Source organism: Impatiens glandulifera, chromosome 8 (assembly GCF_907164915.1).
Source record: "Impatiens glandulifera chromosome 8, dImpGla2.1, whole genome shotgun sequence".
Classification (NCBI taxonomy): Eukaryota; Viridiplantae; Streptophyta; class Magnoliopsida; order Ericales; family Balsaminaceae; genus Impatiens; species Impatiens glandulifera.
The window spans coordinates 6,276,103-6,335,828 of NC_061869.1; the positions used below are offsets into that span (position 1 = coordinate 6,276,103).

A 59,726-nucleotide genomic window follows, 5' to 3' on the forward strand; every position below is an offset into this window, starting at 1 on the left:
CAAGACTCTCGCAAACTTCTCCTAGACGAGCAAATTTTAATGAAGAAGACGATGAAGATAAAAATAATGTGTTTGATATAAAAATAAATTGTTTTTAGGTATCAATTAATTAAAATAAAATAATGATAAATTAATTAAAATAGAAAGAGGAAAAGCCTCAAATCTCAAAGTTCAGACTCAAATAGATATTGGGCCAAAGATTTATTTACAATAGGATCCAAGCCCAAATTAAATTTCACAATGATTTTACCCTAATTATTTTTTTTTCATTTTCTATCTGGCGCCGCCGTTTTTCCTATTCCTTGTATCTTCAATCTCCTCTCCTATTATAAAGGGACACAGACCCAAATGAAAAATTTACATTCATTTTTCTTCTTCCTATTCCTGGCGCAGTTCTTGTCTATGGTCGTCTTCTCCTTTTCTTGTTGTAGTTCCGATCTCTGGCCATCTTGTCCCTTTTCCTGTTGTAGTTCCAATCTCTATCTTCTTCTCTTCCTGTGTTATAGTTCTGAGCTCTGCTTGTCTTCTCCTTGTTGTAGTTTCGATCTTTGTCTGTGTTCTTCTCTTCCTGTTGTAGTTTGGATATCTGGTCGTCTTCTACTATTCTTTAAGTAGTTTCGATCTCCGACCGTCTTCACCTATTCTTTACACAGTTTTGATCGCTGATTTTTTGTTTTCTGTAAGCTTATCATGCAAGTTTATTTGCCAAAGAAGTTTATGTCTAGGGATGTCTACGATGGTATATATAGTTTAAAAGCTTTTGAGTTGAAGCAATCACCAATTGGACCTGGACCTGGTTATGATCCATTCAGGCGAATCAACAAATCAGAAGGTCCTAATTGATAGCTTCCATTTCAGAAGTTATGCTTATCCCAATGAAATAACCAAAAACAATACTTGATTATGTGTAATGTGTATTCAATAAACATGCATGATTGTATTTGGATAATGATGTATTTGGATAATGATGTATTTGGATAATGATGGTTAAAATTTAAGAAGGTAATAAAACATGGGATAATATTTTATAATGCTCATTTAATATTTTGTTTAAGTTTTTATTTGCTAATTAATCAGATAAACTCATTTTAAAAATACTATTTATTTAAATATGTTTATTTATTTTATATTCATTTATAAAAAAAAAATTAATTCTCTAGTTAAATTTAGTTTTTAAATGATGTGTGTGATTAAAAGCTTAAATAAATAAAATATTTTTAAATGAGTTTATTATTAAATTGAAATTTTAATAGATAGTCTAACTCCATTAAATGATAATGTTTTTAATTGACTCAATTATAAAATTGTACTCCTTATCCGTTATCCGTGCCGATATAAATTTGGAAACTATTCTTTTAAATTTTAAAAATTATTTATTTTTAAAATTATAAAAAAATAAATTTTGTCTTAAAGGTTTTAAACACAATTAACTTATTATTTAAGTGTAATTTCTAAATAAACGAACAAAATAACAATATCGCTAATTTAACTACCTAGTTTTAACAAATTAAGGGGTTTGATTACCTATTCTCTAAAATTAATTCGCAAATCTCTTCATGTTGTAATTAAATTAATGACATTAATAATTTATTTATTTATTTACTTATAAATGTCACTTAATTTAAACTATTATTTTTATTCTATTAATAATGTTGATGTTTTAAAACGATTAAATAGATTTGGACAAAGTTAAATTTATTTAAAAAAATAATGTTGTTTTAAATATCTAATTCTAATATTAATTGAGATAAAATTTATAAAAAGTTATTTGTTGAGATAAAATTTATAAAAAGTTATTTGTTTATATATCTAATTCAAATATTATTTTAGATAAAATATATATTAACAAATTTAATAACGTTTTTATTAAAATTCAATTATAGTTATCTTCATACAGCTCAATAATTTTTTATTTTTTTTAAATAAATAAAAGGGGAGTTTGAATGTTAGCTTATATTTGGTTTGGTTCAGTGAGATCTCCAATTATTAACCAAAAAAGAGTAACAAGTCAATAAATCTTATGTAATTTCATATAATTAATAAATTGTAGTTGTTAATTTGTATTCAATCAATCCTTCTAACATTTTTTATATCAAAATATAGTTAAGAAAACTAAGAGATTCTCGAAAGAAAGAGACAAACGGATAGATAAATAAATAAATAAATAAATAAGGCATAAAATTAAAGAATTAAAAATTTTAAAATTTGTTGTAAGGAATGACGTTAAAATATAAACATAATATTATTCAGATTCATTATATTTAAAATAGATTACATCCTTTTTTTATCCCTTATCCATTTATCATTATTGATATTGTAGTATTTTTTTAAAGAAAATATTAAGCTTTTTATAGCATTTAAAATTACTAAAAAATTTAATTCATTAAAATTAAATAAAGTATATTCTCTTTACAAATAAATTATACATAATATTTATCAAATTCACAATATTTAAAATAGATTGCATTTAATAATAATAATAATAATAATATCAAAGTTTACTTTTATTATTCACTTTTCTATTTTTATCCTTATCAGTTGTTATTATTATTGCAGATTTTTTTAGGAAGATATGAGACTTTAAATTGAGATATACGAATTAAATTGTATTATATATATATATATATATAATAAAGCTTAAATTTAAAATGCTCGAATTACCGGGTCGAGATATGTGATTAATTTGGATATATATGTGAGTCAAAATGAATACTCGGGTTAGATAGTGGGTTGACACACCCATAAACTTGAAACAATTAAAAATAAAATAAAAATGTTATAGATGTGTTTTGAAATTACAACCTAACAAAAAAATAATTACGACCCATTAACCAACTATGTTAATACGAATTTATATTTTAGATTCAACACAATATTTGATGAACGTGAGACATTAGGTTAACAATATAAGTAACTTTTTAATTAATTAATAAATATATATATATATTAATGCTTAAATTTATAGTGTTCAGATTGTCGGGTCGAGAAATATGGTTAATCTAGATATATATGTGAGATAAAATTGATATTTGGGTCGAATCGTGGGTTGAACCTAGGGGTGTAAACGAACTGAGCCGAGCTCAAGTTCGACTTGACTCGTTTTTTATTGGCTCGGCTCGAGCTCGATCGAGATTTTAATATTAAGCTCGAACTCGGCTCGATCATATAATCATAGGCTCGAGTTCGACTCGATAGACTCAAAAACTTGAATTTAAATATATTTATATATTAATTTCTTATATTAAAAAAATATATAAATCACCATTCATAAATCACTAGTTCACCAAACAAATATTTCATATCTTTAGTTATGTATTAATAAAAAATATATAAATTTGTTAAAAAAGTATCAATACAGTCACTTGAGTCTTCTTCAAAATGATTTTTTAATAAAATATTTTATAGTAAAATAAAAATACTTTTATATCTTATAAAATATAATATATTAAGATTATATATATTAAATAATATTATAATATAATTATATTTTTTTATTTGACTTTTAAAAATTATATTTATGTAATTAAATTAATATCAATATATTTATTTCCTTATAAATATTATATAATATATATTTTTTAATTTATAAATATTATTTTGATATATCTTGATATACAAAATGTTAAAAATCTCATACTTTTTACGTACCAATAATTTTGGTATCGGTATCATAAACAATAAATAAGCTCATAAATAGTTTTATGGGTGTTTCAAATTTTGATTAAAAAATAAAATGTAATAAATAAAAAAGTTATATGATTAGGCTCGAAAAAGCTTGACGAGTTATCAAGCGAGTCTTACCTAAACTCGAATTCGGCTCGAATCTTAAACGAGTTGACTCGAGCTCGGCTTGAATTTGATTTTAACCGAACTCGAATCGAGATTTGACCGAGCGACTTACGAACGTCTCGACTCATTTACATCCCTAGTTAAACCTCCCATAAACTTGAAATGGTTAAAAGTTAAATTAAAATTATTATAAGTATATTTTTAACTTGTAACATAACAAAATAAGTACAACATTTAATTAAGTATGATTAAAATGTTGTTTATCGAGGGATGATAAGCCAATAATAATGAGAGTGATTAAAAACATACAAATCAAATATTTGATTGACCGAATTGTGAGATTACGAGATTAAATGTCGATTGAGATTGATAATTTATTTTCCTATGAAAAAAAGACGTGTGAAAGTGTGATTGGGATGTGATTTATTGAGAGATAAATAGTTCATAACAAAGGATCATAGTATCACAAAATTAGAGGTTGATTGAGATTGGTGAATGATTTATATATCTAATAACGCTTAATTAGATATTTTGAGTTTTATCCACATTCATCAACGTTTTTGTTTCCTAATTAATTATTTTAAATTTTCTTTCAAGTAATCTATTTTTTATAATTAATTATTTTTTCCTATTTTTTCTTATAATATTATATATATTTTTTAATTATATAAATATTTTTCATAATTAAATTAAACAACTAACCATAATTATATTTTTTCTCTCTAACTCTCTCTCTCCCTTTTTTTTATATATATATATATATATATATATATATATATATATATATATATAAAAATATATATATATATATATAAAAATATATATATATATATATATTTTCCTTCATAATTAATTTTATATAAATACTTTCTATTCTCATTTTTTTTTATATATATATATATATATAAACTTAATAAAATAAAATAAAATAAAATAAAATTAATAAATAAAAACAATGTTATGAAAAAATAATTAAATAAAATAAAAATAATAAAATAAAAACAATGTTATGAAAAAAATAATTTTTCTCATTGTTAATTTTATATAAAATATTTTATTCTCTTATTATTCTTTTTAAAAAGGTCTATGTATATTACATATTAAAAATGATGATCTTTTTTTTATTATTATTATCTTAACATGTAGCATTTTTTTTAATTTTAATTTTTTGGTTAAGAATATTAGTATAACATTATATAATTTTTATATATTATTAAATAAATTAGGAAAGATATTTTTTAATTAGGGTAATATATATATAATGTTACATATTTATTTATTTATTTTTATATATAAATATTTATATATATAATTTTTTTATCATAATTTTTAAAAATTAAAAAATCTTAAATGTTAAGCTTTATATATATATATATATATATATATATATATATATATATATATATATATATATATTAAGAAGAGAAGAGACTATTTATATAAAATTATGGATGAGTGAGATTAAGTTTTTCAAGATATTTTTTCAACATTCTTAGGTGGTTTAGTGGTTAAAGTGTTTTCGATATTTTTTCATGATAACAATAAAAATTGAATGCTCTTGATAAACATTTCACATGGCATAAATATCACACCAAATGTTGCATAACAGACTTGTCCAGATCATATTTACATTTAATTTAATTAGCCTAAATACTCTCTTACTTAGATGCAAATCTACTATACCATTTGGATAATAAGGCTTTATTAAAAAAACAAGATCGTGAATTCTCAATCCCCCTAGTTTTTTATTAATTTAACTTTATCCCAACTCACTAAATGAGAAAATGTGGAATTAGACGATCCCCATAAGAATTTACACATAATTATCTTCATCTTCACAACCACACACTTTGGGAGGACAAATAGAGACATCATATAAGTTGGAATTGAAAAAAGAGGTAAGGATTAAACGAACTCCTAAATGGGAAGTTTTCTCTCCATCTTACTAATGATCGGGTCCTAAGACGCTTTGGAGCTAGCTTTAGCCCCTAGAGGGAGCCCAGGATACGTAGACGGAAAAATCCCAATTTTAAATCCCATAATACATGCCAATTTAATCTTTCTCCTAGAAAAAACTGAATTAGAGAAAAAGATATTAGACTAATTCAAATTAACACGCAGTCCCGAACACGCTCCAAATAACCAAAGAATATCACGAAGGTGCTTGACATTTCTCTCAGTAGCCTAAATTATGCAAAGAGTGTTATTTACAAATAATAAATGAGATATAGAGAACGAAGATCGTCTTGAACCGTACTCCACCCTAAGAAACAAACTCGCATTTTCGGCAAACGACATTATTTTAGAAAGGTCTTCCATAATAATAACAAATAAGAAAGGGGAAAGAGGGTCCTCTTCTCTTAAACCCCTTGAACACTCAAAGAAAGAATGATAGCTCACATTCACGATAATAGAGAATTTCATCGTCGATACGTAAAATCTAATCCATCTGATCCATTTCTCCCTCATACCCATTCTATCCATAATATAAAAAAAACTCACAATTAACATCATCATATGTTTTCTCGATATTGAGTTTGACAAAAACACATTTATCGCCTCTAGAGTTAGCCGAATCAATACATTTATTAGAGATTATTACTGCATTGAAAATTTGACGACCTTTGATGAAATTCATTTGATTGTTAGAGATAACCGTACCCAAAACTCCACACATTCTGTTTGCCAATCATTTCGAGGTAATCTTATAAAATGATGTAATCAAAGTGATGGGACGGAAATTCTTCACGTCGATAGTTTCGGTTACCTTACGAATAAGGACAATCAATGTAGAATTTCAACATTTCTCAAAATATGAAAAACGATAAAAATGATTCATAGTCGTCATAATATTAACCTTAAGGAACTCCCAAGCCTTTTTAAAAAATCACAAAGTATAACTGTCGCTCCTAGGGACTTATCACTACCACAATCCATTATTGTCGTCTTCACCTCCTCGATAGAGAAATGAGCTTCCAACATGCATTTTTCATTTGCATTTACAGATGCAAAACTAAGGTCATTTAGCTTTGGTCTAACCTGAAATGATTCCTGAAACTTTTTTTTGTAAAATTGAATAAAACTAAAAGATATAGTTGGTTCATTCTCATGCACGGCACCAACAATGGATATCGAGTTAATAGCGTTATTTCTCGCTTGTACTTTAGATATGCCATGAAAATACTTTGTGTTGTAAGGAAACACTTAGATTTCCAGTTTTCTCCGTAAGTCGTTTGCAAGGAGTCACAAATCTTAAATTTTATTCCACTAATTATCTTTTCTCTAATTATTTTCAAACAAAATCATCATATTTATTCTTTTAATTCTCAAAGAGCTAACATTTATTTGGCTTTAATTTTTCTTCTAATTCTCATCTTTTTAATGGGTATAATCATCAATTTAATTATGTATATGATATTTTTGAAAATTTATTATGTTAGTATTACTTTTTTTTCTTCTACTTTTTCATAATTGTACTCTAATTGTTCGATTAATAAAATATTTAATCTTGAAAATTATGTATAGATATATAAAATAATAGAACATCAATTTGGTGCAAAGAAATAAAAGACATCAATATATTCATTTTTAAAAAATAGAGATCGATAAATTATTGAAAATTCTTCATTTATGATCTCTACAATCCAAAATCAATCTAGTGAAAGTCTTCAAATTTCTTTTTCTAACAACAAACATAGTTCATTCTATACTTGTAAAAATCAACTTATTTAAATATTATAATATTATATATATAATTACATTAAATTGAAGTCCACATCAACTCTAAATCCAAGATCCGTCCTTATCCTACATGACTTTTCATCTTCATATTTTTCTTACTCATTCACAAGAGTTGCATCATTTTTCTTCATACTATCTCTCATTTACACTATTTATCTTACTCATTCACAAGGTTGCTTCATTTCTCTATATTATCTCTCATTTATTCAATGACGCGCAAGAAATAGACCCCCTAGTAAATCAACTAGAGGCAAGGCATTGACGAAGTAATTAGTAATGAAGGCGGCTAGAAAATATACTCCATCTATCGGAGGTGTGAAGAAGCCCCACAAGTTTAGCCATGAACGATTGCTTTGAGAGATATCCGAAAGTACTAAAAGAGTACAAAGATTTTGATATGTAAACTCTCATTCCAAAGATTTATTCATGAGATTGCACATGATTTCAAAACAGATATGAGACTTTAGAGCTCCGACATAGTTGCTCTCTAGGAAACAATCAAGGCTTATTTAGTTAGTCTATTTGAAAACACTAATCTCTACATCATTCATGCAAAACGTGTGACTATTATGCCTAAAGACATTCAGTTTGTGAGACGTATTTGCGGTGAGATGACCTATATATGCAAAACGTGTGACTATTATGCCTAAAGACATTCAGTTTGTGAGACGTATTTGCGGTGAGATGACCTATATATAGATCTTATAGGTGTTTAATGATTATGTTAATAGTCATGTTTCTTGTTTATTATCAACTAGTTTATTTCAATAGACTCCACTTAAAATATATAAACTAGTTTATTTCAATAGACTCCACTTAAAATATATATTGAGCCTTTGTTATATATATATATCGATATCTTTGTATGTTGTTATTTATTATTAATGATTAAATATTGATTTTCTCTAATTGATTTTTCTTAAATTGACATTTACTTATTTGTCCAACTATTTACAATGAGAAACTAATTATTTGACGACAAAAAAGAAAATAAATTTTTTTATATATCATGTTTTGGAATTTTGAATAGTTATAATGGTTCATATTTTCATTTTAAAATATTATGTTTTTAATGTTGAATAAGTGTGAAAAGGTTTGATATTTTCATTTTGAAAATAATTTTTCGTTTGATTCAAGTTTGAAAATTTAATTTTAGTTAAAGCTTTCAAGTCGAGCCGAATTTGTAGATAAATAGTCGAGTCGAGCTCGAACTCAAATTTATAAACTCGTTCGAGTTCGAGCTCAAGTTGACTTGAGTTCGACTTGCCTCATTTGCATTCCTAATGTGGCCTAGGCGGCTCTAGCGGGCATTACTAGGGTTAGGGTTGGCCATGAAATCATTCCAAAGACAATAAGTCGAGTGGAGTTGAAATATGATGTCAAGTATGTAACACTTGCACTACGTTCTTTAATATGTTTTTCTTTTCGTGGTTCTTTTTGATTTTATTCTCATATTACTCTCTTTAAATTAAATATAATTCTTTTATTACACACAAAAAGTAGACCAAAATAGATTGATCAATATAAAGACATTATTTTATGAATCGGGGAAGATCTTTAAACTAAAGATGATAAAGATACATAATTTTGAATCAATATTCTTTACTTCAAGAACACACTATATGTATTTATAATTTGAGATTGATAAAACAAAATAATATAACCTTCCAAATGAAGTGGTCCTTTTTTCCTATGGTTCTCCATAATCAGGTTTATGTCCGATTAAGATAACTTTTAAACTGAATTTTAGTATCTTAGAAACATAATATAATATAATTATATATATATATATATATATTATCCAGTTTAAAATGTAACAAATTTAACTTAGATTAAAGTGTCAAGTAGAAGAGATCGAGCTTCAAAAAATAATGGATGATCTTATCAATACACAAATATATATAACTTCTTTTATGTAATGTTTATTTTATTAACACTTTTTAAAAATAATATAAAAATATATAATATTTTAACGTTAAATTAACAAAAATGGGTTATTATCCTATATAAAAAACTGAAAAAGTGTTTCCTAACATGGTAGATCCTTCCCCTTCTATTAAAAACAAAAGTTTATTTTATCTTTTAATATAAAACTAGGTTATAATATTTGATCTTTTTCTTTTTTCTAGTAACCAGCACACTCCCATTTATTATAATTATCCAAAATCAATACTGTCATCATTTTAAATATGATTTGTGCCGACATGTATGTGCATTTAAAACTGTTTATAATGAATAAATTATTATTAAAATTAAAATTATTAAAATTAAAAGTAATTATTAAAATATGTCCACAGTCATGTTCCAACTAGAATACAGACAGTCCGCCCCACACAGAATGGACGAGAGAAGAGTCTTTAACACCATTTACAGAAGAGAGAGAAAGAGTGAGAAATCAAGAATTAGAGAGAGAATGGAATCAAAGAACAGCAAAAACAAAGAGAGATGGGGAATGGAATTCCTTCTTGTTTTCTTCCCAGATTACGACGAACAACAACAACCCATTTCCATGAATCCAAAAACACAAACTTCAAACTTATCATCTTCGCCGGCGACGTCGCCGGCGCCGCCTCGTCTCCGGCGACCCAATTCGAGTAATCTTCTGAACAAAGCTCAATCAACCATCTACATATGTGCCCTTTTAGTCTTCCTATCTCTCCTCCTCTTCACTCTCTCCACATTCGACCCTCCTTCTCACACTTCTTCCGGCGCCGCCGGCGCCGGTTCATCCCGCCGCCGTCTATACTCATCAAATCTTCAAATTCCGAGTAAATCGACTTCATTTCGTGTTTTTCCTTTCAGTTTATGGAAACCCAATCCGAAATTGAACACCAAATCCAACAATTCACTCCATGCCCTACAAGGAATGGGTAAATTGTATCGAAGAGGTACCAGGGCCATGACTGATTTACTCGTGGCTCATATAACCGAGTCGGTTACACTTCAAGACCTTCGATTGTTCTTGAGAACTTTACATAGGTCTGGTTTAACTTCGAAGGCCGACATTGTTCTCTTATTTCCTTCTTCAATTTCTTCACTCGAGAGAGTAGTCATGGAAGAGAATGAATCGTTTTCTAAACTCGTAACTCGACCCAAATCGAACTCATCTTCTGGTCTTGATCGAACCCAGTTCATGAAATCGGTTAAGAAAGGGAAGGAATGGGGAGAGACAATCTGGGGTAAAAGAAGAATTCGAAGCAATTACAGTGGGGAAGGTGAAAACGAGTCAACTCGTTTGAGTTACGGCTCTGTAGTGAGTTTCACCGCCGACGAACTCGACCCGGAAAATTCCCTCGCTGGCTTTCTCGATCATGTTCCAATGAATCTTAGAAGATGGGCAACTTATCCAATGCTTCTTGGCAGATTAAGAAGGAAATTCAAACACACGGCATTAATCGATGTAATGGAAATTTTATCAATCGGCGATTCAATAAACCGAGTCAGAACTCAGTCCCCTGAATCAGTCATAATATTCACCGAATCAGAAACAACAAGCAGCAATAAGCATGGTAGAAAAAACTCGGCCAAAACTCAACCAAAATTCATCCCGGGGTTGATTGTCGGTGGTGAACGCGGCGTCCGGCGATTGTCGGCGGCGATGTTGACGGAAATCGTTCGAGTTACAGGCGGGTCAAGGAAGAAGAAGAACTCGGTGACGGAAACGGGTGTGTTTGATCAATTTGTCCGTAACGAACATCTAATGAAGAGTACGGACGTGGTGAGCCAGACTGAGTCGATTGCGGCTGCGAGTTCACTCGGCTCGAACTCGGCTTTGCCATTGATACGTGGAAATAAGAACAGTGAGATGACGTCAGCCCTTTTGAAGCAAATCTGTGAACAAGAATCGGATCCTACCGTTTATAGTGAGTGTTAGCAGCAAAACAATTAATAAAAATATTTTTCTTTTCATAGGAAAAAACATATATACATAGTAGTTATATATTTGTGTAATTTATTAAGTTCTTAGTTTTTTTACATTTTTTTTATTAATATATATATTTGTTGGATTTTCATTTATTCTATTTATATAATATTACAATGTATATAATCAATTTAATCTTATGTTATAATGAGAATGAGAATTTTGTTTGAAAATAATAATAATAAAATTTCTTATCTTGGTTTATTCTCGTGCCGACAATAGTCATGACATCGGGTTTATTCTCGTGTGACAATAGTCATGACACCGTTTAATCCGATTGGTTTATTTTCGTGTGACAATAGTCATGACACCGTTTAATTCGAATGGTTTATTTTTGTGTGACAATAGTTACGACACAATTTAGTCGGATGCTTTTAGTGACACAATTTAATCGAGGTGCTTTTAGTGAGAATCGAACACGTATTATATTTTTTTTTTAAAATTGAAATGGTGTGAAAATAAATATATAAGTATGACTTCTTAAAAAAAAATGTTTTATTTTACAATTTGAACACGTGACTTCAACCTAGACAGAGACACGGACACGTTAGCCATAAAAAAATTGTTTCAAAATGAGTTGTTTCTTCATTAAATGTTATTAAATTCATTTAGAATCATGGGTGTTATTTTTTTATTATTATCCGCTTCAATTATTTTATAATTTATTATTATTCATTAAAAGTAATGTTAATTAAAATAAATTGATAAGAAGAAGAAACGTAAGCGTCTTAACTTGAGCAATCAAAACATTACGAAGACATGGGGTGATATGAACAAAAATAAAATTGGATTCAACGCACCTGATTTAACTGTAACCAATTAAAAACTCTTAAATACAGTTGTGTATGATCAATAAAGAAACCAAATAAAAAGAATAAATTTTGATTTAAAAAATATTATTATACATAAATAAACAAAATAAATTAAATTATAATTTTATTATTGAATATCAAAATATCCCATGGTTTCAGCCCCAAGATGTTCTTTGGAGTGTGGATAGATGAATTTTCAATATTTTTTCCTTTTCCATATTGTTGTTCTTTTAATTTTATTAATTAATGATAAATATATCATAATTGGTTACTTACTTTATTTTTGATGTTTCATCATATCTAATGTGACTTTCTTATAGTTGAATGTGGATAAATGAAAATAATATTCCTTTACTATTTGATCTAAGTAATGATAATGTCCAAGTTATTTTAGGATATTCAAATTGTTTTTACAAGAAAGATCTGTGAATCCGACCCCACTAAGTAATAAAAATGAATAGTGATTTTACTATCTTAAAAGTGACGTATTCGAAGTAATATTATGTTAGTCTCCTACATAAATAAAAATAAAATAAAAAGTTGTGAGCCCAAATTCAAGTCGGTTAGAACGATTAAATGTCGAATGACAATTGAGTCTTGTTTTAAAAGATCATTTAGTTTCTCTCCTTCCATATGGTCTATCAATAATAATTTATTATTGATGTTGTATTATTTGATTGCAAATAAAGTAATTTAAATGAACGTTTTGTTTCATCGATTCTTACTGAGATGAGAACTATATGAATGAAGAGACCTCAAAAGAAAAGTAAATCCGAGTAAAAAATAAATTATAATCTCTTAAAAAATACAAGAAATTTGGTCAATTAAAATACCCCAAGATTAAGCACATTCAATGGTGGACTAAAATCTGATCAACAAATGGACAAGAAAGCATGTGATGGGGTATGGATTCTTCATACTTGAGAGGCAAAGAGGGTACCTACTAACATTAATATTTGTGAAATATCAAAAATTAAACCAACTTTCTTAATTAATCATTAAGTAAAAAGACATATTTTACAATATTTGTTGTATAGGAATTCAAGATGAATGGTTAAATCATAAGAAAGAATGATCGATGTTAAAATGAAATAATATAACGAATCTCATTCTCTCACGTTTATAGTTGAATACAACTATATGAAACAATTATCTTATTGTTTCATCCCACTAATTGTTCCTAAAAAATCAAAAGTTATGAGATTCATTTAATTTTTTTTTATTGAAAATGAAAGTAATAACAGTGAATTATGAATTGTAATGTAAACTCCTTACATTAAAAATAATAATAATAATAAAGTTTATCATATTGTTTCATAAATAGATAATGATAATAATTTTCTAAATTCTAATTCATGTAATATACATTTCTTGCTAGATTTTAAGAGAGTATTTTTTAATTTTTAATTTTAACTTCTTTAGTCATTTTGTTTTTATTTGAATTTGTTGGAATACTTATTTTAATTTTAACTTTACTCATTTTTGTTTTTATTTGATTATCATTTTTTATTTGAAACTTGTTGTGAGTGTTTGTTTAAAGTTTATATTTGTCTTAGTTATAATCATTTCTAAAATCTATGTAATTTTTTGTGTTTATTGTAAAATTATGAAACTTCTTATCATACAAAATGACTTGCATATATATATGTCACAATTTTGTTGGTATAGAGATCTTAGCTAGACTAAGTACTTTGTTCTAGTGCGAGTAATTGTTTAGTTGCACTGAATGTGTCGTCAAAAATAAAAATTGTATCTAAATAATAGTACTTTCACTAGTTGGTGTGTTATTTGATTCATTTTGTTTAGTTATGTCCATGTTCATATCTCGAGTCTCATCTTGTACATAGGAAATATGATCACATTATGTAGAGTTGTTTATTATTCAACTAGTAAAAATAGTTTGATTTTATTATTTCACTCCAAATATCTAATAGATGTATTTTTCGTCCCTTTTATAATTATTACGACTTTTTCATTTTCTTTGATTAGTCCTCGCATCAATAATGGTATTGTATACGATTCCTTGGGCAATAATAATTTTTATTGTCGTTTAAAATGTTCGATATAAATTTTTTTTGAGACCGTTTAATTAATTTATCACTTGTTATAAACCTTATATGAGTTTTTCTTTCAAGTTATCATAAATTTATTTTTAAAATGATTAAGATTTCAAATTTTGTAATATTTAGTTTGTTAATTTGTTTAATTTTTTTTATAATATTTTGATATCTTGTCTAGACAAGATTTGTTAATTTGTCACATGGAAATGATGTATAGAAGGACAAGGAGTATGTACTCATTTATGAGCATACCTTATTTTTTGCACAAAGAAACAAAATGAAAAGATTTTCTCTCAGATTTTCTAAATTATTGAGGAAGTTCTTTCATATAACTTCTTATAGCAAAAAGAAAAAATAAGTCTTCAATCAATAATAACACAACTAAAGGTATTTTAATGTGACAGATTAGTTAACTAATATTTGATTATATATAATTCAAGAAAGTTGTAAGAAATATTCATAAAGTATTAAAATAACTCAATATATTAAAATATTAATTATAATTTAAAAACACTTAATCAACTTATGCAAATAAAATTAAACCTAATAGGTATTTTAATTTTATTTTGATAAATAACCTAAGAGTTATTAATTAAGTTATTTTTCGTGAAACTCTTTGAATAATAACAATTACTTTGAATGACGATTAATTTTGTTGGAATAATTTACTTAATATTGTCTTCATCTTTTTAATATCACAATATCTTATTGTCTTTTGAACCCTTGAAGAATGATTTTTTTTTTTATCATGGATACGTACATAATTTAAATTATTAGATCAAGCTTAATTATATAATGTATTCTTAGATTATATTGGAAAAGCTTATTGTATTGAGTGTCCAGTCTAAGAAATTGTCATAATATGGAAATCACTCTTACACTAGTTTTCAAATCATTTAACGGATAAATCTAAAATTTAAACCGAATTTGAAATACTAATTTGGATTAGCTATTTCCGATATTACTGTTTTTAGATTTTATTAAATTGTGATTAAATTAATATCCAAATTAATACAAACAAAATAGAATTTTAAATCTTATTTTTACTAAATGTATTTACAACCATGTTTTTTAACTATCAAATTTCTGTTTAATTAGTCAATTAAAGATTTAATTTAAAAACATTCTTCATTAATTGCAATAACAAATTAGAAACATTTTAAACAAAAGTAAATAAAATAAATTCAAAATTATTAATGTACATATAAAATATTATTATAGACATTTAATAATAAACAAAAGTTAAAATTAAGTGATATTTAAAAAAAAATGGTTAAATTTGATTATTCAATTATTATACTCAATCTAATCGTTATCAATCAAAATAATAGTTTTGATTAATCGATTAAATAAATATAATTTGAACTTAATATGAATAGATAAATTGATGAACTCTGTTCCAATGCATAAATTTATTAAAGATGAAAAAGTTAAAGTCTATTTGTTCTTCGATTAAAGAGGACTATATTAATAACTAATTTTACATCTCTATATACAAACGCAGTAAAAGGCGGCATAAATAACGTTTTTTTGTTTTTTTTAATCCTCTTAAACATAGGAAGTTGAGAATAGAACCAACGTTACGATCTTTTTGTCAAATAGTCTTCTGATTTAAGTTATTTTATTGAGTTAGTAATTAAATAACAATTTATAAGATAGAAAAAAAGAAAGAAAAGATAGAGATCTAAACTAGGTCATGGAGAGAATGTGAAGCATTGATTAAACCGCGTTTCCTGCATTAAAAGGAGGATCTTTTTGGTTTATTTCTTTATCTTTATTTATTTATTTATTTATAATTACTTACTTTTGTTGTTTCCTATATAACTTCACGCAAATGAAAGAGTTTTGCTTTATTGCTTTTTAACTTGATCCAGCAATACCACCTTCTTCATCACTTGATCATATATAGTATATCCTAAGTACCAATTACTAATTAATTAACAAGAATTAGTGTTAATTAATTAGCCAAAAAAAGTAACAAGGGTTGATCATTAGATTTCAATTATTTCTAAATTTATGGGAAAAAACAATTTTTAAAAGGTGAAACAAATTTATTAGTCCAATGTTTTTTCAAATATTGCAAAAGAAATATTTAATGTCCATCCAAAAATGGATCCATTGAAGTTATGACATAATTTTTTAGTATAAATGAAAAAAAAAAAAATCAAATTCAATGAAGATTTAAAATATTTGTCTCAAAACCCGTTCAATCCGGAATATTAGAACTTCCGGGAGTTAGGAAATTATGCGTCATCTTTTTTTAGGTTGTCTTCCGCTAATTTTCAAGTATAGTTAACGTCATTGCGAAGTTTGTAAGCCTCTCTTTCAAAGTAAGTTTTTTTTGACTTATTTTTCAATTCGTTTTATATGATCTTCAATGTTTCTCAGATGCGTTTTGAATTGTAAGACATCTGAATACTATCGAATTTCATGGTCATCCGTGCAATTTATACCTCTAACTCCGCATTCACATCTCTAAGTTTATAATCACCAAGACAAACTTCATTCTCACCCACCGAGATCGCTTCTCGTCTTTGCTCATCATCCTCTTTATCAGAGTATTCTACTATATATAAGATCCTCAAGTGACTAAATAGTTATTTGATGATCGAACTCGCCCTATATCTCGTGACCCTCTTCATCACCACAAATATTAGTCTTGACACCCTAGTTCTTAGTGACATCAGGAAATCCAACTTCATGTACAATATTAAATAATTGTAATTACTATTTATTTTCAATCAAATTTCCTATTAAAAGTATTACAAATTGTTAAAGGTTTTTATTTCAATTTTTTCGTTATTATTATATATGTTTTTGTTCGTTCCTTGTTAACTAGATAGTGTCATTTATTATTTTAGTTTTTCACGATGATATGATTATTTAAATATGGTATTAGATGTGACATTCATATTTATTAGTTTATCGTAATTTCAAAACAAAGAGAAAGTAAAATGAGTAGGCAAATGAAGTAGTATTCTAGACTCTTCGATGTCTCTCCATCCAGTCGATACAAAAATGCTATATATGGGTCTCTCTCAAAATTGGAATATGATATAATGATCTATATAATTGAAAAAATATAATTAAATTTTGTATTAAAATTATATTTAGTCAAAGAAAAATTAAGAAAAATACTATAAAAGTTTTATCATGTGACTAATTAATTTTTGGGTAATATATGACATAACTGTAAATTTGTAAATGATGTTAATGATATTCCATGCATGGAAAGAAAACAAAATTATAAATTTATTTATTTATCAAATATTTTATTCTAATATCATATATTGCATGATATACTTTAATTATATATGTTAATCCTTTATAACACTTCACTTCATCTTTAAGTATTTTCATACAAAACTAAAATAATTATATATACTCCCTAGCAAGACATTTATAATATCAAGTTTATCCTTAATTAAATTTGTAAGGTGTGGGAAAGAAGTCCAACTATTATGGTTGAAATTAGTTAAACTTTTCACAATTTAATTTAAATATATGATTTTATGATCATTCATAAATTTTATACCCATTTTACAAAAATAAAATGAATTATTTATAAATTAAAAAAAAGGATTAGTTATTCAAACAAATAAGTTTATGTAATTGATTTTATTATTATTTTTTAGATTAATTTTATATTAAATTATATATATATATATATAACATTATTATATCACTAATATTCTCTTAAATATTCTCTTAAAATAAATTATTACAATTAAAATTTATGAATGATCAACAATCTTAAATAAAATCTCTATTTTAACTTCTCTATCCCTAAATCCCATAAGATTTATCTTATAATATATTACATATATCACTAATAAAATAAGTCACTCTATTATATTATATATATATATATACCACTTTTGTGATAAATGAAAATAAAATCAACTTTATAGCTAACTAGCTAGGGTCCTCCGAATCGGATCCCATTTATCTCCCTTAGAAATTATATCATTTATTCATTCATTGTCATATGATCAAAAAGACAATACACCACATTCTAGTGGTCCACATAATATAGCACGTTTGTTGTACCACAAATTCACAATTCTAATTAACCATACAACCGACAAATTCCCATTCTAATTCGAACTAAAACAAAATTCATAAAAAAAAAATGTAATTTATATGACACGAATGAATAATAAAAGACAAAATGTTACGGATTCGAATTTTATCTTAAAAACACTTTAAATCTTAAATTAAAGTAATATTATTTAAATCTTAAATTAAAGTAATTGTAATATTAGATAATGCTATTTCCAATATATATATTTGAAAACTCAGCTTAACTCGGTTGGTTGACTCAATATGGACGACAACTAGGATTGACCCCACCACGCATGTCCGTTGGTTTGACATACACCAAGTCATCTTATAGCCTTTGGATTAAAGCTTACGTGGCAGTATATTAGCCCTCAGATTTCTCTGGGACACGAATGGGGTGGGTCCCTTTGGAAGACTTGTGTCGTTGGATGCTCTTTCTATAATCTAAATGGAATAATTTCGCATCTATATGACTAAAATCATTCTTGTGATATAAAAACTTATATAATAATAATAAATATTATTATAATACTTATAAATAATAATAATTAATAAGCCGCCTCACCATGTGCGCCAGCTGTGACTTGCCCATTTCTTTCTCTATCAATACAATTGTGAAATTAAGGCCTTGTCTCATCTTGAGATATTTGAACAAATTAAAAATAAATCTTATTTAATTTTCCCATCAAAATATCCAATATATACTAAACTATTCATACTAATTTTCCTTTTTATATTATTAATTATTTTTATTATAAGAAACAAACACTACCTTCCATGTTAATCACACCAGGTTATTATTATTATACTATTTCTTAAAAAGAAAAGTTATTTTCTACTAAAATTAAATTAAACCAATTATAATGAACTAATATAATTTAAGTGATAAAAAAAAAGTAATGAAATTGTCAAAATGAGAGTCATATGAGATTTTAAAGCTCTTCTTTTAAATTCTAAAATTTGGGACTTCTTATTCTTAAAATTTAAACTTCCTTAACTTATTAACTACACGACATTTTTAATAAAAAAATTAAAGACCCATGTCACAAATTTAACTTTCGAATTTTACTGAATTGGTTATTTTGAATGTCTGATTCTCTAAAAATTCGTTAGTCCAAACTATCAATTTGTTGAAATTCGGAAATTAAATTAGTGATATTAATATTTTATATATTTATTTATAAGTGTTACGTAGATAATAAATTAATCGCGTTTGAAACCGTTATTAAATTAACATCGTTTAAAACTATTATGGTCGTTTTTGTATAATTTTAAAAATAAAAATATTTAAATTGTAAGGTATGAAATAAGAAGTTTGAAATTGAGTTAACTATTAATTTGTTTTTATTTTTATATCATAGCTCAAGATTTATGGTTCAATTTTTATTAAAAATGTATGTAAATTAAAGTAGGATCATATTACTTATCAAAATAAAAATAAAAATAAATCAGACTTTCATCTTTTTGATTAATTACTATTTCAATTTTATAGAGTGTCTTGTCCTTAATTATTAACATTATTATTATTATTATTATTTTTCAATAAAAATTCAAATGTTTGTTCTCAATTCTTTGTAAACGGGCTATTATTATGATTAAACTGGCTTCAATTGGCCCATTACAGCCCAACTTCCCTCTTTCAGATATCAAAATTACATTTCAATCCATATGATTTCTTTCCCTTCCACAAATCCACCATAACTTTTCCAATTCACGACCTAATCGGCGCCGTAAAATCTCAGTCGCCGTCGCAGTCGCCGGAGTAACTCTCGTCCAATCGCCATATAACCGCAAAGCTAAACTCGAAGGTCTGCACTATAAATTTATAATCTTTACTCCGCAACTGTTTTGCTTTCTATGAACTAGTTTGATAGTTTGATTCTGATTATATAGAGAATCACTCCTAATTGCTTAATAAGTTGCTATAATAGTTTGATCTAATATGCTATCCCGAATAAATGAGCGATTCAGAGTATAAACACACTCATTGTTTGTTCTCGATTCGAATAAGTTCAAGAATAAGCTGAATCATACTAGATATTTACTCCAGTTTCTGTTGTACTCAATGTATTGATCAATTTTCCTCATTGTTATTTCCATGAACAGTTTTAACTTGGAGATTAAAGTTAGCTAAACATGATATACATTCAGATTATGATTATGGCTTATTGGCTTCTGCACATTATGTTGTAACCCGATAAGAATATAACTTATAATCGTAACTAGATAGAAAGAAGATAGGCAATATTGAGGGAGAAGAGAAGATAAGGGATCGAAATAGATAGACAAAGAGCGATAGAAAAGAATGCCGATCTTGTAATTAGAGATAAACTAGAGAGTACTTTAGTACAAATATCATCATACCCGTAATGAAATTGGTCTCTAACAATGGTAAAATAGTAATAGAACACAACTAAAGAAAATAAGATCAAATGTGTCCCGACACATGATGTCCCACAACACATTATTTAAGAATTGATATGCCAACTAACTCTATAATGTTTGTTTAATAACTAAATTGTATGTATTAGATCATCTACTAATTTGAACTATTTCAATCTGGATCGATCTTGAAGTTAGTCAAATTTATGATTATGATTTCTATACACTGTTTACAAATTATGATATGACAATAACCTAACATAAACCTGTGTAAAGGTCCTAAAGGATGAGGAAGCTAAAGTTTCATGAGAAGAAACTGTTGAAAAAGGTGAACTTTTTGGAATGGAAAAGAGAAGGTGGGCATAGAGAAGCTAATGTGATGCAGCGATACCATGTTGTTGGTCGAGATGATTATAAGAAGTATGTAAATCGCTGAATATTTTTAGCATTTGGGTTTGTTTGCAAACAGTTTGTATTTGGATCTTGGTTTTTTATTTCTAGGTTATCAACAGGTATTCAAGTTTGTGTAGAAACGTGCAGAAGATGGTCAATATGTTGAAGCAGGTTGATCCAAAAGACCCTTTCAGAATTGAGATGACAGATTCTCTCTTAGAAAAGCTGTAAGAACGGTTTCTTTAATCCTGAAATTTTGTTGTCTAGAAATTATTACAATTAGATTTTGAAAACCATTAATTTGAATATATATAACCCATTGTTTTATGAACTTAATAGATTTGAATTGTGAAGATTCCTTGTAGCATTGGCCTCATTTGAAAACTTCTATTTTTTCCAATCTTATCTTGATGTAGGTATGGTATGGGTGTTATCCCATCGAGAAAGAGCTTGGCTTTATGCGAACGTTTATCAGTGTCTTCATTCTGTCGGTAAGTTGTATTTTCTTAGATTTCGCATGTTATTAGTATTGAAATCTGATGGAAAAAAACAGTCTTAACTACAATTGTATAGTATATGTTGATTTGAAAGCACATTTGTTATGATATATAGGCGAAGACTCTCGACTGCTATGGTGAGGCTGAAATTTGCGGAACATCTAAAAGAAGCGGTTACCTATATCGAGCAGGGACACGTCAGAGTGGGGCCCGACACTATTACTGATCCAGCGTTTTTAGTGACAAGAAACATGGAAGATTTCATAACCTGGGTGGATTCGTCGAAGATCAAGAGGAAGGTTCTCGCTTACAACGACAAGCTAGATGACTACGATGCAATGAATTGAGTTGGAGTTCAAATTTACAAAAAATACCATGGAAGATTCAATGAAGTGTTGTTCATTTTGAATTATTGTATTAATGCAAGAAATATTGTTTGCCTTTTCCGCAAACCCTATTTTGTTACAATCTTATTGGGAAAGGTCTAAATTTTGTTTTTTTAATTAGGTATTCAAAATTTTATAAGTTTTTTTTGTTTAATTCATTTGTTAAATATAGAGATGTTTTACTCATAATATATTATGTTATTGATCATAATCAGTTTCTTTTAAAATATTATGATCTTTAACAAACATGATTATTTATTCCAAGGTACTATAATTACTACAACTAATAAAAACATGCTCTTGTTGACATATTATTATATTAAGCTCTGTATTGAAGGAACTATTATTACTACAACTATATGTATTATTGATATTGAACAAAAAGTAACATATACAACTAATAAAAACATGCTCTTGACATATTAGATATTAAGTTCTATATTGAAGGAACTATTATTACCACAACTATGTGTATTATTGATATTGAACAAAAACAAACATTTACAAAAAACAAAAATTATTACCACAACTATGTGTATTATTGATATTGAACAAAAACAAACATTTAAAAAAAAAAAGAAATAAAAAATATGCTCTTGTTGAGAGTCGAACTCAAGACCTCCCGCTTACTAAACGGGTGCTCTAACCAACTGAGCTACAAGAGCTTGTTGTGCAGTTTAAATAATATATTACTATTTGATACTTATTACCATTATTTATAAATGCAATTTTGATGTGTTTTGAAAGAAAAATTGTTTAGTTAATTCAATTATATTGTTTTTTATTTGTAATATTATAAAAATAACTTGTTTATACAGCATTTATATTTATATTTATACAAATACTAAAAAAATAATGTTAAAATAATTCAATTTATTTATAAGATTCACCATCAAGATAAATTTTAAGATTAATATCATAACAATTTCTCTACAACAAATTTAAAGTAATTATAACAACGCCACTATTTTGTTTTTCTGAAATAAATAAAAAGGTACATGTTGAACACAAATATACTGATATTTACATGTACAATAAACATTCAATAATAGTTCATATGAGACATGTATTTCAATTACAACTCTATTAGGAAGGACTTGTTAGAATCTTTAGAGTAAATCATAATGTGTAAATGCCTTTTAATTTTATTTTTTTATAAGATATATATATATATTAAAAATAATAAAATTATTTAAGCACAATAAAAAAACTTTACATAAGAAAAAAAAATATAATACAATGACATTACTTAAAAGGTTATCAAACCTGTAGGTTCTCAAGAAAAAATGTGAACTCTTAAATCAATTACGTCATCTTTTCAGAACTAATATCATAATGATATCATTATGAATGAGGTTAAATTCTCTATAAGATAGTTCAACAAAAAATAATTGAGATAATAATTCAAATATGTAAATTTGTCATATATTGTCGCATCAATCCAAACTTTTCAACATTTAACTCGGGCATTACTTAGTGAATTCAAGTAATACTTCAAAAAAAAACGCAAGATACTAGTCATCCATCGACAATATACAAGTAATGAGTTGTCGATTCAACATTCTCATAACACATACAATAACGACTTATCATAATATATTTTTTTTTTATAAACCTATCGTATGAAAAAATATGACAATGAAAAGTGATCCATCCAAAAGATTGAGAAACAAAATTGACAATATTTTCTTTAGATGCAATACAAGTTCCCGTTACTATAAAAACAAGGTTTACATTTATAAGTTAGATAAAAATTTCAAACTTACAAATAAAAACACAAAACATAGATGGGAATAGGGTGAAAAACAAAGAAAATATCCCATTGTTTTGATTGAGAGTCACAAACTCATATAAAATTGAGTTTTTTCATGCAAAATTAGATATCCGGGTTTGTTTCTCTATTCTTCTTCATCATCATCATCAACGGATCACAGTCCACACACTGACCCCACTCCTGTCATTTCGTCCCTTTTGGAAATCCAATCCGACCAATCACAGCCCAGTAAACTTCATCACATTCCATCCATGGAGATTTCCCGATACCCCCACCCAAAAAGACTCACTCTTTCTGAATTGCATATTCTACACTCTCGACCTCACAAAACCTTCGCCAGTGGACCATTGGTTGTGATATTCTTGAATTGACACGCGTTCAATGACCACACCATTAATGAAGAACTTCACTCCAGACCGACCCAAGTATAAACACAACATTAATCTCCTCTCCTTTTTCCATACGAGGAAGAAGAAGAAACCAGAATCACTGATACTCTCTGTCAGAGAGAGAGAGAGAGAAAGAGAGATCACATTGTCCATAATCTTCAATCTCTCTTTCTCCGCCCCTTAGAAAAAAAAAATGGCTTCTTTAGTTTCATCGCCATCCACAATACCCATAACCAAACCAGACCAAATTTCATCAATTTCCCAAAAACACAACTTTCTTAACTCATTCCTACCCAAGAAACCCAACCAATCCAACAACTTCAAAGTAAACTGCGCCGTCGTCGGCAACGGTCTCTTCACTCAAACAACTCAAGAAGTAAGGCGAATAGTCCCCCAAAAAATCCAAGGTATCCCAACTGTTAAAATCGTCTACGTCGTTCTAGAAGCTCAATACCAATCTTCACTAACAGCCGCCGTCCAAACACTCAACAAAGACGAAACCTTTGCTCAATTCGAAGTCGTGGGTTACCTTGTTGAAGAACTTAGAGACGAAAACACTTACAAAACCTTCTGTCAAGACCTAGAAGATGCAAATGTATTCATTGGGTCTTTGATTTTCGTTGAAGAGTTAGCTGTCAAGATCAAAACCGCTGTAGAGAAAGAAAGGGATAGGCTTGATGCAGTTCTTGTTTTCCCTTCAATGCCTGAGGTAATGAGACTTAATAAATTAGGATCTTTTAGTATGTCTCAATTGGGACAATCAAAAAGTCCTTTTTTTCAACTTTTCAAGAAGAAGAAACAATCAGCTGCTTTTGCTGATAGTATGCTTAAACTTGTTAGAACATTGCCTAAGGTTTTAAAATACTTACCAAGTGATAAAGCTCAAGACGCAAGGCTTTACATCCTCAGTTTACAGTTCTGGCTTGGTGGGTCGCCGGATAATCTAATCAATTTCTTGAAAATGATTTCTGGGTCTTACGTACCTGCACTGAAATCAACGAAAATCGATTATTCCGATCCGGTTTTGTACTTAGACACTGGAATTTGGCATCCATTGGCTCCAACCATGTATGATGATGTGAAAGAGTATTTGAATTGGTACGGGACTAGAAGAGACGCCAGTGAGAAACTAAAACGTCGTGATGCTCCGATCATCGGTCTTGTTCTTCAGAGGAGTCATATTGTTACTGGCGACGAGGGTCATTATGTGGCTGTGATTATGGAATTGGAAGCTAGAGGTGCGAAGGTGATTCCTATTTTTGCTGGTGGTCTTGATTTTTCGGGTCCTGTTGACCGTTATTTTGTTGATCCTATCACGAAGAAACCGTTTGTGAATTCGGTTGTTTCGTTGACGGGTTTTGCTCTGGTGGGTGGTCCGGCGAGGCAGGATCATCCTAAGGCGATTGAAGCTTTGATGAAACTTGATGTTCCTTATATTGTTGCTTTACCTTTGGTGTTTCAAACAACAGAAGAGTGGTTGAATAGTACTTTGGGTCTTCACCCAATTCAAGTCGCTTTACAAGTTGCTCTTCCTGAATTGGATGGTGGAATGGAACCTATTGTTTTCGCCGGTCGTGATCCTAGAACAGGTAAGTGTTAATAATCAATCAATACATTTACATAGTATATAGAATGATGAATTATGAATGATGAATGATGTTCTTGCAGGGAAATCACATGCACTTCACAAAAGAGTGGAACAGCTTTGTACAAGGGCAATCAAATGGGCTGAATTGAAGAGGAAATCTAAGGTATTTTGATTCGATTCCATCTAAGAACGCTTTAATTTGAAGTGGGTATCTTCGATAATCATGAATTTGAATCAATGCAGACAGGTAAAAGGCTAGCTATAACTGTATTCAGCTTTCCACCCGACAAAGGAAATGTAGGCACAGCAGCATACCTGAATGTGTTCTCCTCGATTTACTCTGTTCTTAAAGAACTCAAAAGAGACGGTTACAATGTAGACGGTCTCCCTGATTCATCTGAAGCATTGATCGAAGAAATCATCCACGACAAGGAAGCGCAATTCAGCAGCCCCAATCTAAACGTTGCATACAAAATGGGAGTTCGAGAATACCAAACCTTAACAACTTATTCAAATCTCCTCGAGGAAAACTGGGGGAAACCACCTGGAAACTTAAACTCAGATGGAGAAAACTTATTGGTTTACGGCAAACAATATGGAAACATATTCATTGGTGTTCAACCTACATTCGGTTACGAAGGCGATCCAATGAGGCTTCTGTTTTCGAAATCAGCTAGCCCACATCACGGTTTTGCTGCGTATTACTCTTTTGTGGAGAAGATTTTCAAAGCCGACGCTGTTCTTCATTTCGGTACACACGGTTCATTGGAATTCATGCCGGGAAAGCAAGTCGGTATGAGCGATGTGTGTTATCCAGATAGTTTAATCGGTAACATACCGAATATTTACTATTACGCGGCGAATAATCCGTCGGAAGCCACCGTAGCGAAACGTCGGAGCTATGCTAATACGATTAGTTACTTAACTCCACCGGCTGAAAATGCAGGTTTATACAAAGGACTTAAGCAATTAGGCGAATTGATTTCGTCTTACCAATCGTTGAAAGACACTGGCCGAGGACAGCAGATCGTGAGTTCGATTATAAGCACGGCGAAACAATGTAATCTCGATAAGGATGTGGATTTACCTGAAGAAGGCGATGAAATTTCTGCTAAAGAACGAGATCTCGTGGTTGGTAAGGTTTATTCAAAGATAATGGAAATCGAATCTAGGTTATTACCTTGCGGACTTCATATCATCGGAGAACCTCCAACCGCTTTGGAAGCGATCGCGACTCTTGTGAACATCGCCGCTCTGGATCGTCCGGAGGAAGGGATTTCGTCATTACCGTCGATATTAGCGGATACGGTTGGGAGAGATATTGAAGATGTTTACCGAGGGAGTAACAATGGCGTTTTGAAAGACGTTGAGCTTCTCCGGCAGATTACAGAGACTTCCAGAGGTGCGATTTCCGCGTTCGTGAAGAAATCGACGAACAAAAACGGTCAAGTCGTTGATGTTTCCGATAAACTCTCATCGGTTTTCGGATTCAGCATCAGCGAGCCATGGGTGGAGTATTTATCAGATACGAAATTTTCCAGAGCCGATCGTGAGAAACTTAGGGTTATATTCGCGTTTTTGAGCGATTGTTTGAAGTTAGTTGTGGCTGATAATGAATTGGGGAGTTTGAAACAAGCGTTGGAAGGGAAATATGTTGAGCCTGGTCCTGGTGGAGATCCGATTAGAAACCCTAAGGTTTTACCGACGGGGAAGAACATTCATGCGCTCGACCCTCAATCAATTCCCACGACTGCGGCGATGCAGAGTGCTAAGGTTGTCGTCGATAGGTTGATAGAGAGGCAGAAGGTCGATAATGGCGGCAATTATCCTGAAACCGTCGCGCTTGTTTTGTGGGGAACTGATAATATCAAGACTTATGGCGAGTCTTTGGCTCAGGTTCTATGGATGATTGGTGTAATGCCAGTTTCTGATGCGTTTGGACGTGTTAACCGTGTCGAGCCGGTTAGCCTCGAGGAACTCGGAAGACCTAGAATTGACGTTGTCGTTAATTGTTCTGGTGTCTTCCGAGACCTCTTCATCAACCAGGTATTTCTTTTTCTTTTTTTTTTCTTTTTTTGAAGACGAAAAATCGCTTGTGAAATTAAAAATATTTGTGTTGGCGATGTTTGTGTAGATGAACCTACTTGATCGAGCGATCAAGATGGTAGCGGAACTAGACGAGCCGGTAGAGCAAAACTACGTGAGGAAACATGCGTTGGAACAGGCGCAAACGCTAGGCGTCGGCGTTAGAGAGGCGGCGACGAGAGTATTTTCAAACGCGTCGGGATCGTACTCTTCCAACGTTAATCTTGCTGTCGAGAACTCGACGTGGAACGACGAGAAGCAGTTGCAGGACATGTACTTGAGCCGAAAGTCGTTTGCGTTCGACAGCGACGCTCCCGGGGCGGGCATGATGGAGAAACGACAGGTCTTCGAAATGGCTCTTAGCACGGCGGATGCAACTTTCCAAAATCTTGACTCTTCGGAAATCTCGCTCACTGATGTTAGTCATTACTTCGACTCCGACCCGACTAACCTCGTCCAGAACTTGAGAAAGGACGGGAAGAAACCGAGCGCATACATTGCCGACACAACCACAGCCAATGCACAAGTAAGTAAAATCTTTGGCCTAGATCCCATCTTGGGTTATTTGGGTAAAAATACATAATATAATGAAAAATAAAGGCTATCAACTGAAATAACTGTCGATTTTAACTGTGTAATATCCTTAGGTTCGGACACTTTCAGAGACAATGCGATTAGATGCGAGGACTAAACTGTTGAATCCAAAGTGGTACGAAGGGATGTTGTCTTCGGGGTATGAAGGCGTTCGTGAAATCGAGAAGAGGCTAACGAACACGGTTGGGTGGAGTGCGACTTCAGGACAAGTCGACAATTGGGTGTATGAAGAGGCCAACACGACTTTCATTAAAGACGAGGAAATGCTTAAGAGACTCATGAACTCGAATCCTAATTCGTTTAGGAAATTGCTTCAGACTTTTTTGGAGGCCAATGGGCGCGGATACTGGGATACGTCGGAAGAGAATGTGGATAAGTTAAGGCAGCTATATTCCGAGGTCGAGGACAAAATTGAAGGCATCGATCGTTAATATTTTTTTTCTTTTCGAATTTCCAAGATATGTTGATTGCAAACTCAATAACTCTTTGATCTTCTATCCCCAAATTGTAATTTAGTTCAAATTTTTGGTGGAGATTTGTATTCAACTTTAACATTTGAAAAAAATTCTCATTTAATAATAGTTGTAGAGATCATGCATAAAATAATAATAAATAAATGAGCAAAGTTACAGAAATCTATTAATCTGAACAGACATGTACAAAATAACAGTTCTCACATAACATATAAACTTTTTTTCATTATCAAAGAATGGTAAGAAAAAAAAGAAATGACATATAAGAATGAAGAACAAAAATGTCAAATATATATAGCAGTTAAAGGGAGGGAGGAGAAGTGGTACATACATATAATATCTTGATTCTTTTAATCCTCTAAATCAATTCCATAAGTAGGGGATCACCAGCAGCCATGATTCTAATCAGCTTGATAAATTCCTGCTCACTCGATACCTTTAACGGGTGAACCGCAGGGACAGTAGCCGAGTAAAAATTCGTCGAGTTGCTCGGTGCTTTCTTCTTATATATCATACGGTTAAAAATGGGATCGAAATTTTGAGGCGAATCCATTGCCATGAAAAAAAGAGGTATAGCCACTTTCTGATGAATATCTAGATCACCCACAAGATCTACCAGATCGTTGAAATCTGATACCAAATGTCTGGGGATGTAGAAAACCTCTGAACTGCAGATTTCGAGGCTTTCTTCGCTTGACATGGCATCTTTGTAATTAACTTGCAAGTGAGCTGGCATCATATCGACGACTTTCTTCACCATTTCTGCTTGCTTCCCAAACCAATCAGAGTTGCCATTGGTTTTCACACGTGTCCATGACTTGTATACCTAACCGAACGATCAAGTTTATTCGTTAATATTTTTTTGTGTGTTTAACGGAAACATAAATGTTTTTCTTTTGGACTTCTTGTGTGTTACCTTGTCAGTTATCCAAAGTTTTGATTTGTCTGCCTGCATTAAGTTCCAGTAATTAAGGACTGTATCATCTTGTATGAATAGAAATCCTTCTGCACTTGTAAACCTGCCAAACAATGATGGAATTTTCCTGCAATTGACATAAAAACTATTTAGGACATCTAACTATGAGAAATGTAACAAAGGTAACTAACTATAATGATACTCAATAGTTAAAAGTGACAATAGATGGAAAAGCTAAGAACACGGTGAAGTTATTGAAAGCGAAATCGTGAAATGAAATGATATTCAGGATCGAAAAGAGATATAAGATTGTAAGAATAAACATGAGAGGGAGATGCAAAGACTGAAGTGTGAGGAGTTCTAAAATTAATTATGACAAAAAGGTTAGTCCAAAAGGATTTGTTTAGGAAAATGTAAGGATCTGAAATGTTGTACTGGTCCTAGAAACACTTGATCCGATAATAAACCGTAATTGTGTGTGACTAACTTCAGTTTCAAACGTCATCTCATCTAAATCCATATTCAAATGAAGTCCCTGCTTCTAGAAAGAATAGTGCCTTGTATGATCTAGAGTTATTTGAATAATGAAGTGGTTATTTTCAAATAACCTTGTTTGATGTAGGTTAGAAGTATATAACGGATATTAAAAAAAAAGAAGGTATTTTGATATTTTGTTAGATGATTCGAATGATGTGATTGCTTAGTAGATTGTTGATTGGATAATGGTCTCAAATAACCCACATCAAACAAGGATGGCATGTTTCCTTATCAATTTTTGTCATGTTTGACAAACAAAACAAAGATGATCTAAAAGATTAATAAGATCATGATTGAGAAAAAATATCTCCATATCTAATGAAGCAAAAAAATTTGTAAATACCCGTTTTCAAAATAGGCTCAGTATTGTAATTTTTTGAACACTAATCTACTAATTGAATGGCAAATGCTTGGAAAGAAACCAAAATGACCATAATAAAGAGCAAAAAAAAGTGACAATTCACAACAAACTTACTTGTATAGATAATCCAAATGACCTTGTTCAACAGCAAGATCGACATTCTCCATCTCTGATAAGATGACAACAGTCTTGAATATTCTACCATAAAGCAATCTCCACTCTAAAGCAGTACGTTCCACAGGCCCATTACAAAACATTACAATTACAACATTCCCAAAATACTTCCTCCAATGAATCAAATTCCCAATCTCATAATTCACAGTACCCGTCTCTTCAACTCCCAAATGAACAGACGGTAATTTCTGAGGAACAAAATCCTTCTTCCTATCACCATGACCAATTTGAGCCCGTGGCCTATCAAGCTCAAGCGCCATTAACCTAGGCTGCTGATAATTAACCGCCAACAGATCCTGAATCCAAGCAGCCGTAAATTTCACATCTTTCTCTCCCCAAAACCCTTCTTCCGCCATTGCATAACTAAGTTCAAGAACTTTTTCAAGTAACCCATGTTTCCTAGATCTCCATTCGATCAGAAACTTAATCAGACGACCTACATTCACATGGAGATCTTTCTCTTCCGAAAATGGGTACGATTCGACTCGATCCGGTCTATGAACTGTCGGAGGATAAACCACAACAAAACCGCCAATTTCCCATAATAATCTTTGAGCAAAATAACCCCTTAAAATATCCGAAGCCATGCTACTAACGGATACAGGAAGCATCAATGCAAAGAAAGCAGACGATTGATAAAGGGTATTAAAGGAATTAACGGGTACCATTATGCCTTGAGGCAAAGCCAATTTCGGGGCACGATCGTCAAAGCGAATATCAAACGGTTCCAGACCAGATTTCCTAGTGAAATAGAATACAGAATCGACATCAGGAAGACCATTTGATATTCCCTGTTGAATGTATTGTCTACCACCAAAGACTTCAGTATAGTATTCCTCATGACCAATTTCACCTACGTTTTCTAATGGCAATCCTCTTGGCCAAACAGATCTTTGGCCAAAATGAATATACGGATTCACAACAGTTCGGTTTTCATTTTCATGACTGTATTGAAGTATAACCTCTTGTCTAGCACTTTCACCAGTTAATTCAACATCAAAGTGTTTACCAATATCATTATCAATTACATTCCCACGATCATCAGCATCAAAGATCTTAGTAGCGCCATGTTGGATCGCAAACAAGTATCCAATAGTTTTTCTAACATGTGAATCGTATGGCAAGTAATCAATGACTCTAAACCCTAGATTAGCTTGTTGTTCTAGTGAAAGATATATAGTACCTTTAAGATTCCAATCTGGAGGAGTGTTTGAGTTTCCGATAGCTAACACCTGCCATCCTTTAATCTTGGCGAGATTCCGAAGCGAATCAGTTGGGTAATTTGAAACTGACACGACGATCCACTTTTCAGATCGGAAGTTTGCGTAGGGGCTTGATTTATCGAGAATTGGAGTGATTGAGTTCCAATTGATTCGAGGAGACTCAATCTTTTCTAGCTGTTGAGATTGAGACTGGAAACAAAGTAGGGCGGCTGTATCGCCTACGTTTCGGAGGAAGAAAACGGCGGCTACGGTGACAATTAGGAGTCCAATTGCTACAACTTTGTAGAGATTGTCTGATATCCATGTGGAGAAATCTAGGCTTTTCGATTCGGAGAATCTATTGTGACGAAGAGCTAGGGTTGGAAGAATTCTTTTGTCTTCTTTGGACGATGATTTAGGGACGACGACACTATCTTGGACCAACATTGAAACAGCTAATCAAAGACTCTCACACTCTCTAAGGATATCGCATTGATTCTTCTTCTTCTTCTTTCTTGGAGTAACTCTGTATTATATTCCTCACCAACTGGTTCAGATTTCACTTTCTCTCTCTAGAAGAACACGAGTAAAAGGGCAGAACTGTGAGCTGCTGCTGCCGACAGATTTGAGTTTATTTTGCTTGAATGTTAATGCATCCATTATGGATGTATGATGGGGTCTACTTTTGCTGGTGTGAATACAAACAAATTCTCATCTTTTTCAATTTGTTTATTTTTGGAAACCACGCCATTACAATGGATTTGGACGGCCTAACTAATTCATTCATTCATTATTCAAGTTGTTGTAATAGCAAATTAATGGTTGTTCGCATAGGACGGATTGAAGATTTAGTATAGTAAATATTATCAAGAGGAGTGATAAGTTTTTGAGAGAATGAGAAAAAATAAATGGTGGGTAGAGAATATAGAGAAAATTTGTTAGTTTTTCAGTGAATCAGATTGTATCCATGTCATTCTCTCTCAAATTCTCGGGAAATTTGACGAAATAACACTAAAAAAGGGAGTAAGTGTGCTGGTGACTAGCGAACTTCATATTTTTTTGACGAAATTGTCCCTGTCGAGAAAAGCAACCGCCTGTTGCGAGACGCAACTGAATTCCATGTGAAAAGTCCACAACCGGATTGTCGGTTACGTCTCGCGATTGAATTGCGTCTCGCGACCAGTTGCGTCTCGCGATTGTCGGTTGCTTCTCGTAACCGGGGTACGTCTCGCGATTGTGGACTTTTCACATGGAATTCGGTTGTTTCTCACGACAGAGACAATTTCGTAAAAAAAAATATAAAGTAGTCAACAACGCATTTAAAATTATGTTTTGGACACCCAACTTATTTACCCTATTATGAGGGTCATTTAATCAAATTTCTTCAAATTCTCTACTCAATCCTTTCTCATATTTCATATAAGTAAATTTTGTCTCTTTTTTTAAATTAGATAAATATATATATTAAATTAAAAATAAATTATAATAATATCACATTTAAAAAAAAAAACACTTCAACCCACTTGAGTCCTTAAAAAAACTTATGAGGATATTAGATTATTACAAATTAATGTGAAATTAGTCGGTTTTATTGATATTGAAAAAACAAGTAGGCATTATTTCGTTTAAATAGAATTTGAGATATTTTATTATTTAAATAATTATTTGAATTATTTTGATGAGATAATTTTTAAAAAAAAAAAATATTCTCGTTATTGTACTTGTCCATTTCTAGGCCATTGTATTAAATTTATTCCAGGGGACTCAACTAATCCATGAGAAATTTAAGCACATGTAATCAATTGTCATTTTGCACCATTTTATATATGTTTTTTTAATGAGAATTCTAAGCTAGTTAATTAAAATACTTTGATGTTTTTGAAATATTTTTAGAAATTTGTTTATTTTTTAAAATTTATCTCTTTATTGTATCATTGTTATTCTATATCATTTCATTATTTAATTAATTAATTAAAATATTTATATTTTATTTTTATTAAATTTTAAATATAACAAAATATGTGAATTAAAAATCAAGGATTTAAAATACCCGTATAAAAGGTGAATGTCCATTCCGAATTCTAGCATCAATATGATACATTTTGAATTGGATAAAATAAGGTATTTTTCGCACGAAAATTTATGATTCAAAATGTGTGGATGCATCGAATTCCTTTGTTTCACTGGTGACGACGTTAAAAGAGATTCAATTTATCCAAGTCCTCGCATTTCATGCCGTTTGAAACAATTCATAATTCGTGCCTCACGAAAAATGAGATTATGGTCCACTACAATTAAAAACTAGCAAGAAAAAAAAATTATAAATGAAAAAAGAATGAAGATGACCTTCAAATAAATATATTCTAATATCTAACATTGTCTTATTAAAATATTAATAGGTTAATTCCCAAAATAAATATTAATGGGGGATAAATATTAAAATATTATTTATTTTAATTTTATAATATTTAAATAAAAAAATATATATTATAATATTTTAACTAATTCAAAAATTAAAATTTATCTTTTTATTATTTATTAGACAAAATTTTGACAAAAATTCAATAAAACTCTAAAATAAACGACAAAAACAATCTATTAACATATTAATAAGATCACAAGAATTCTCGGTACAGTTAAGAATTCTCAAAAAAAAATCGATAGTTCTATAAGGATCAAATAGGGTGATATACTCTCTTATTTTTATTTTTTTTGTTATTGTTATGAAAACTCTCTAAAAAATGATAATTTTGCAAAAAAAAATCTCGAGACTCATTCATAGAGTGAATTGTGGGTCAAGAAAATATTTTTTTGCCTTATCACATTTTCTTTTCACTGATGACACGTTCTGAATGGTTCAAGTTACCTATATGAATTTTAAACACATTCAAGATATTTTATATTTATTCGGTGTATGTTTAGGTCTTCGAGTTAATCTTAATAAGTCAGACATATTTTTTTTAAATTTTATTTTGAATAAAAAATGATGAGGTTAGCAAATGTGTTGGGGTTCAGAATTAGTGGTCTTCCGTTAACATATCTTGGTATGTCATTATGTGCTAAATTACGATCCAAAGTTTTTTGGAACCCTATTATCACTAATATGAAATGTAATTGTTTAGATTGAAAAGTAAAATAATCTCGAAAGGAGTCGGCTAATCCTCATTAAGAGTATGTTGTTATCTATGTTCACATATATGATGTCGTTATTCATTTTCCTTAAGAGTGTGACAGTGGAAATGGAGAGAATAATGTGTAAATTTCTATGGAGATCTTTTAACTCTTGTCATTTAGATAGTTGGGATAAAGTTAATGTTATAAAGATCAAAGAGGTCTAGATATTCGAAATATTTTTTTTAATAAGATTATTTTATCAAAATGGTGTAGTAGATTTGCAACAAAGTCGAATAATCTTTGGACATCGATAATTATATGTAAGTATGATAATGACTTGTCTGGTTAGTTTACTAAAATATCAAATTATCCAGCGGGGTGTATAGCATTTGGAAGAGAATTTATTCTATGTGGAAAAGTTTTCGTGAGTAGTCGAGATTCATTGTAGGGATGGTTCTTTAATTAGATTTGGGATGACATTTGTTATAGTGTCAAAAGTCTAGCTACGACGTATCCTGAACTTGTTTCTATTGTTATATGTAGAAATGTCACAGTTAAGAAAATGTTTGATCCTCTGTCTAGTGGTTTCGCTAGCCGAATTAAATATATAATTATGAGATTAAACATTATGGAGACTTTGTCCCATAATAGAGTTTATTTTTGGTAGGACATAAGCAAATGTCACTGTCTGAACAAGACGTTATGCGTTGACAATATATTGATAGTTTTCATGTAGAGAATTGCTACAAATTATTCGCTAATATGATTTCATATGATTTTTGTTGGAAAAAACTTTGGGAGTCAAAGATTTCATCCAATGTCTCATTTTTGGATGGAGTTATTCATTGTGGAAATTTTAACAGATAACATGTGCGTGAAAAATGTTGTACTATGACTAGTCGTATGTGTCACGAAGAGGTTGAATCGACAACTCGTTATTTTTTCATTGTCGAGGGGTGACTAATATTTGAAGTCTTTAGTGGAGTATTAATGAAATTTATTGAGTAATTGTTGAGAAATTTGGATTGACGCGACTGGTATGACAGACTTACATATTTGGGTTGCCATTCTAAATATTTTTTGTTGGACTATTTGGTGGAGAGAAATCGTCTAACTTTCAATGATCATAGTCGTCCGATATATATCATTCATAATACTATTATTATGACGTTATCTGATATTCGTTTAGGAAATTCAGTAGAATATGAATGGAGATAATCGTTCTTTTGATGTTTTACAAGCTCAAGAACTTTTTTTTTTATTTTTCATGTCATGATTTGTTATTTTGCTTAAACGATTTATTTAATTTTTAATATATATATATATAGACTTTTTTTTATAAAAAAAAAAATAATAAAATAAAAAATCCATAACATAAATTTACACTAATTTCAGAATGTTAGGCCACTGAAAATATTGATTCCCTTTTAGTTAAAGATTAGAAAAAGGAAAAAAAAAAATAACGTGGCATTCAAAGCAAGGTATTCCCGCGTAACACGCGAAAGAGGTCCTTAACGGATCAAACTGACTCGATCGTAAAAATTTAAAATAGTTAGTTTAGTTTTAAGAGAACCCGCGCGCCATTTTTCAAAAACTTGTAATCAAAGCTTTATTCTGTTTTCTAGTCAGAGATGAAAATGGAGGAAGCATTTCCATGTCCTCTCGAACGAACTGTTGCAGCTTCTCTCCTACTTCTCTCCACCACATCCTCTGCTTCTTCTCCGATCACTCCGACGACGTAAGTAGGCACGCATATTTACTTACTTACTTCCTTACATGCTAAACAACTTAATCTGTTGCTAACTTCTGAAATGATGTTGGTTCTATATAGATCTAAGACTAAGACGGTGGATATGAGCTGCTTGCAGTCGAATCAATGCAATTCGACGAGATCATGTTCTTCATCAGTAATCAGTACTGACGACGACGATGACTCATCCTCTGTGGAGATTTGGAAGCATCATCTCGGACTTGTTGTTGATTCTCCTGATCGTACTCGTGGAGCCAACTTTAAGGTGATATTCCTCTCGTCTCGTTGTTCTATTCTGATTGCATTTCAGGTTTATTTTGAAATTGTGCGATCTGAAACTTAATCTCCTCTGATGATTCGGTAATTGTATAATGTAGTTGCAATCTCGTTTGTTTCTTTCACTTCATGAATCTACTACACATTGATTAGATCGATCGATCCATAGCTGTCTTCTTCATGAATCTTCTACACGTAACACATTGATTAGATCGATCGATCCATTGCTGTGATCTTCATGCTTCTCTGGTTTCTATTTCGTTTAGATAGATGATCCGGATCATTAATTCACTGTGATTCTCTGTGCTTATAACTTCTTTTTAAAGTAGATCGATGATCGTCTTAATTAGATAGGTTCAATCAAGCATTTGAAACTTGATCCAACTAATTAAATCTCATTAACTCTGTCAGGTAGTGCAAAGATCTAGATCTAAGACACAGAGCATTATAAGTTCATTCTCCGGTGTTGGATCGGATTCCGCTATTTCATCATCAAATTCATCATCATCACGTCTGTCTAGCAGTTCGATCGGTGGAGTTTCCAAGAGTGATGAACAGGAGTTTGATCGAGCTTCGAAGAGGAAGACGATGAAACAACTGGTCAGTTCGTCTCGCATGCGTGTGAGGAGCGAATCAATCTTGGTTATACTGAGTATCACTGCTACTTCTGAAGTAAGGATTCGCCAACTTCTCGGTGATAGTCCTGACACCAGCAAAGCCTTGAGAATGTGATCGATCGACTCTCTCTTTTTCTTAGATCTCTGAATTGAAAGATGCATGCCGACATTGAATTTGATGATCGATCTACAACATATATGCTGCAGGTTATTAAAGCTTGAGAAGATTAGACGATCAGGAGCAGGAGGTCGTGTTGATCCATATATCTATACGGTACGTAACTTTTCTAAATTATATGCAGCATGCATGAATCTCTCTGCATATTCTCTTTCCTAAATCAATGCAACTCCTCTTTCTTTCTTTCTTTCTTTCTTTCATCCATGATCCAGAAAATGGGAAAATTTTCAAATTAAACACCACATAATTATATACTACTCTAGCTAGTCCTTATTTTGAAACATTTCTTAAATTTATTTTTTACATGATTTACAATACATTTCAAAATTAAATTAATTAGGATTTTGTCCTGATTTTAATAAAAAAAAGTTGTCAAAGTTAAATCAAATGTGTTTATTTTTGTTTTGTATATATATATTTATCATTGGATCCATTTTGAAAATATTTGTTTCAATCAGTATATATATATAATATCAATTATCTAATTTTTTTTTTTTTTCATTTCTCATTTTGTTTAGATTTAGATCCACAATGTTTTCAAATAAAATCATTATTCAAATTATAATATTTTTTTAGATCATAATTTAGATTATGATGTAATTTTTGAACTTTCAACATTTAGAGCTATTTTGATATATGGTACTTTTAATTTTATACTTTTGGAGGATTAATTTATTTAATTTTTTTTATTAAGCACTATTATTTAACAATTTAATTATTTAATTTATCAACTAAAGTATTAAAATGACATTTACTTTGATTAAACTAAAATTAAAATTTTAAATTCAAAACAATATTTTAATAATTTATCTAAACAAATCTCAAATAACTTGTTTTTTTATTAAACAAAGTTTTTTTTATATAAAATTCCAAAATCAAACATGCCCTTATAAATGAATAGTGATCTAAATTATTGTATAGATCATTATTATTATTGGTGACGAACAAATATCTAGAGAATCCAACATATTATTTGTAAATTAATTTTTCCTATTTGAATGAATGAGAATTTACTATTTATAATAAAAAAATAGATTTAGCATCACTTTTAAGATTTTGAATTGTTTGGAAATGATTTTAAACTTATATTTGGTATACATATATAATCATTAATTTGTTTGTTTATATATGCAGATAGCATGAAAAGGTAACAATTTAAAGCCGAGCTGTTCCATATATATGGCTAATTGAACTGAGCTCATCTTAAAGTTTCTGTATGTATTTCATTTCCTCGAACTCTCTTACCCATTATTATTAGATCTCTGTAATTCTTGCAGAAAATCATATAATATAAATGATAAATCTATATATATAGGTAGGAATTCAATAAAAAAAAAAAAAAAAAAAGCCCTTTTAGGTTGGGCCCTGAGAATTTGAGGCTCAATACAAATTAAAATTTAGAGATACTTAAAATAGTAAAAAAATATATTTAATTTTAATAATATAAACTGAAATATAAATAACTAATATATTATAATACATAAATAACAGATTAAAAAGGAGATAAAAAAAATTATATATTTTATATAATATATATTTAATATTAAAAGAGAAATAAAAAGAAAAAATAGTATTAATAGTATAATACTAGTAAATATTAAAGATGGGATCCTATGAAAGTGGGTCCTATGCTTTATTTCGTCCTTTACATATTATATATATATAGCTAAGAATTCAAAACTTGCATGACTAGAAATTAACTTGAGAGAGCTCTTACAAACATGATATTGAAAGATTATTGTAGTTAAGTAAAATAGTTATGATAACAAATAACTAGTGAAATCACTTAAATTGATTAGCTTATAAATAATTAGCTAAAACTAAGTGTTGTAAACTTAATTAGAAACACAAAATTATTAATTTGTCCAAAATAAACATATTTTTTTGAATTTAAGAAACTAGTACGAAAACTCCACTAGTTATGAATAATAACCTCACTTCAATTTTAAGGTATTCTAAATAAGAATTGAATAAATAGACTTTGATTCTCTTAAACGACTTTTATATATATATATAATTTAATATTTAATATTTAATCAAAGTTTTATTTGATTCTCACTAAAATTGCTCTTAGGTTGAATCGAGATAAATTGTGGAGTATAATGCTCATTTTAAAAAAACAAAATTTAATCAAAATATAATTTTATTCATTTTTTAAACTAATTTGTTTATACCAAATATAACTGTCTTTTATTTCGAATCATTTATAAAAAGACAGAGATTATAATTGTGAAGATGATTGCAAGATAATTTTAGTTTTCAAAACTAAATTAATTAATATAAATATATTATTATTATCTATTGGCTATTGATTGGAATGGCCTACTTTCTGTTTAGGACAAATTTATAAATCACGTGAAGTAAGAATAGTAAATTAGATTAATTAAGCTGGAAGATCACCTAAAAAATAATTAACATAAATATTTGGTTTTAAAAGATTATGTTGTTTTTAACAAACAATTGAACACAATACATAACTTTTCATCCATACATAAGAATCCTAAAAAAATTTTCTCAAAAAATAAAAAAGAGAATCCAAAAGTCATTAATTAATTTGGAATCTACATAGATTTTACACAAGATTATTTATTATTTTAAACTTTTTCTAAAGATATTAAATATTTTATCCAAGTTTAGTTTAGTTTTTATTTTTTTATTTTCTTTTAAGTTCCGTTTCAGGGTGGGATTAATTCTAGTTGATTAACTATATAGTCCGTAAACACACTTAACAACTTAACCGGAACATATCACCGGACAAAGTCGAACCCAAAACTTTAAGGAGACTAGGATACCTACCTTTTGTTAGGTTAGAAATCTAGTCTAGTTTAGTTCAATGCACACAAGATTTTCAGAATTAAGGATTATTTAACAAATAAATAAATAGTTAGGTAGTTTATCATATCATATCATTAGAGAAAGTCAGTGGTTTGATATTTGCTTTGCTGGTGCAGAGGAACTATTATTGTGATTATTTATATTATTATTTATCATAAAGGCCATATTCATTTTAAAATTAATACTATTATTTTTGTCACACTCTAAAAATGACTATGTTAAGGGCTACTTTTATTTAGGAGAAATGATTATGTGAAAGAATTTGGTGAGGGAATGACGTGACATAATCTTATTCGCTGAAAAAATTAAATAATTTCTCTCTTTTCCTCCCACTTTTACATTTTCCAACCAATGAATGTGATGACACGTCATTCCCTCACCAAATTCCCTTACTCTATCACTCCTCTTTATTTAGTTTATAGTGACAGGATAAGTTGTTATTCCTTAATAAATGGTTAAAATAATTTGAATAAATAAGCTATCAATAATAAATAAAATCAAACAAACAAGTAAAACAAATTAACATATAAGTTAAAACTATTAAACATATAAAATATAATCTTGTAGACAATTTCATTTTCAATGTCAATGAAAAATATTGAGTTTATTTGGTTAAAAAATAAGTATCCTTCTAAAATATTTAATCATATCTAATTAAGCACATTAACTATAATTAAGAACACAAAAAAGTAAAAAGCAATTCCTGCATAAATGCCAAAAAAAGAAAAAGAAAAATACAATTCTAATGTTACATTCCAATTTGTACTCTCCTAAGTTAAGCTATAGCTACTGATCATTATACAGTAAAATAGCCTAACTAAATCTTATCAAAGGTAAGGTAGGTTGCATATTAAGTTTTCATGTTTTCAATTCAATTCAAACTGCTAAAAAAAACAACAAACAGAGACCGATAAACCGTTTTCGCCCTAATTAATTTACATGTCCAGGCGCAAAGTTCTCGAGAGTCATCACTGTCTATTCACTTGCGGAGTTGATGATGATGATGGCGGTTGATGACTCTGCCCATACATTCCTACCCCCGCCTGATGATGATGATGATAATACCCTCCTCCAGTATTATTAGTAGCCGGCTGAGCTGGCGGACCTGGCCTGGCCATCCCCATCGGAATATGTGGCGGAAGGTGATGTGGCGGTGGTGGAAGTCCGTTATTGAACTGATAAGGCATCATTGGAGGAACAAATGTAGTTGTTGTTTCGAGCTTAGACCGTTTTTCTGGGGGAGGAGAAATGAACGGTGGAGATGATGACGATGATGATGTCATAAGACGGGTCATTGAAGCGCCATCGGCTGCAAGGGAAGAGAGAACAGATGAAAGCATCTGCATGGAGGATGTGGAGGCGGTTAGTTTGGCAGCAAGCATGGCTGCTGCAGATTTATTATTGTTTTCATCTTCGCTTGTTTTTTGTTCCAAGGAAGGCGAACTGTTTGTTGTTTTTAGAGACGGGATTTTGGATTCTATTATTGATGATGTGGCGGTTTCGAGCACTGTGGAGAGTGGGGTAGTAGTAGTAGTAGTCAAGCTCGAATGCCTTTTCCTTGTATGGTTCATTTGCTCGATTAGACCTTGGGCAACCTGCACAATTTTCATATCTTAAAAGAAACCCTCGAAAGTGAGTAAGCATTATATATATATATATATGCTCATAACATTAGGCGATTTGTGAATATGAATACCTATGTCTAATAAAGTTGACAAAGAAAAAAAGCGTTTCCAATGAAATTTATCAACATCATTCTATTCAAATCCAACTCCAGCCACAAAAAAAGTGTTTCCAAATGGGTCTTCGATTGGTGAACATCAGTCAAAATGCCTAATAACTTAGAATCTATTTGAATATTTTATAACTTGGGCATGACTTAGGGTTGGCTTTCATTGCACTAAAATAGTTATCAAGCGATGGAGCCTAAGAAAGTCATTGGCCGAAGGACAAACTATAAAATCTAGCTTAATTCGAAAAAGGGGATTTTGTACGGGTTTTGAATTTTTTGATCTTATTGGCACCTTCTTTTTCTCCTTCTGTTATTTTGTTTATGTTTCTCTTCTCACTTCCATATGTAATTCATTAAAAGCATCTTGTGTTTCATTTTAATGAAATTTGTCCTTCTTCAAAAAATAAAAATAAAATCTAGCTTAATTCAATAAGTTATGAATAACTTAACTAAGTAATCTAGTAAAATCATCCAAAAGACAACTTTAAGTATGAAAATTAATCAATTTATGTCATTATACGGGTAAAATAGTCTTTAAGTACTTTCTCTAACATTAGTTCCACATCTCATCAAATGAAGATCAAATTTTAGATACTTTTATTTGGCCCTTAAAATTCAGTTTAATGAAGTGCACCCTAAATAACTTTAAATAGAAAGACATGCATTCTATGAATCTAAGAGAAAATCATACCGCCAAATTAGAAAGGTGCAAATGCAAAGAGATAATAGAAAGATGAAGAGTCGTTTCTTACTTGCAAATGTGATTGAATAGTTTCTACCTTTGATTCCTGCAAAGACCATAGGTAATAGTCAGAAGTTGTTGACATTGCTATGGTTTGGAATAAACCATCGCAAAAAATAATTACGAGAACCCCAAGTAAAAGTGAAAACCTGCTCCGTGAGAACAGCTTTAAGAATGGAAACCAAGGAAGACCTATTTGCTTCAGCACTATGAAGTTGCTTCATGCATTCTTGAAGGATATTTTCTTGTGCATACATCTGATCTGTAAAATGAATATGTTCAGTGATGTATGTATGGTATAGGAGCTAACCAAATTGTACTTACTCCGTCTATTTCGTAGAGAAAATCCGAATGAACTAATATAACTACTTGTATAAGGTACAAACTGTAACTTTTTACTTCACAACCACACTCTCCCAATTAAATGAAATATTGAAAAGCCTTAGAAAAAATTGAAACGCGCCTAGTAGGGGTTATAACCAATGACCTTTTACTTAGGAGGCAGACACTTTAACCGTCGTTAAATTAACAATAGATGTTTGCACAAAATATACCTTGTTACCGAATAATATATTACATCTTCACAAATCAAATTAAAATCCTTGATGCTTATCCAAAATCAATTATATAAATTCAAATTCAATTTACATGACTACATACTAAAGATGTATAAGAAACGAGGCTATGGAAATGTCAACTGAAATATTAAACTGAAGATATTAGAGACGTTATCCCTGAAATCATGCTAAATCGTGCTAATTGGACTGATGGAAGATATGCATCAATCAAAGATTTTGATCTCTGTTATTCCATATTGCATTTTCCTTATTTACTCATTATCTCTTTGTATAAATTACACTCTTTTGTACACAGTTACACATCAAATATACAGACTATTGTCAACTACATACTCTCTCCCTTCTCGATACTAAACTTCAGAGGCAAATGTACATGTAGGGTGAATGATCTAAAGAATATTAAATGCAGTTATTCAGTTGCATGGTTTCTCGAGTCATAAGACTCATTGAGACTAAAAGATAAAAGAATTGTAGTTATTTGAATGACATTACTCTATCCATATTACATAATATATATAAAAGTCTCTTAAGAGACTATCCAAAAGACCCTTACTTAAACCTACCTAAAACATTCCAATTAAAGTAACCCTGAAAAATGATCTAAAACACCCTTAATAAAACCTACCTATAACAGTTTAATTAAACTAATAAAACAGCCCACATAAGTTTCTTAAACTCATTTTTGGAAAGAGGTCAACTTTTCATTGAGATAAGGGGAAAATATGAGCGTGAGAAGCAATCATTTAAATTTTTTGAAAGGAACAGAAAGAAAAAAACAAAACGTTACACCAAGGATTATACAATCTTTTTCATAAACTAAAGTTTTATTTTCTCTCAAATTAAAGGGTTCATCTTTTTCCTATATATTGGTTTCTCAATCCAATTAGTTATCAGTTATACATCATTTTCATTCTCAGTCCTATTATTGAATAGCTAGGTTCCTTTACAAATACATCTCCTTAACAATAATCATGCAACTTAAAATTAAGAAATGTGGCATATAAAGCAGTCAAAATTTATTCTTACAAGTAACAACAAAGATATAAGCTTATTTGCACTCCAGTGCTCCAGTTTTTTTTTCTCTAACATACTCTTTCATTAAGTCAGTAAATACTTTCTTAAGCAATCAATTTGACTGATAGATTTATTTATTAAAAGCTAACTAATAAAATTGTCATGAATTGCACGATATCATAGAAACGACTTCTTACAATAAACAGTGGTTCAAAGAAAAAGAGTAAAAAAATTTGTGAAAGGAAAATTAGACTAGACATCAGGCCACATAACCTTAAGGATGAAAGTTATGATGATAAAAATATTAAATGGAAAGAACAACTCAAACCATAATTTATTTTTAAGCTATTAGATTCCTAAGAACTATTCTCATTTACCCTTTAAATCTAAATCAACCATCTCAACTTCACATGCATGTCTTTTAATTTATCTTTAAATAAAGAAAAAATCATAATGGTAAAACGAATTATCGTTAAATATATTCTAGAGTTCAATTCTTAATATAACCATATTAATATATTTTGTTCTACAAATTACAATTTCCAATATAATAATTTTACAGAAGATATATTAATAGTTAATAGATAAAAAAAATTAGTTTTGCTATAAGCGATGAAATAATTATCTATATTAATTATGATTTTAATGAAAAAAATCACATGAAGGTAAAATATTAATCAAGAATTACATGAGAATATTAAGTAAAGGTAATCAAGAATGACATGAGAATATTAAGTAAAGGAAAGTAGTTACTAAACATTTTAATATCTATATCTATATATAAAAATTATTTAATAAATATCTCTAACATTTGTTAAAGATCCTTAGATTTATCATTGACCACATTAAATTTAGTTACCTTATTTTACTATAGAAATTTATTATGTGCAGACACACTTACATCATGTTAACTAGCAAATTGAAAGGCCATAATCTAAATTATTGATAATTGTTGAAGAACATTTGGGAAGTAAAACAGTGATTGAGTACAATATCATAACATTTAGTCATGTGATTTATGGCAAAAGGACATACTAGTTCATGAATTGATCAAAGTGATAGTGCTCATAACATGGGATTGTGTTAGGCTGGCATGCTCAACATAGGCACACATGATAAGTTAAAAGCTGAGATCTTGACATGAGAGCATATTGTGAACTAATGTATGGCATAACAAAATGGGTTAATGCGAAACTCTTTTCCCCCAAAAAATAAATACCTAACTCATTGGTTCAGGCAAGAGAACTTACAAATAGCTAATTGCCCAAGCAAGCTGGTGAACACGTTCTTGAGGCATTTATAGAACCAATAGTACTTTCACATGTGGACAAGGCTTAGAAGGTGCCACAGGATTTTTAATTTAGAAAAGCAAACCATGTGTAAGATAAACCATGAGTTGGGTGTAAAGTGAAATGGCATTTGATAGAGAAAATTATAGGTTTGAATTCTAAATGAATCTACTCCTCAAGTTCTACTAATTAAATAGATAATTTAGCTGCTAGAAACATTATCCAAGATAAATAACTTACTAATCTATGTGTAGATGTTATCCGTGCATATAGATTAGTTTTTTTACCTCTTTAAAAAAATCTAATCTATATGTATATAGATAACATCTTCATGTCTCCAAATAAGACATATATATTTAACAGAACACTACTGAGATCTCTCAGTGATGCCATTTTATAACTAAGAAGCTTCCTGAATTAACAGAAATGATCCAAAATATATATAGACTGATTTAATTATAGAACCAATAATACAAAAATAAACTCCAAGAGAAAAGTTTTGGAATTGAAAGAATCAAAGGCTTTATGCTTCATGTGTTTGCTTCTATTCAAAAAAGAGGATTTTGTACGGGTTGGGAATGTTTTGATCTTATTGGCATTTAGCCTTCTTTTTCTCCTTCTGTTCTTTTTTTTTGTTTCTCTCTCCCTTCCATCTGTAATTCATTAAACAAATCTTGCGTTTTCTTTTAGTGAAAAGTTGATCTTTTAAAAAAAATAATAATAAACTCCAACAGGAAAAATAACAAAGAAACTGCTGATAACAAGTAAACAAACCACTATAACAAGTTAAGCAGCCTAAGCTGTGAATTTCTCATAAATCTCCATGTAGTTGCAAAATTATAATTCATACCTTCGGCAGAAGCAAAACCCTCAAGTATCTCAATCTTTTCCAAACAACTAACAGCAGCTTTGCAGTTCTCTAGAGCATCTTCTTCAGCATCATCATGTATGGATTGAAATGCAGTTACTATTTTTTCGGGTGTACCTCCAACAGGTAATTTCTGAAGGCATGACAACCAAAGAAAAAAAAGAAAGAAAAATGGATGTAAGCAAGAAGACTCCGCATAATCTCCTCCCAGAAAAAATTAATACAAAGGTTGGAAAATGAGAAATAAGTAATACAAAGGTTGGTAAAATGGATAGATGACAGTTAGCAGGATAATAAACGCATATCTTCCAAAAAATAAATCGGAATGAGCATGCAGCTTGAGGTAAGAGAACACGAGGACAAAAACACCAAGAGTAAGGAAAATGCAAAATTACTATGAAATGACGAGTACTTACAAATCTTAGAGAGTGTCCCTCCCTTTTAACTGTTTTGATGGGATTCGAGCTCTTCCCGTTGTTTATTTTTGCTAGAGGATCCTTATCGAGTAATTCATCTTTAAGATTTTGAGCTCGAGATCCAAATACTTTCCTATCTTCCCATATGTCCATCTGGCAAAGCACATATATACATAAGAGAAATATCCCTCACAGGAACACCTTAAAACAAGTTTCTTATAGACAATGACGGAATGACTCAGTTATTTTACAGGAGATCCATCAGTAACTAGGAAGTACGATAACCCAACCAATTTTGTTTTCCTATTCTCATATTCAGCAGAATTACCCAATTTTATTCGAATATGCCCAATTTTATTTTGCTGAAATATATATAACAGTCCTTTAGATACTGATAGACTGATAGTATGTTTAACCGACAGTCCTTACTCCTTACTAATAATATTATGTTTAACTAACTCTTTAAATCAGGTTAGGTTCAAAGTCAAAACCTAAACGTATCCTATATAATATTAAATTTATATAAATATTATATATATTATTTTTTATAATTTTTTAATAATTTGCGTATCGTATCCTATATTTTCAAAATTTGCCGTATCGCCGTATCCGTATCCATGCAACATAGCCAGTAGGTTTCCACAACCACACTTTGATTTGTAAAGAAAGTGGAAAATATCGAGTAAGGCTCTTTGTGAGATGTCTGTAGAGAAGTGAAACCATCTTAATCCAAAGTAATAATATGTGTTCAGAACTGAATCAAGGAGATCTCGTGATCTAACATTAGCAATTGAAATTAGAAAACATTGATTTCCAAATGTCTGTCCAGAATTCTTAGAGAAGAAAAATGTTTGAGAAGAGACACAGTAAGGTAGAATATATGGGTTAAGAAGATAATGATGTAAAGCAGAAAAGCTTATGAATATCCAAACATCAACTGATAATTAATCACGAGCTTGGTGGAGTGCAAAAGCACTTCATATTGTGATTCCAGTTTATTTAGCAAATTGCAACCAATTGTCAAAATACTAGGTGAAAGGAGTGTGATTTACGCATATACGTTTGATGATTGAAGACTATGAACAAGGCTTTCTATGCAAATCGATGAAGAAAATAACTGACAGAGATGCATTATGGAAATTATTCAAAATCACCATGTATAAATTGAGATATACAGGATGGATCTTCAAGGTGGTTACATATTCTTCTGGCAACAATTTAAGGAAATTTATTCTGAATACTTTTGGCCATTATTTCCAGGTTTTGCTCCTCCTATGAAACAGGTAGGGCTGAGCATACTATAGATTAATCTGTGGATTAACCCAATCCAAACTTCTAAAATGAATTGGGTTCAATCCATATTAAAAGCATAGGTTAGCAATAGTTGTAAAAACATTTTGGGTTGACATGTAGTCTTAACTTTTTGACATGCTTCACTACTTTTAGCTACTTAGTGAATTAAATATTTCATGTCAATTCAAGAAAAGTGAACCCCTCTGGAAAGAAAATATGTTAAAGTAGATATGGTTGGGATTTTATAATAATATTTTGAATTAAATTATTTTCTCTCAATTTTATTTTGCTGATAAAAGTGGAGAATCATAGTTCAGTGGTAGAGCATATGAACTCATGTCCTCAGGGTCATGGGTTAGAGTCTTCAAAATCGGACAATTTACTACAAAAAAGAGTAAAATTCTGATAAGATTTAATTTATTTTATTATTAAAATAATATATATATATATATTGACATATTTGGCTACTCTAAATTTATTTATCAATATACTCATGTAAGGGTAGGCCCACAAGCAGCTTGATTTAATTTATTTTAATGGTCTATACCAACATTTTCGGCCTGGCATGTGGCCTGGTAGTGGTACCTCCCCAATGTGTTGAACCGACATTTGAGAACATTAAGGCTTTAACAGGCCATAATGACAGGTGTCCTGATGGATCAAGGCCTTAACAGGCCATACAAACATTAATTCAATGTTGGTCCAACATGTGACCTGATGGAACTAGGTCTTAAAAGTCATATTGACACTAAAAAATGCCAGCTAAACATGACGGTTAAAATATTCACTCTTTTGTATGAAGCTTAGTCTTTAACTCTCTCGACTTACAATGTTATTTTTTTTAAAAAGAGAAGAGACTATCTCGATTTACAAGTCATTTGCTAATATATTTTTAATTTCCAATGCTTTTTTGGTACCTTTAACTAATTTACAAATATAGTTTAAAAGTGAAGCAAGTAATTAGACAAGCTTATAGTTTGGAATGAATTTAAATGGACTGGGTTAGAACTCAATTCATACTAGTTATGAATTTGATTGGGTTGAGCAAAATGGATTGGGTTAACCCATCCGCACAAACAGGCAAGACCTATGTATGGAGAACTGTTTGGATTGGAAAACCATCTGCTCTACTTGTTCTCCTTTGGTCAGAACTATTAGAAGTGGTGTGTCAAACTCAGAGTCAGTAAGTATTAACTATTAAATGAGTCCTAAGATATTTGAAAAGGCATGAAAAATGAAAGGAAAATCTGTGCATGCCCAATAATAAAGTAATATTACAATACAAAAGGCATACCAGATATAAATTGCGTTTTTTAATCTGGTTGAAACTCAATAATGAGCTTGGTCCTTTATATGCAGCATGAATGAATTTAAGCATATCAAACAAGCCACTAATCAGAAAGGGCTTAATTCATAAGGGAGATGAAAGTAAAAAGAAATACCAATCTTGTAGCTGCTTTCTTTCCATGATCATCAGCGCTCTGAAAAACGTTATTGAGGGCTCCAGGAAGCACCTTCCAGAATTCATTCACATACTCACTGCCCTTCCGCCTACTATTTTGCAATATATCATTTGCCAAGTAAAGAAAAGCTACACGTTCTTTTTTAGCAGAGTTAAATGATGAGTCCCATATTTCAACTATCTCTTTAGCCTTCTTTCGGTAAGTGATGCACCAACTCGATACCGCTAAGCATTAGTTAAGTAAACAACATAAATATTGCATGAAGACAATCACAAAAACAGAAACTAACAAGCATGAAGGATTTATCTAATGCAGTTAGTTTTTTCTTCTTCTTTTTAGTATGTTGTACCCAGAAACTAAGTTCTTCTCAAAGCCTATGGCAAGCATGCATTTGTAAAAAGAAATTGTACAGAAATCACACAATAGTCCTCTCATCTTCCTTTTGGGGGCATATGATTATATATTTTTTTAAATACATGCATTCAATAAAGACACAACTTAAGCAATGAGTTCATTAAGCAATATTTCAACAATGTATATGCCACCAAGTAAATGGAAAGAAGGGAGTAAAGACTCCAGCTAGTATTGAAAAGATAAGAGATCGCACTAACCAATTAGAGCCAAGACAAAGTTAATGGAGAGAGGAAAAGTAACCAACAATTCAGTTGAAAGACCAAGTTAAGAATTGATTTTCAACAGCATGCAACAAACTGGATGCTTAAGAGAATTTTCAATTAAGTTTGGGCATGTCAGCTTTGTTAATATAACTTAAGCCAATGAGACAAGTTACAAGTAAAAGGAAAAAAATGGAGCTCTCCCTTATCTCTTCAACTCCCACAAGCCCACAGTCATCTTTGAATGGATTGAAAATCTCCCTTCAACTTTCTACTACATCTTCCTGAAAACAAGCCCTCCGTTTCTTGTGTAATTTTAATTCCAAATAGTTGCCTATCTATTTCCTCTTTCATTGTTTATCGGAACCACTGGCTAACATTAGTCAAGCATTCCTATGCAAATCAAGATCTCTTCATCTACCTGATTTTTGTAGGCTGGAGTAAAATAGGATGGCATCAGGAAGCTAAAAACTTATCCAAGACGGACATATCATTGTTTAAGAAAAAAGATAACTACCAGATTTAACAATGCAATCCTTTGCTGCACCAGTAATGTATTACTATGGCTATACACAGTGGGGACTACCTATAAGTAACTATCCTATGCATTTGATGTGTTACAAAATAACATATGGAGAACAAAACGTACAAGGGAAGAGTAGTAGTCGGAAATAGAGAAGATGGGATGATAATAGATTCTCCGAAATTACAGTAGATCCACAAGAGAGAGGTGGGACCAAGAGACGAGAGGAGAGACCCTTGATTGCAGATGCTTGAAAGCTCAAAAATCTTTGTGAGGAGCAGATTCATCACCATAAACATTCTACCTGGTGAATAGAATATCCGGCTCCTAGGGGCTTGGCCTAACAGATTGCAAATCACCATAACAAACTAGAAACTTTCTAGAATATAAAATCAAGCTGCTATCTATTATAGCCAACTGGCCCATATGAAGTTACTGTAGTACTAATCAGCTACATACTAGTACACTACAGGCTGATCCCCTACATCTCATTACTTATTGAATCATAACAGTGTGGTCTTACTTTCTATAAGGTGTATAGGTGGTGTATTTATTTACTAAAAGATAGAAATAAAATATCACATGAGAAAATTGACATGTATAGAAACATCTGTAAGCCACACAAATCAAATAGGTCAGACAAAAAGATAATAATGTTTGTAAAAGAGTCAATCAAGTATACAAACAATAGTCTTTAGTAAAATTGCACACATGTTCTAACAGTGGTAAAGAAATGTTTCAATGAAGGAAAGTAGGGTGACAAGTGCAAAATTGAGAAAGGAGGCAGTGACATATTGTTCAGAGCACACAGCAAAAACAGAAGATAACCAAAGACTGCTATACCATCAAAAGATAACTAATCTCCTAAAAAAATATTGAAGAGTTATTACATATATAAAAATGTAACTAATCACCTCAAGAAGTGTCACAGCTACCCAAAAAGCAGAACCAATCTATTTGTATGTGCAAGCTCCAAATTTAGGATGTTCATTTTGTGGATAAATTCATACAGCACAAGAAATAAATACATAATTTTGTTATATAGCATTTGTCAAATAAGTACAAGGGGATAAACAATCAGGCCTTTATGCATGATAAAGAAGTCATTTCCTCTTGCCAAAAAAGGATACATTCTATACTTTGCTGTGAACTGTTAAGTTTAGATAGCTTCTCTGACAAAATCTGGGCATCAAAAATACCGTCACTCATGTTGCTTTGTAAACAATATTGCACCAGTTCCTGCTCAAAAATAAATATCATATCAAAACTTCTGAACTAAGAAAGAAAAGGATTGGCAATTAAACAACAGTCAGCAAAAGTAACATATAAGCAGCAGGGTCAACCAGCTTAGATTCCAAGAAGAAGAATAGGGACAAATCAAAAGGTAACAAATAATAATCAGAATATGTTGACGTTTCTCACAAAATACCTCAAGTACTATGAATCAGAAAGGGTGCCACAGAGTGAAGAAAGATAGAATTTTGTTTGATTAAGCATATTATTGGTAAATTAGGTTAGCCTAGAATGAAGATTTTATTAGCAGTGAGATTCGGGATTCTGACATACTCTGTTGATCTACTGTTCATTGTAACTAGAAATCATGAATACAAGATTTTGATTGTTCAGAGTCACGAGGGTTTCCTCATCCTGTCTCAATCAAGCAATAGTAAGTTCTGGTAGTGACCCTACCCCAAGTTGAAGTCAAGTTGTCCTTTGAAATTCCAACCATAGAAATAATCATTATTGCTTTGCCATTTTTTTCTTGGTAGTACAATATGTCCTCATTGTGTTGTATTCTACTATGGTGTTCTCTTTCAGGAATCTGTGTTTGGCATTTCTTGCATCAGATAATCCAGCTAAAAACAATGTTCATAACTCTCTTTAAATTTCTATAATACAAGTTGACCCCCTTTCAAAAAGATAATCCAGTTAAGAAGGTAAATGGGTTAGTAGCTTATAAACAGTAGAGTATGTTTTATTTGGAGTAATGAGTGAAATAATATTGAAACTGAATTAGCTCCTTCTAAAGGCTTAGGTCATTTAGTCTCGTCTATATCTCTTCTACAAATCCTAGATCCTTCTAAAGGCTTAGGTCATTTAGTCTCGTCTATATCTCTTCTACAAATCCTAGATCTCTAGTCTGGTACGTAACAATGCTATCAGAGCTCTCTTTCATTACACCTGTTTTATGTTTATGCTATCTTCGTCAGTGAAAAAGGAAGAGAAAATAAAATCATTATCATCCGTTTTGTCTTCATATTTCACCTGTGAAGTTTTGATAATGATTGAAAGATCCTAATCTGTTAATAAGAAACTGTCAGCATGAAACATTCTTCTTCCCGTTCGGAATCGATAAAGTTCATCTTCAGCTTCTGTGAAATGAATTCTTCAGTCGTCGAGAAGAGAAGGAAATCCACCAGATATCATTTCATCTTCCACTGTCGAGCATCTTCGTCAAACAGTCACTAGGGCACAGGCGCAAATCAGAAGCTCAAAACAGGCCATCACGTCCCACTGAACTTGTTGAGCTATTCAACAAAGTCGGGTTGCTGGAACATGGGTTGTTGAACGTGAAGACGTAAACTAAAACGACTGCCGATAAAAGGAAAACTGGGGCCTAGCGACTGGTACCGTCGCAAATAGAAACCAACAGACGTTCCTGTCACCGGCTTCGTCTGGAGCCTCGGCGAGGTCGTCTCTCTCACGGCAGATCGTGGGAGATGTTGAGTCCCTTAGAGGTGTGTTGGCTATCGTGAAGGGTTAGAGGATTAATTAACTAGTTTCATTTTTATTTTTCTGTTGTTTAAAAAAATATAATAGAAAGAAGGAAAAAGGTTATTTTCACTATGAGCTCCTTTTGCTTATTCCCCACAATTAAGCAGCAATGCCTGAATGCCAAATAAGTTGCTACACCAGCGAATAAGCTGAATCAAGATCGTAACTAAGCAATTAATGAATAAGCTATAGAAAATGAACTGCGAATAAACCAAATCAAACTAACCCTATATATTTGGGATATGGGTTCAATGTTGTAGTTAAAGATATTGAACCTTTCATCCATTGGGAGCACATCTCTAGCAACAAAGAATCTTTGGGAAAGTTTCTGCTTGGTTAATAATGTTCTTCATGTCTACACTCCAGTAGTGCATTTTGATCCAAGTTCATTAGCCTTACTGAGCATGAGGACTCTTGTCAAATAGATGATTCTGATACTAACACTGCTATTGAGCATAATCATTAGGTGGTCGATATGTCTTCTATCGACCCAATTTGATGTATTGCATTTCAGTTCAGTTCCTCATGGTAGTAACCAGATGTCCATTGTTGATATTCCTTGACCTAATATGACCATCAAGCCATCTTCATAAGGTGTCAACCCTTCTTATGACACATTTTCCTTTACCCTTTTCTTGCGCATTCACACTATATACCCTTTTTACTCTTTCTAGATAGCCAAGGAAGATTGTTTTACAAGTAGATAGCATGTTGTATTGATAGCCTCTCCTATTTCAGCATACACCTAACTAGTATGTTCATGTTCATTTCTAGGCTAACCCATATTTATTGGGGAAAGTCAAATATATTAGATAACTAGTGATTGGCATACCCAATGTCAATTCTCAGTCTCTTAATCATCTTTCTTTTATGGTTTTCAGTCGTATAATTCTACTATGCGAATTTCTTAGGAGTATCATCTTTATACTTCAGAGAAATCATCTATGAATAGGATGAAGAACCAATACAAAACAAGTTACGACAACATTTGTCATCAGTTAATCCGGATAGGGATTATCGTGACTACAGAGATCGAAAGGAAAGAAGACTCACAAGAAACAACACAATCATCAAAACTCTGGCGAAGCACATCCCCAAAGATTGATGAGTTTGCTAATACTAAGGATGACAATGTGTTGTCTTCTCTTGGGAAATAAAGGATAACAATAGGTCAAACTCTATACAGATACAGTTCATTCTACAGGTTTAAACCAACAAAAATGTATCAACCTATTATAGTGGTTCAGAGGGTCTTACATCCACTTTTCAAACAGATCAATCTTTGTATTCAAATTTCAATGAGATTACAAAGTGTATCATTCTTTTCTATAAATAGAAACAAAGAACCCTAGATTCCCAACTATCACATCTAGCAATGTTAGTAGTAAGTTCATTTTATCATATACTCACATATTTCCATATTTAAATCATAATTCTACATACTCCATTCTCGTGAATGTTCAAGAAGATGATGAACAGAAAATTCACCATTAGACAAGTCTCAAACAAAGCCCTAGCAACAACTGATTTGAAAAAAGCAAGAACTATACATTCTATCTGAAATCTCTCTAAATCAACCTAACCGCACAACAACAACCTTCAGAAATTCTTTTGCAGACTAGTAAAGTTCAACCAACGCTGTTCTCATCTCATCAAGTCAAATTGCAGTTTACAGAAGGAACTAGAGTTAATAGTAGTGCACACAAAAGTATTGGTAATAACGAACCTGAATGTTTAGGTCTTTAAAATCAATTTGCTTCAAACTGAACTGTTCTAGCGCTTTGGAATCTTCCTTTACCGAATGGATAAACGCAGTAACTGATCGGAGGATAGAAGCGTGAAGTCCGTTGACGACTAAGGCAGTGGCCGTGGAGTCGCCGGTATCTTCGGCGGCGGGTTGCCGATTATGTATCAGCAGCTGGTATTGATGTGAAGGCAGACCACGAATGAGAGAGACGGAAAGGGAGAAGAAGAAGAAGATGTGAAGATAAAAAATAAAAACAATTAAAAAATCAATATATAATTATATGGTTTTCTAATAAAAAAAATAAAAGATATATACCTAATAATTTAAAAATTAAAATTATGATTATTTTGATTATCTGAAAAATTATATATCTTCTTTTATATAAAATACTGAAATATCTGTATTATTAATATTTTAAAATAGTATAAAAGTTAAAAATAAAAATATTTGAATAATTTTTTTAAAATAAATGAATAATTTATATTATTTTGTTAAGAAGTTACAAAAAAATTCTGCCACTTAAACAGAATCAATAGTTTGATAAAATTAAAAATACTTAACCATTAATTATAGGAGTTAATCTAAACTGCAATTAAATTTCTCTTATTCAATTTATTAATATTAAAATAATTAAATTTAAATAATTAAATTTAATACTAAACCAAGATTAATTAACAATTAATTGGATTAATTGTTATATTAATTAAATCTTAATTAATTAAAAAATATATTAAAATAAATAAATAAAAAATTAGACATGATATTCATTTTATCCCAAATTAATTTTAATGTCTCAAATAAATTAAATCAATAATTTGAAATAAATATTGTATTTATTTAAATCTCAAATTAAATATTTATAAAATCCTAAAAATAGAAAAAAAATTAAAATAGATATTAAAAAAATTGTGTCCATTTAAATATTTTGTAGGCTAAAAATAAAGTCAAGAGGAGTAAAAAAAATCAATTTCAAACAAGTTTAAAGACTGCAAAATATTTTAGAAGACGCTTTCGCACAGCACATGATCAATTAACGTCGCTTCAACGTCATTAGCTCAAACGCAAACGGAATGCTCAAACACAATGGAAATGTAACCCCAAAAATGGTGTCTTTCTGTAGCTTAGTACGTGTTTGGATGACACGTGACAAAACAGGGGGAGACCCCGAGGTGGCTCGAGGTTCGATGCGTTTGAACCTTAGTTTGCGTGGTGTTAGGCAGGCATTAAAACATTATTTTAAAAATTTTTGAAAATACCTAAGAGTTTTAGAAATTATTCATATAAAAATAATTAATTTTAATAATTTGGGGACCAAATAATAATTTAATTAAAACTTGATTTAAAATAATCAAACATAATTAATTTTAAAAAATATTATTTATTTGTAAACAATGTAGTCAAATGATTTTTTTAAAAATCAGTAAAAGGTACATGTATAATAATACTTTGTACTAGAGAGTTGGGTTCGTTTTTTAATTATGCTCGGAAAAGAGCTTTTGCGCTATGTACTCTGCGTCCGTCAAATGACGGTCTTATTTCTTAAATAATAGTCTGGCTATTAAAAAAATTATTTATAACATTTATTTCCTTTAATTAGTAGTTTGGGGTCCTAAACAAAGATAGATTTAGATTTCGTAAATAATTATACAAAATTATTTAAAATAGCGTATATGTGATTGCGTTGATATAAGATTAAGTATAATACCCGAAAAATATCATAAAAGTGTTAGAATTTAAAAATAAATTCTAAATGGGACCTTAGTCAAAATATTTGTTTGGGAAATATCCCGAAAATATTTAAATATCATTTTTTGACCTTTCGGGAATTTGAAAATGGATTAGGGTTCCAAAATTACAAAAATAATTTTGTATTTTAAAAAGTGGATCCAAACAGGCCTTAGGATCGGAGCCCTAGGGTTTGAGTCTGTTTTTGTCGATCTAGGCTCGGACGAGCTCAGTCTAGACTAGGATGGTCTGGATTAGGACTCGGAACGCTTGGTCGAGGGACTAGAGGGTTCGGTCCTAGGGTTCATGGAGCTCGGTCCTGAACACAAGGTCTTGGAGGCCCGATCTTAGGTCTAGCTTCCTCGGTCGTGAACCTGGGAGTCTCGGTCCCAAGTCGGATGTTAGAATCCTCAATCGGATTCATCGATCCTTGCTCAAAAATATCGGTCCTAGGTCTTGGTCCTGACTCAAGAACACCGATCTTATGTATCGGTCCTAAGTCAAGAACATCGCTCCTTAATCTCGGTTCTATGTCGGTTTTCTCGGTCCTTGGTCTCGGTCAGGACCGAGGATCTTAGTCTTATTTCTCGGTCTCGATCCTACAGGACTCGGTCGTCGAGGACTGAGTGTTCTTCATTTGGTATAAAGAATTGTAGGTTTGTATCTTTTGATACAGACCATGAAATCGTGATTTGTAAGTTGCAAACAACTTTTATGAATGTAGAGATTATAACTCTTATCCCTAATCACGATCAATCGATCTTTACAAAGATCAATTTTTCAAACCGTTTTTTGGGAAAAATTTGGGATTTATTAAATTAGGTCATCTCATGGCCTAATTCTTGTTCCAACAGATTTAAAATGATAATTATAATTGAACACAACCAAAACAAGAACATCAATCAAGCTCTATAGCAACTTTTAAAACTAAAATTCAAACTTGTTTTTTTTTAATTTCAGTTGGATCAAACATGATCGGAATGTTGATATAATGATTTGAAAATCATATTAACATGTTTACAAACATGTTAGGCAACTATTTGAATCAAAATTCAAGCAAAAAAGTTCAAGAACACGATTTTCAAATTTTTCAAATTTCAAAATCCATTTTTTTGTCCAAGAACTATCCACATCCGATTTGACCTTCGTCCTGATCGAATGATGCTTCAGGATGATTATAATTGTGTTCTACATGGGAAAATGAAGTTTATAATGCATTCAGATCAACGAACATAGGTGTATAGCGTGATGTTCTTGACGTCCGACCGAAGTTTTTGCCATGGCTTGATTTTAAAAAATTTAGTCATCCCCTACATCCGACCGAGAAATCCTGGCATCCGACCGAGGATTCTCGCCTTGGCCTGATTTTCTACTAAGAAAACCAACCAGTGCTCATTGTATTACTGATGATTCCAGTCTAACTTGATATTTGACTAAGAAAACTAGCTAGACATATTTTTCAAACGAAGAATCGAGCGCGAGACCATGCTCAACCTCAGCATTGACCAAGTGCCTAGAATCAGGTTTAAATTAGTCCAGACTCGCGTATAGTCCAGACCTGCGTATTTGACAAGATTCACGATCCAAACATCTGCCTAAGGGCTTGTTTGTTTGAGATTTTAATTATTTTTTAACAATTAGAAATCCTAAATTATTTTTAAAAAATAAAAAAATATATATAAAATAATTTCAAAATATTTTTATAATATTTTCATAATTACTTTTTATTTTATAAAGTTCTGTTTTAATTAATTTTTAATTCTTAATGCTTTAAATTGATATTTCTTTTTTTTCAATAATTCTCGACATCAATCATAAACATCGAACTTAACAAAATTTGTGATAAAAGAATTTGTGAATATAAGTTTATATATGTATACTAATATTTATATTGATTTTAAATTAAAAAAAATAAATTTAAGACTCTTTATTTAAATAAATATTTTTTTATTATTTATTTTAATTAATTTAAAATAAGGAATTCCTTTAATCAAATTATAATTTCATTATTTTAAATTCAAAATTTTAATCATAATTATT

At 30.5% G+C, this 59,726-nt stretch overlaps 6 protein-coding genes and 1 non-coding gene across 8 annotated transcripts; 4 read left to right on the forward strand and 3 right to left on the reverse strand.

The window, feature by feature from the left end:
- Positions 1-9,781: 9,781 nt before the first annotated feature.
- LOC124911500 lies at positions 9,782-11,540 on the forward strand. The gene has a single exon (XM_047451995.1). It carries the CDS (start codon positions 9,818-9,820, stop codon positions 11,402-11,404), a length of 1,587 nt encoding a protein of 528 aa, XP_047307951.1. The 5' UTR covers positions 9,782-9,817; the 3' UTR covers positions 11,405-11,540.
- Positions 11,541-20,062: 8,522 nt separating this feature from the next.
- LOC124912064 (U3 small nucleolar ribonucleoprotein protein IMP3) lies at positions 20,063-22,233 on the forward strand. 2 transcript variants are annotated; one of them, XM_047452620.1, is made up of 5 exons: positions 20,063-20,194; positions 21,054-21,188; positions 21,281-21,388; positions 21,578-21,652; positions 21,774-22,233. In XM_047452620.1, exons 2-5 carry the CDS (start codon positions 21,055-21,057, stop codon positions 22,003-22,005), a joined length of 549 nt encoding a protein of 182 aa, XP_047308576.1. In that variant the 5' UTR covers positions 20,063-20,194; position 21,054; the 3' UTR covers positions 22,006-22,233. The 2 variants fall into 2 exon arrangements, with proteins under 2 accessions (XP_047308576.1, XP_047308577.1); XM_047452621.1 differs by having other exon boundaries at positions 20,079-20,194; positions 21,045-21,188.
- Positions 22,234-22,635: 402 nt separating this feature from the next.
- On the reverse strand, positions 22,636-22,709 carry TRNAT-AGU. Its single transcript has one exon. It is a non-coding gene; the product is annotated as a tRNA-Thr (tRNA).
- Positions 22,710-24,260: 1,551 nt separating this feature from the next.
- On the forward strand, positions 24,261-29,007 carry LOC124911591 (magnesium-chelatase subunit ChlH, chloroplastic-like). The gene is made up of 5 exons (XM_047452093.1): positions 24,261-25,796; positions 25,876-25,958; positions 26,039-27,841; positions 27,930-28,406; positions 28,528-29,007. The coding sequence occupies exons 1-5, from the start codon at positions 24,401-24,403 to the stop codon at positions 28,903-28,905; spliced, it is 4,137 nt and encodes a 1,378-aa protein (XP_047308049.1). The 5' UTR covers positions 24,261-24,400; the 3' UTR covers positions 28,906-29,007.
- Positions 29,008-29,093: 86 nt separating this feature from the next.
- On the reverse strand, positions 29,094-32,755 carry LOC124911592 (probable glycosyltransferase STELLO1). Its single transcript, XM_047452094.1, has 3 exons — positions 30,876-32,755; positions 29,864-29,990; positions 29,094-29,773 (listed from the first exon to the last, which is right to left on the reverse strand). The coding sequence occupies exons 1-3, from the start codon at positions 32,582-32,584 to the stop codon at positions 29,306-29,308; spliced, it is 2,304 nt and encodes a 767-aa protein (XP_047308050.1). The 5' UTR covers positions 32,585-32,755; the 3' UTR covers positions 29,094-29,305.
- A 4,127-nt stretch (positions 32,756-36,882) lies between these two features.
- On the forward strand, positions 36,883-39,215 carry LOC124912815. The gene is made up of 5 exons (XM_047453460.1): positions 36,883-36,989; positions 37,083-37,311; positions 37,689-38,005; positions 38,102-38,168; positions 39,207-39,215. Exons 1-5 carry the CDS (start codon positions 36,883-36,885, stop codon positions 39,213-39,215), a joined length of 729 nt encoding a protein of 242 aa, XP_047309416.1.
- Positions 39,216-41,599: 2,384 nt separating this feature from the next.
- On the reverse strand, positions 41,600-56,185 carry LOC124912206 (regulation of nuclear pre-mRNA domain-containing protein 1B-like). Its single transcript, XM_047452770.1, has 8 exons — positions 55,941-56,185; positions 52,570-52,678; positions 50,282-50,526; positions 47,547-47,699; positions 47,113-47,263; positions 43,531-43,643; positions 43,392-43,427; positions 41,600-42,502 (listed from the first exon to the last, which is right to left on the reverse strand). Exons 2-8 carry the CDS (start codon positions 52,646-52,648, stop codon positions 41,876-41,878), a joined length of 1,404 nt encoding a protein of 467 aa, XP_047308726.1. The 5' UTR covers positions 52,649-52,678; positions 55,941-56,185; the 3' UTR covers positions 41,600-41,875.
- Between the last annotated feature and the right edge of the window lie 3,541 nt (positions 56,186-59,726).

Bases quoted from the DNA above. Each gene is read 5' to 3' on its own strand.
- LOC124912064 (XM_047452620.1), top strand. From the start codon at position 21,055: ATGAGGAAGCTAAAGTTTCATGAGAAGAAACTGTTGAAAAAGGTGAAC. The intron at 21,189-21,280 runs GTATGTAAATCG...GGTTATCAACAG, and splicing joins GGTCGAGATGATTATAAGAA to GTATTCAAGTTTGTGTAGAA. The intron at 21,389-21,577 runs GTAAGAACGGTT...ATCTTGATGTAG, and splicing joins GATTCTCTCTTAGAAAAGCT to GTATGGTATGGGTGTTATCC.
- LOC124912815 (XM_047453460.1), top strand. From the start codon at position 36,883: ATGAAAATGGAGGAAGCATTTCCATGTCCTCTCGAACGAACTGTTGCA. The intron at 36,990-37,082 runs GTAAGTAGGCAC...GGTTCTATATAG, and splicing joins TCTCCGATCACTCCGACGAC to ATCTAAGACTAAGACGGTGG. The intron at 38,006-38,101 runs GTGATCGATCGA...TATATGCTGCAG, and splicing joins ACCAGCAAAGCCTTGAGAAT to GTTATTAAAGCTTGAGAAGA.
- LOC124911591 (XM_047452093.1), top strand. From the start codon at position 24,401: ATGGCTTCTTTAGTTTCATCGCCATCCACAATACCCATAACCAAACCA. The intron at 25,797-25,875 runs GTAAGTGTTAAT...ATGTTCTTGCAG, and splicing joins CGGTCGTGATCCTAGAACAG to GGAAATCACATGCACTTCAC. The intron at 27,842-27,929 runs GTATTTCTTTTT...ATGTTTGTGTAG, and splicing joins GAGACCTCTTCATCAACCAG to ATGAACCTACTTGATCGAGC.
- LOC124912206 (XM_047452770.1), bottom strand. From the start codon at position 52,648: ATGAGTGACGGTATTTTTGATGCCCAGATTTTGTCAGAGAAGCTATCT. The intron at 50,527-52,569 runs GTATCCTTTTTT...ACTAATGCTTAG, and splicing joins TTCACAGCAAAGTATAGAAT to CGGTATCGAGTTGGTGCATC. The intron at 47,700-50,281 runs GTATTTCTTTTT...GTGCTTTGCCAG, and splicing joins AGAAAGCAGCTACAAGATTG to ATGGACATATGGGAAGATAG.
- LOC124911592 (XM_047452094.1), bottom strand. From the start codon at position 32,584: ATGTTGGTCCAAGATAGTGTCGTCGTCCCTAAATCATCGTCCAAAGAA. The intron at 29,991-30,875 runs GTAAGTTTGTTG...TGTCAATTGCAG, and splicing joins CATTTGGATTATCTATACAA to GAAAATTCCATCATTGTTTG. The intron at 29,774-29,863 runs GTAACACACAAG...TCGTTCGGTTAG, and splicing joins AACTTTGGATAACTGACAAG to GTATACAAGTCATGGACACG.
- LOC124911500 (XM_047451995.1), top strand. From the start codon at position 9,818: ATGTCCACAGTCATGTTCCAACTAGAATACAGACAGTCCGCCCCACAC.